The sequence below is a fragment of the Diplotaxodon limnothrissa genome, linkage group LG23 (genome assembly GCF_057381915.1).
Source record: "Diplotaxodon limnothrissa isolate DT_005_m linkage group LG23, D_limnothrissa_male_GT1.1, whole genome shotgun sequence".
In the NCBI taxonomy this organism is placed as follows: Eukaryota; Metazoa; Chordata; class Actinopteri; order Cichliformes; family Cichlidae; genus Diplotaxodon; species Diplotaxodon limnothrissa.
In genome coordinates, this window is record NC_140617.1 from 22941816 (window position 1) to 23013904 (window position 72089).

The 72089-nt window shown below is 38.7% G+C and overlaps 5 protein-coding genes across 5 annotated transcripts; 4 read left to right on the top strand and 1 right to left on the bottom strand.

Moving 5' to 3' along the window:
- The first annotated feature begins 4047 nt into the window (after positions 1 to 4047).
- LOC146608086 (macrophage mannose receptor 1-like) lies at positions 4048 to 4788 on the top strand. Its single transcript, XM_085347190.1, has one exon. The coding sequence runs from the start codon at positions 4048 to 4050 to the stop codon at positions 4786 to 4788; it is 741 nt and encodes a 246-aa protein (XP_085203316.1).
- A 12430-nt stretch (positions 4789 to 17218) lies between these two features.
- On the top strand, positions 17219 to 17959 carry LOC146608087 (macrophage mannose receptor 1-like). The gene has a single exon (XM_085347474.1). It carries the CDS (start codon positions 17219 to 17221, stop codon positions 17957 to 17959), a length of 741 nt encoding a protein of 246 aa, XP_085203600.1.
- Positions 17960 to 27461: 9502 nt separating this feature from the next.
- On the top strand, positions 27462 to 31470 carry LOC146608088 (uncharacterized). Its single transcript, XM_085349002.1, has 15 exons — positions 27462 to 27552; positions 27719 to 27858; positions 28066 to 28291; positions 28404 to 28479; positions 28602 to 28882; positions 28962 to 29000; positions 29107 to 29180; positions 29285 to 29362; positions 29631 to 29836; positions 29918 to 30017; positions 30115 to 30277; positions 30380 to 30486; positions 30575 to 30719; positions 30857 to 30983; positions 31133 to 31470. Exons 1-15 carry the CDS (start codon positions 27505 to 27507, stop codon positions 31468 to 31470), a joined length of 2148 nt encoding a protein of 715 aa, XP_085205128.1. The 5' UTR covers positions 27462 to 27504.
- On the bottom strand, positions 31212 to 34798 carry LOC146608089 (uncharacterized). Its single transcript, XM_085349003.1, has 7 exons — positions 34680 to 34798; positions 33821 to 34497; positions 33285 to 33330; positions 32836 to 32927; positions 32636 to 32746; positions 32245 to 32518; positions 31212 to 31920 (listed from the first exon to the last, which is right to left on the bottom strand). Exons 1-7 carry the CDS (start codon positions 34692 to 34694, stop codon positions 31714 to 31716), a joined length of 1422 nt encoding a protein of 473 aa, XP_085205129.1. The 5' UTR covers positions 34695 to 34798; the 3' UTR covers positions 31212 to 31713.
- Positions 34799 to 40928: 6130 nt separating this feature from the next.
- On the top strand, positions 40929 to 41672 carry LOC146608090 (macrophage mannose receptor 1-like). Its single transcript, XM_085349004.1, has one exon. It carries the CDS (start codon positions 40929 to 40931, stop codon positions 41670 to 41672), a length of 744 nt encoding a protein of 247 aa, XP_085205130.1.
- The last annotated feature ends 30417 nt before the right edge of the window (positions 41673 to 72089 follow it).

The window sequence follows — 72089 nt, forward strand, 5'->3', positions numbered from 1 at the left end:
CTTTTGAAAGGAAAATGCATTTGTGGGTTGCACTCATGAACAAACCTGCCAATTCTTCTCTGCCAGTGCCAAACAGCTTATTCTGCTGTTGACTCTTGTTTTGAGCTTCTGGTACTCCAGGCGCTAACAATCAGATACTTGACTGGTGCCTACTTTGCAGCAACTGTGAGCATTGATCCTGCTGCAGTGATCAGTTGGTTTCTTCTCTAATTATGCCATGTTTGACTGATTAGGATAGGACCTATGCCATAGGGTGACTTCAAGCATATGTTCCATAAAAACAAATGCAACATTATTTGTAGTGAGCCCTGGTGCCATCTCCAAATTTGCATCATCCAAAGAGAGATTGTTTATCAGAGATTACCTCTGGAATTGGTGAGCTAGCAGGTGGATTTCCCTGCCTTCATTCCTAAACTCAACTTCACTGAACACTTGTTCAGTCCAGTCTTGCTTCTTTCATTTTCATGTGTATATAACAGATCTACTGTTATCTTATTACAGCAGCTGGCTTCCTTGATCGCCTGCACATGATTATTTTTTTAACTGTTTCATGCTCTTAATTTATATCCAGAGACAGGAGTTATCGTTACTGTACTGAGATACCATTTAGTATTTAGTTATTCATTGTAACCTAATCACTTTGTATGCCCCTACTGACAAGAGCCCCACATAATTTTGTATTATGACCAACATTTGGCAAATCAAATGAAGACTAATGATTTTCCAGAATTTTAATCCTGCAACCCGGATAAAGATAGGAGGACGGCAGTTGTTGTAAATCCATTCAATTTTTTACTTTAACCAGACTCTAGACTTTGTTGAACATTATGTAATATGAAGACAACTTGTAGTATTTAAGAGTAGTAGTGGGGTAAAGGTTATTGAATAGGATTGGAATAAAATGACAAAATTGTGAAGGATTAAAACATTCCAAGAGCTCAACTTACTTAATCTAAACATTTTTAAATCACGTTTCATGAACACAGCCTCGATGTCAGGAGGGATCCTTAGTTTATTGCTTATGAAACACCATACAATCCTGGTTGGTATGGACTGTAGCTAATCCACCAGACCACCAATGTCTTCACCGTCATCACAAAGTAATTCCCACATGGCCGCTTCTGGTGAGGTACGTAACATACTGGGTAAATGATGGTAACATTGGGTCCAGAGAGGCATGATTAAAGTCACCAGAAACAAGGAAGAGGGGGATGGGGATGCTGTGTCTGGATTTTACTAGTCACAGAGTGGAGAACATAACAGACTGTGTCAGGTAGCAGTTCAGTGTCTATGCTTCAGACTTGCTTTGTAAATGTGACGAGCCCACTGTTACAACATCTCTTAGCTATCATGGACAATTTATATTTTTGGATTTATAGTTTGAGGTTTGAGGCAAGCATGAATACGAACGGACACAAATACTATCTGAAAATGTATTGAACACGTTTCTAGATTTGCAATGTAATTCTACCCAAATAAGCAGAAGATAAGATGAAGAAAACAGACTTGTGAAGAATGAAAGTAAGAATGGTGAAGGGAAAATAAAACTGCAATTGAGAAAAAATTGTAAAAAATATCAATTGTATCCCTCTCACACACCATATAAAGACATATTTTTCATATTTTCATATTTCATACCCTTCAATTTCTTCTCTTGACCTCTGCACTTTGTTTGTTTTGTTTGATTTGTACCCAGCTACACCAATTAAAAATGGTGTTTACCTTGTCATGATAAACTTTGGATTTTTGTCAGCTCGTGCATATTTTTTTCAAATTCTTTTTATATCTTGTGGGATTAGGTTCAACCTCATCACAACCTTAGCTGAAGACCTTACACATTTAACTTAGACTTTACCTTAATGTAAATAAATCTGTAATAATTTCACAAGTGCAAAACATCAACCACAAACACAACTATATGCAACTCTGTGAAATAAAGGGCACCAGAAACAAAAACTAAAAGCCATGTGCTGCTCAGTCATGAAATAACAAACTAATGTGCTGCACTGGACTTTAAAAGCATCAAAACTACTTTACTTGAATAACAGTTTTGATGCTTTTAACTACAACTGCAATTAAGTTCCTTCAAGGATGTCAAAATAATGCAAATTGTGTTTAAAGAGTTTCAAATATCATTAAGAAATCCTGCATGAAATGCATCTAAGAATATTTGATGTTTACAAGCTGCAAAGATCACTCTACTGACAAAGATTCAACTTCCAATGCAAAGGACTTCAGATGCAAACAAGGAGTCTTGGAAATGTCTGGAGGAAGAACTATGAAGTTTTTTATGATATGAGGTTTACACAAAACTACACAATAAGGGCAGTACAAGCCATGCCAAAATACAAAAATGAACAAATGCCATGTGGCAGTAAGGTGTGGTATGATCATGGGTAAGCTGCAGAGAGAGGAGGGCTTGAGGGTACAGTGGAAAGTACCAGGAGAGGCTGGCTGATGTGAATGTTATAATTCTGCTTCTCCTATTTATGTAATAGTGTGCTGGGATCAGGGAGAAGCAGTACGGTGAGCAGCTGTTACAATGGGAACAGCTACAAAGTCACAGCATACAGTGAAAAATATTGAAAGATAGTCTGTCTGTGCTGGGACGCTCCAGCAGCCTGTCGTGCTATATGCTAATTCAAGGTATTAACAGGCAGAGTAGCAGTAGGAGAATTAAAGAAAGAATTAGGAATAAAAAGACAAAAAAACCCAACAAAACAAAGTAAAACACATTCTTATCCCTCTCATACAATTTAAGATTTTTTTTTCAGTCATCGTACAATTTCTCTTCTAAACCTTTTCATTTATTTTTCAAGTAGGATGACGTGATAATATGAGAAATGACTTCGACTTCTTCCTGAAAACTAATTTGTTTGTGCGAAGCCAGCACCACTTCAGTTTTGCCTTTTGCAAATTAAAAATTTGTTTACCTTGTTCAAACAACCTTGGTCTTTCTTTCAGCTTATGTAAAGGTTCAAAGTGTTTTAAATCTGGCATCCATCAAGAAAACAAATAAATAACCCCCTGTGAACCTCATATTTGTGATTAGGCCCAATTAATGTTAAATAAACTAAATAAATTGACCTACAATCTTTTTCTTCAACCTTAACATTTAGCTGCCTCACATTCAACTGCCTTATATCTTTCTATCACTAACCGATTTTTTTTTTTTTTTGAAGCTCCAAATGAAACAAAATATGCTACAGGAGGCAGATTTAGGACTCGCTATGCAGTACTCTGAAGACAAGTGGTGAACTCAAATGACAGCTTTATTGCTGAAGCTCATGTAAAAATACAAGCAAAGCTAAGACACAGCCAGAGATGCAAAACTGAGGGATTAAAGAAAAAACAAGGAGCATACAGTGTGAGAAAGCAGGGCAAGGAACAGAAGGAAACTGAGTGTTTAAATGTTTATATGGGGTATTTAGGACGAAAGAACACTGCAAGAAGAAGCCAAACTGAACACAAAATACATGAGATGATGCAAAATAACACAAGAAGTGACAAAACATAACAACTACTCAGAGGGAAACTTAACTGGATACAGCAAACACAGAAGGAGGCTGAGGAAAGCAGGAAGAGAAAAAAACTAAAAACCCAAAGCAGAATACAAATATAAAACAGACAGTAACTGAAGCTCAATGACTAAATAATAACAAAGAAATCCAAAAATTATCCAAAACATAATTTAAAAGAACCACTGGATATTAATACAAAAACTCTGGACTGAAATAAGAGAAACTCAAAGCACTGGCTCAACGACTCAGGAGCCATCATAGGACATTTGAGCTGAAGATTTCGTCCAACTTTTATTGCACTGTTTAGTTTATGGTGATTAATAAATTGATAAATCAGCTACTTGAAGAAGTACATGTGAGCAGTAGGTGCGTGTCTCTGCTGCTGAGAACAAACGAGTTCTCCGAATAAAAGGGCCATCCTGATATGCAAATATTTTTGAATGGCAAAGTTGACAAATCCAGCATATATTTTACAAACGTCTTTGGCTCCTCATTGCTATGAAAGATTCTTCTAAAGAAGACAACAATGGATCAACTCTTCACCTTCATCCTGCTCTTGCTGAATTTGTCTGGAACGCTTACCAAGTACATTTATGTTGACCAGAAAATGGATTGGCTTGAAGCTCAGAGTTACTGTCGGCAGAACTACACAGACCTGGCCCCTGTAAGTACTGAGAAGGATGTCAACAAACTAAAGCAGCTCTCCGGAAATGTCACTCACCATATCTGGATAGGACTGGTGAGAAATTTGCCAGGTAATGAGAACTGGAGATGGTCAGGAGGTGAAGTGGTGTCCAGGAATTTCTGGGCGGAAAATCAACCTAACAACTGTCAGGGTAATGAAGATCGTGGCTGTATGCAGGAAAGCAAGTGGTACGATGCAACCCTATTGTATCAAACAACCTTCTTCTGCTACAGTGCAGAAGTGGTGATGGAGGAAAAGACTTGGGAGGAAGCCTTGGAGTACTGCAGAGAGCGCTACAAGGACCTGGCCAGTGTGGCATCTGAGACCGAGAAGCTGCTGATCCAGAAAGAGCTGAACACACTTAACACCACTGAAATCGTCTGGATTGGCTTGCGTTTCCTGCCTGGGGACTGGCTCTGGGTGGATGGGCAGGAGATGGACTACGAGGCCTGGGGTCAAGGGGGAAAACCAATGTGTCCACAACCCAATATGAAGTGTGGAGCCCTACAGGTGACAGGAGCCAATAAGGGTGCTTGGAAGGCTCGTGACTGTGAGGACAGACTACATTTTGTTTGCTACTAAAGTAGTTTACTTTGCCAACTTCATTTGAATTAGCCTTTATTTACCTACGGTTAGCACAAATCTGTGTTTTATATATTTTATTTAATTGTATTTTCCCTCTTGATGTCTAATCTAGTTTCATTTCGATCGTGTGAGCATGACAAAGTCACCTTTCCATCATATTATAAATACTGTTTCATCATTTCTTTTCCAAAATCCAAAATCAGTTTAGTGTCACAATTTCAATTGATTTGATTGATTGATTTATTTATTTTTGATCACCTGATCTTGGCTGCTGCTGCTCCGAGGTTTACTGCTGTTTGTGGAGTTACACAACTGAAGGTAACAAAATGTAAGCAGATGTTTCATGAGTTGTCCTGTTCCATCCTCTACACTGACAGTACACTCTTTATGCTGTCTTTTTACTAGATAGTATGGAGGTGGAATTCAGTCAATGAATCTAAGCATCATCAGCTTAATATCAAATTCATCTCTGCTATACTTAATGTAACTTACACAGCTACATATTATTAATAACATTTCCAGCAACATTCCAATCTCCAATCTTTAAGCAACAAATATCTTAGATTACAAAAGTCACCTGGTTGTAATTACTAAATTGATTTACTTTTTCTTACTAATCCCGAAAAGTTGATTCTGTTCATCTGGACGTAGCGTTTTCAGTGGGAGAAACGTTTCGTCACTCATCCAAGTGACAGAAAAGGTTTCCTCAACTCTATAAACAGCGGGTTTGCATAATGACTGGAACTAACACCACTGAAGAAAAATGGGCTGTGAGGTCAGTTTCCTTGTCATTAAAATGCAAATTGTCATGACCATTGATCAATATATGATATATGTAAATGTTTAAATACAGAATACCTGTTTAAAGATGTCCCAAACACATTTACTGTGTAAGAGTATTTTTGTCTAATATATTTATAAACTCATTTACAGTTGATTATTTGCATGCCTCAATAGAGAAGCAAAAATGTTTATAATTAATTCATCACCCACAGCCCCCTGTGATCTATCCATCTGTGTGACTGATAGATATGATAGACATGACATACATTTGATGTTTACACAAAAATAAATAAAATATTCAACAAGCTGTAGACTTTTCTTATTATCGGGGTGAACATGGCCAGTGTCCAGCAGCCACGCCTCTGTCAGTGAGCCCCGGGCAGCTGTGGCTACAATGTAGCTTGCCATGACCGGTGTGTGAATGAGTGAGAGAGAAACCTCTGGCAGAACCAGGCTCAGTGAGGGGTGGCCATCTGCCTCAAACCGGTCTTGGGGTTTTTAAAATGATTCACTGGATGTGAAATAAATTGCCTTGTTTGAATTGTTTGTTGTTAGGCAATTTAAAGGCTCACTTTGATGTCAACTAATACACTTACATGGTCCAAATAATTTGAAATAAATATTTACAGGCAATCCTGATGGATTCATTTGTTTTGTCTGTGTGTGACCCCTAAGCTTGACCCACAGAGGAAAAGAAGCTTCTGATGAAAGTTTGACTTTCCAATATAGTGATGGCATACTCTTTGAAGACCTTAATAATGAGCTATTAAACGTATCTGTGGTCTAATGTCAGTATGACATCTGGGTCTTTCCATTTCTCAATGAGAGACTTGTACACCATATTAGTGAGAATTTACCATTTTCAGCAGGGATTTGAATTTTTTTAATTCTAGGCCAGATGGCATCGGCTTTTTCAGAAGAGCAGGACGAGTCAGCATTTTGAATGACATGCTTCACCAAGTTCTCGATACAGATTTCCACAGAAGACCTGTTTTTTTAACCTTTTCAGCCGCACTCAGGGCTGGATTCTGCATAGACTCGATCAAGTGCTTTTAATTATATGGATCTGTTTCCCGGTACTGGGTCCCGGTCATTCAGTAACATTAGTAAATGTTTTTATTTACAAAATGTTTTGCTATGGAGCTCTTGGTAAATGGCCTCATCAATCCTATTTAATTTATTTTTCATCTATATGCAGGTCTTTGATCCTGACGTCAGACAACATGTTGTCAAAGAGTAAGTTGTGGTGTGGAACAGGTGGTTTGTAGTGGGACTTTTCTGCAGCATGTGAGAGCACAGCATGAATAAGTGCTCGCACACTCCTTTTCATCAGCCTCAAAAGAATTGCCACTAACAGCAGATGGTAATTTTTTTCCCCCAGTATTTGAAATATATTAGCTCAAACTCTTGTAAAAGTGTTTTGGAAATATTTTTAGTATCTGGTAGTTGGTCTCCATCATCTTCAGTTGTTCCACACCATGTGAATAACCTTGTTAGTAGGTTTCGCTTCTTTCGGAAGAGGTGATCTTTGAATATAGGAATGACCACTTCTTGTTGCGGCTGAGCTACGGCTAGTGCAATGATCACAAGATTAGGTAGAATATCAGCAGCTTTCTAATGCCTTTAAAAGATGCTACAGTAGTTGGAGTTTGTAAGGGTGCCATTTGTGAGTAGCTAATATCTGCCGAAGGGATGTTCGACTAATGCCACTCTCCAGTGACATGCGGCGAGTGCTACGCTGTGGGCTCTTGCTGAATGAAGCTAGGACAGCCACTGATGTTTCTTCATTAGTAACAGTTTTATTGCGTCCACATTTTGGCAAATCCAACACTGAACCAGTTTCACGAAACTTAGCAAGCAGTTTGCTGACTGTAGCATGGGAGATGGGTGGTCTTGTAGTAGGGGTGGGTTTTGATAATCGATTTATCGATTACAATCGATTCTGGCTTGGATAACGTGATATTGATTCATTAAAATCCTGAATCGATTTTTTAATATAAATTTGTTTTGCCTTAAAAACCAGAATCTCAGGTGAAACCTCAGAAAATTTTGACAACGACCAAACAGCTAAAACAGTAAATGAGAGCAGGTACACGGATTCTGCTCAAAGGAGTAAACACACAGCGTGGACCCGCGGATCAGAATCAGTGAGATGTCGCCTATCTCACCCAAAAGCACGGACACGGTCGGGGCTGAAAGATCCAAACTATGCTTCACGTAAACATCGTCATGAATTCCCTCTGACTTTTGCTGTTTTGCTTCCACCACAATAAAATCACACTTCATGCACAGCTCACTCTCTCTTTCTCAGTGTACTTCAAGAACAGGTTCCCGTCTAAAAATCTGTTTTCTGCATTATTCGCTTGCTTGTTACGCACAAGTGATGTGCGATACCACTGATTTCCTTTCCGATCCGATACCAAGTAATATTCAGGGTGGCATCGACGATACTGATCCAATATGATACTTTGTACAAAAACGTATTTTATTTATTGTATCTCAAATTATAGCGTCATAATGATTACAGGACATCAGATTACTTGTTCTTATCACTTAATAATGCAGAGTTCATCATATAGAAATAAAAAACCTGAAGTCTATTTGAACACCTTGCCTGCCTGCAGCACTAAAGGACTCCATGAGAAACGTCTGTCTCGCCCTAGCAGCACCTGTCCCTCTCCTCCTCTTCAGTTCATCTCAACATACGCGCCTCATATTCTGTGATATGATTTACTCTGAGGTGTTTGACAAGGTTAGTGATGTTGCCACAACCATACATGCCAACCCTGCTGATTTTTCTGGGAGAATCCCGAATTTCAGTGCCCCTCCCGAAAATCTCCCGGAGCCACCATTCTCCCGAATTTTTCCAGATTTTCCACCCGGACAACAAAATTAAAAAACCATATCGCAGAATTCATAGCGCGGCCCAGCCAATTCCAGTTTCCAACAATGGCGGCAGCGACTTAGTTTTAATATTACTCTTATTTCTCTTTCTGGGTCGCAAAATTTTTTTTAACATATTTTCAGGTGAGAATGTAGCTGTGTAAACTTCAAATATCTGAGCCGACCGACACATCGTTTTCAAACCCCCGCGGTCTTTCACCACTCGGGTTAAACATGATATATAAGTCACTTTGATAACTTAAAAATGTTATTGTTTGGCTTTTTCAGTGTTTTATTTGTCCGTGAGTAAATCGGTTTGGCTGAGATTAAAGTTATTAGATTAGATTAAATTCAATTTAACTGTATTAATCCCTCGGGAGGGTTCCTCCGGGGTTTTCACACAGCTGAATAAACGTCAAACAGAAAAAGATTAAACAAAAGAGTTTACGCCAGCGCCCGGTTATATTTTAGATAGCAAGGAGCCGACGGCAGAGTTTCACTCCACTGAGGGAGCTCGTGACGTACTACCCGGCTTTCCGGGTCCTCAGGTGGAAGCAGCCTCTGAATTTGGACACCCCCGCTGTTTCCGGGCCGGCCAATAATAACGGGGACATTTAACCTATTTTATCCGATAAATAAACCCTGTAAAATGTATCCCCCCCCCCCCAACAGCCCTTTTGAATGTCTCCCTAGTATGCCCACAACACCTCACTCTTGGAGCACTTCTTTGCCACATGTATCGCAAACCACGTCTCAGCTTTTTGTGGAGATAAAATACTTTCACACAATTACGCTCAGCCATTGTTGTGAGTGCGCACGCCAAGGCACATATTTCGCACATGACTATGAAAGGCGGAAGAGGAAGTAGTTCCTTTGAATGTAGACAATCCGAATATATATTGTAATGACCTGGCTGGGGTTGTTAGCCAGATGCATTCTGGGTATTGTGTTGTCTGTGTTTTCTATCGTTCTGCTAGTTCCTATGTGTTTGATTCGCATGTTGTGTCAGTGTTATGTTAATGTAAGCCACAGTGAAGTTGATGTGTGTTCTGTGGAGTGGGTTGAATTGGCATGGTTGGCTGACACGCGAATCAAACACATAGGAACTAGCAGAACGATAGAAAACACAGACAACACAATACCCAGAATGCATCTGGCTAACAACCCCAGCCAGGTCATTACAATATGTTATACTTTCTTTCCACTGTGTTCCTGTTAATGATAAAATGGTAAATGGACTAGTTCTTATATAGCGCTTTTCCACTCTTCTGAGCACTCAAAGCGCTTTACACAACTTGTGCATTCACCCATTCACACCAGCACAACTGACATTCACACACATTCATACTCCAATGAATGCATCGGAGAGCAATTTCGGGTTAGTATCTTGCCCAAGGATATTTGGCATGCAGACTAGGGGAAGCCGGGAATCGAACCACCAACCTTCCGATCAGTAGATGACCTGCTCTACCACCTGAGCTACAGCCACCCACTACAAACTACAAATTTGCTCTAAAGTACTAAAATATCGATATTTTAATGTGAGAATCGATTCTAGAACATAAATGATTGGTATTGGAGGAATCGATATTTCAGGATCGATCCGCACATCACAATTACGCACAAGTCTACTGTTGTTTACAGCGCTGTCGGCCGCTGTTTTTTTTCCTTTTACTTCTGAAAAGAAAACCTAATTTCTGCCATTCAATACGCTACTGAACAAATTTAACATTTTTAAAAATTATGCAAAACGCTTAGCCGTGTCTCTAATAAAAGGAAAATCACCTTCATGTTTTTCTGTGTTTTATCTTCAGCTACTTTGACACAAAGGCATCTGGTGTGACGCTTACACCTTTGATAAAGTCTTGCGAGGTTCAGCTTCCTTTTTATAGATACAAAAAGATGTAAATTTACTGATCTGAATTTTAATATTTCTGACTGTCGGAGGCAAAATTTCCCAGATTCAAATCGAATTAAATTGAATCCAATCCAATCCAATCGTGGATCGAATCGATTCAGAACCTTGTGAATTGGAATCGAATCGATTCTAGAAATCAGTGACAATACCCTGCCCTATCTCGTAGGGTGTCTTGCATTGAAATCTGCTGCAATGACCCGGTTACTGCATTCACCAGATATCAACACGATTTCGATCCGCTCCTCACGTGTTAACCTCTTCGACATGCCAATGGCTGTGAACAAAGAGAAACTTGTAAATAACTCATGAAAGAATAAAGTTATGTTGAAAGCAAGCACACCATTGTTTTTCTTGTGACATTACCAATAAGTTTGACGTGTCACATGGCCCTCTTCCTATAGAGATTGAAAATGTGACGTCATTCAGGGGCATAACCGCAAAGGATTCTGGGAATGGGTGGCAAGCGGTACTAGAGCACTGCAGGCTTTCACATGAAAACAGTCACACAGAAATAAAAAAGAAACACAAAAAATTGCAAGAAGCTGTTGTATTATTAACTGCAATAGCCGGTCGCATGACAGCCACGGGAAGCAGACGGGTAAAGAGATCAGTTGTTATCGGATTACGTCGTGGAAGAGAAATTGTTTAAGCCACGTTTCTGAAGTAACAAAGAACCGACGGATGGCCTGGATTGCAGCAATTCGAAGACCAAATATAACGTTTCAGAACACTCCAGCTCACATGCAGTGTTGGGAAGGTTACTTTTAAAATGTATTCCATTACAGAATACAGAATACATGCCCCAAAATGTATTCTGTAACGTATTCCGTTACGTTACTCAATGACAGTAACGTATTCTGAATACTTTGGATTACTTAATATATTATCATGCTTTTTACAACAACGTGAATGTACTATTGCTGTGTGATTTATTACTATTACTGAAGGTCCGCGACTCCGAACTGTAGTAAAGGGACCTCTGACTAATACGGCGGGGTCCCTGTCGGCTCGTGGCCGAAAAATAGCTTTACTTTGTTGTGTGGGTCAACTTTTCTTGCGAGAGACAGAGAGAGGCGTTGAAAGACTGCTCCAACGGAACTTATTGTTTTCGGAGGAAAACACGAACACGGTGTACAGTCGAGTCTTAATAGCTTACTTACAACTGGGCTCGTCAGGCACTCTTCTTGGCTGAAGTGGTTATTATTATATTTACATGCTTCCAGCTCCCGTTTTTCCTTGATGACAACTCGTACCTTTCCACTCCCCTTTTTCTCCCTCCTCGCGCTCACAGACCCATAACGTGTATGGCAGTCCATTCTCCCTGCAACACGGACTACACTGCCCATGATGCTACATTCTTTAGAGCTATGCTTGTAGCATTCTGCCTGTTAGCTTAGCACAACAACAACGAAAAGGCGCTCTCTCACCCAGGAAACACACAGTCGCAGAGAGAGAGAGAGCGTCGCCCTGTAACCATGGCAACCGTAACGCTGCCGCCTGGAACAACAGCTGTCAAACAAAACCCAAACAGTCCTGACCCGCGACGAAATGAAACAGGAAAGTACCGCAGTGTAATCCATTTATTTCAACAAAGTAACTGTATTCTGAATACCACCTTTTTAAACGGTAACTGTAACGGAATACAGTTACTCATATTTTGTATTTTAAATACGTAACGGCGGTACATGTATTCCGTTACTCCCCAACACTGCTCACATGTTAGTCTGCTCCAAACATTTCCACAAAGGTAAGTTTTCTGTTGTAGTTATTACGTAATTTATCGTAACATAATTGCTGATGTAGGTTACAAATAAGTCTTATATTGATTTGAATTGAATTCGTCGCGCTATGCTGCTTTGTTCACTGTGGCTTTGCGGGCTAATGTTTGCCAATTTTTTGATGTGTTTTATAGAAAAACCAGCCTACAAAATGCTGGAATGCGATCCAGACTGGGCGCCCTCTATCAACCTGGGTCATACCAAGTTTAAAGCTGCTACCACAGCGATTGGTTAAGAGAGAGAGAGCGATATCAAAACAGCCACGAAAAGCGAAAAGTCACGCATATATGTTCCCAAGTGTTGTATTGAAACAAGTGATGAATAACTGTTTTTGAATATGTTTTTTTTTTTCATTGTTGATTTGTTTTTCACCAAAGCTGCTAACAAAGCATGATGGAATACAATTTTGCCTCTTTCTTGTAAGATTCTATAATAGAGTGAAACAATAATGGTAAAAATGGTAAATGGCCTGTATTTATATAGCGCTTTACTAGTCCCTAAGGACCCCAAAGCACTTTACATATCCAGTCATCCACCCATTCACACACACATTCACACACATTCACATAATGCCATTTATAAATACAGAAACATTGAATTAATTACAAAACACTCTTTTTTTCTATTAGATCTGAAAATGTTGTGTAATACTACAACCTGAAACAACAAATAGATTGCGTTGGCCTGTACAGGAGATGAAGAAAAAAAATGTAACAACAGCGGTGAAATGGAATAGTCCAAATCAAGTAAACTGGACCTGGGCTTGTTGCAGGGATCTGAAGTTATTAAACATTTTGTGAGTGTAGGGACTCACACTTCACTCAGGATCATATAATAATAAATATGTGCGTGATGAAAGTTGGGCAGCACGCTATCGTCCTTACTCCACTCTGTATGCTCGTATGGGTCTGACCCTTTCACTCCTTTGATTTTTTTCCTCGTACTTTTTTTTTTTTGCCTTTTCGTCAAGTCTGTCTTTGTACGGACCTGCCGTGTTCTCCGTTGTTTTGTACATAACTGTTTTTGGGGCAAATAAAATGAAAGTAGGGATTAAAACCGCAGAATTAATGATTACCGGTGCTGGAAATGCTAGTGTTTGATGCAGTGTCTTGATGTTGTTGCCACATGTACCCACAATGCAATGCGCGAAAGTCACGTGGTCTGTCAATCTCTATTGAAAAAACAAAAGTTGTATCCAAGATGGCCGACTTCTAATTGGCCACCATGGTCACCACCCATCTTGAGGAGTTTGCCCCCTCACATAAACTAATGTGCCACAAACAGGACTTTAATATCACAAACCATTCCCATGTTATTACAGTGTATCCATATACATGGCCCACCTGTAGTATATACACAAGGCTGTATGTAAGCGTGAACAGTGAAAAATGTGGTTGTCGCACAGTGAAATAGTCCTTGGAAACATTGCATAGTTAAAGAATATTGCACAGTTAAGTTTGTATTTTTCACAGTGGTTTATCCCCTGAGTATATTCATTAATGTAACAGCCCTGTTAAAAGAGAGTTTTTCCTCCCTACTGTCGCTAAGTGTCCTCTGATTGTTAGAGTCTTTATTTTGCACTGTAAACCAACTTGAGACAACTATTGTTGTGACTTGGCGCTGTATAAATAAAACTGAACTGAACTCAAGTAAATCGCCACTGAGTAAAAAACATTTCACACGATATTGAGCTTAATCCATCAGAGTGAAGGCGCACATATTGAAGAAGCTTTAGGAGGGGGGTTAGTCTCAGAAGGTTTACAAATGTGCATGATATGATATATCATGACATAATAAAATCTGATCACTTTGACTTACAAAAGTTGGAGGATGCGTCTTGGGAAGTAACTGAATGAAAAGCGAGCTGGGGGATACAAACAGAGAATATTTTTTTTGACAATCATTTCTAAAATATGGTCCATAGAAAAAAACTACACAGCAGTGACACCACAAGCCATGCAAGAATGAAAAAAAGTTATATTATGGTGGGGCGTGGTCTACAATGCCGTGGCATGGGAGATGGATGCACCTGGGCCCTATTTCAGGAAGCCGGTTTAGTGCAAACTCTGAGTAAGTATACCCTGAGTTAACGAAAACTCTGGGTTTTTGGTTTCACAAAGCGAGTTTAGATTCATTCTGAGTGAGTTACTATGACGACACACTCCGTGAAGCTAACCTGCCCCCTAGCAGGTTTACTTCAACTAACCCTGACTTTCTCCGGAAACCTGACTGTAGGAAGTGTCAGACATGGCGTGCCCCTTCCTTGAAGAGCCAGTAGATGTTGAAGCCCAAATTCTCCGCAGAGCTCTCCGCCGGGAGAGAGTGATTAGAGCGCGTTCGGACATTTTATCATTTCCTGATGATTTTCTGTGTGAATGTTACCGTTTTTCAGCACAATCTATAATTTATTTGAATAACATCCTCAGGCCTAATATTGCTCATGTGACACATCGCGGACATCCTCTCAGTTCTGTACATATTATTTGTATTGCACTTCGGTTTTTTGCAAACGGGAGCTTTCTGTATAATATTGGTGACGCTGAGCACGTTTCCAAGGCTACCGTCTGTCGGGCAGTCAGGAATGTTACAGTTGCACTGAAACGTCTCCTCGTCTGTGGTGTTCCCCGGTCATAGACCCACAAGATTTATCAAAGAGGGATTCCACAAAATTGCAGGTATCAGGATGAACGAAACTTAATCCATGATGTGGTGATATTTGAACTACTACTTAAATTTTACATTTATTCTCACGGTTCCCAGGCGTGATTGGCTGTATAGATGGCACTCACATTCCAATCATTGCTCCTTCAGTAAATGAAGGAGACTATGTGAACAGGAAGTCTTTCCACAGCATTAATGTACAGGTACATAGTTCCCTGTAGCATTTCAAACTAACAAATTATTTCATTATAGTAATGGATGCTAATTTGTGTTCTCTGCACTGTGAAGATCATATGTGATGCTGCCAACATTATCACAAATGTGGAAGCCAACTGCTCAGCCTCTGTGAGTGGTGGTGGTGGAGGACCCCCACCTGTTTTTCGGGCCTCCGCTTTTTTTTTCTGTTGGCTATAAAGGGTCACATTTGAGCATACAGAGTAAGCAAATATGTACTTGTAATGTGCTCAGATAATTTCAATAAGTGCTTACAGAGGGGAAATTAATGTAGCCTCTAACTGCAATTGATTTACATCGGACAAACAGACCAAGCACTATGGCTCATAATACAATTACACCTTACCTGTTTGGACTATATTTTTATATTTCATTTTTACTTGCTGCCAGGAACGTTTGGGGCCTGTTGGGTTGCACCTGCGCTCACATCACATCACGAAATAAAATGTATAAAATAAAAAATAAAATAAAATATAATAAAATAACGTGTTAAATGGGTGGAAATCCCTAGATCAATGTTTAAATTAACACTCACGCATTGACTCTGTCGGCTATGTTTTGCCATGCATGCTCCCTTTCTTTTGCAGCTGAGGCTGCGTTACTTTTTTTCCGCGGAATTTGGATGTTATCGGCATATGCTGCCATCAGAATTTCGGCCTCAAGCGCTGTAAAATACATTGACCGCGCCTTCTTTCCCTCCGTCTCCATGGTGACTCGCTTAATCTGTGCTTTACTAATCAGGGCTTTATGTATCCTCGTGCGCGCGCTTAACTTGGGGTTAAAGCAACTCCGCGTTGACTGAACTAATTGTTATCAGCCTTTCTGAAACCGAATATTCCGAGTTGGACAGTTCGGGGTTACTCAACCCTGAGTATCGTTTTTCACTCTGAGTTTTCTAAACCGGCTTCCTGAAATAGGGCCCTGCAATCACGCCTCGCCGGCATAACAAGTCTGCACTGAATCCTGGTTATTGCTGTTGTTGGTACGTGTGGCTGTGAGCTGCAAAGCTGCAGCCAGAGTGTAAACAGCAACTGATACTGACTGTATATGTAAGCGTGTAAAAACTGCAGATAGTAAGATTAACAGCAACAGTTTGTTTTTTGTTTTTTTGGAGAAATTTCTTGTGAACAATATTGTGGCGCAGTGTGACATCAAAAACGACGCACACCTTTCACGTTCGTGACTAAATCTCTGTTTTCCTCGTCCACACGTAAGCGCAAAAACTGAGTCTTCGAAACAAAATATCCACCCTAGCAGGGGTGGACATTCAATTCAAAAGATTTGAGTGATCAAAAATGTGTGGACGAAAGGCCCAAACGCATTGAAAAGTCTGCGTTTTCAAAAGTACCTGTGGACGTAGCCTCAGGATGAAATAATACTGTTGAAAAATGCTGAAAAGCATGAAGTTGTCATGGGGTCTGCTGTGGGTTATTTATATTATGTATAGAAAGGCAGATCTGAAATATGCAGAATACAAGAAAGAATAGAGAAAGGAGAAAAATAGGAAAATACAAGAAAAACCCAACTAATTAAATCCCTCTCAAAAAATATAAGGACCATTTTCAGTCCTCTTTTAATTTATTCTCTTGACCTGTTCATTTGTTTCCCAGAAGGTTGACATGACAATATGGAAAAATACTTTGCCTTGTTCCCGAAAACTGTGATTTGTTTGTGTAATGGGAACCAACAACACGTCAGTTTGTCTTATGCAAAAAAGATGTTTGTCTAGCTTCTCCTATTAACCTTGGATTTCTTTAAGCATATGAATGGTTTCCAAGTATTGTTAACTTTGGGTAAACTGAAAAAAAACCTAAAACAGCTATATTACCAATATGTCCTCCTTGTGACATGTGTGTGTGTAGCTGAAGGTTAAAATAAAAGATACATTCCTATTGAGTCAGTTGATGAAACAGATTAATTTTATACTTTTATTCAGGTTCTTTCAAATTTTTTGCTCAATGAAATTCAGATGATCAATAATCACAAATTTTCAACCTCCACATCTGAAGTGACCGTTTCATTCAACTTGTGTTGTACTACAGCATGGATAAAAGGGCCGCCCTGACATGTAAATATGCTTTGACATGCAAAGCTCACATCTCCAGCAAATATCTTACAAAACCTCTTTGGATCCTCATTTCTCTGCTGAACCCTTTAGAGAAATTCAACAATGGATCAGATCTTCACCTGCATCCTATTCCTGACGGGATTGTTTGGAACTTTTACAAAGTACATTCACGTTAATGACAAAATGAATTGGCTTGAAGCTCAGACTTACTGTCGGCAGCACTACACAGACCTGGCCCCTGTCAGTAACGACAAGGATGCCAACAAACTTCAGCAGCGCTCCAGCAATGTCAGTGACTTTATCTGGATAGGACTCGTGAGAAATAGCTCAAACAGAATGCAATGGCTGTGGTCAGGAGGTGGAGTGGCATCCACGTGTTTCTGGAAACCAGGTGAACCTAATGACTTTAACGGGAATGAAGATGGTGGCTGTGTGTGGAATAAAATGTGGAATGATGAAAATCTACAGCATCGAAAAACCTTCTTCTGTTACGGTGCCATTGTGGTGAAGGAGAAAAAGACTTGGGAGGAAGCTCTGGAGTACTGCAGGGAGCACCATGATGACCTGGCCAGTGTGGCGTCTGAGACTGAGATGCTGCTGATCCAGAAAGAGTTGAGCAAACATAACACCACTGATCACATCTGGACTGGATTGCGCTTTCTGGCTGGGGACTGGCTGTGGGTGGATGGGCAGGAGATGGACTATGAGGCCTGGGGTGAAGAAGGAAAACCATCATGTCCACATGCTAAGATAAAGTGTGGAGCCTTACAGGTGACAGGAGGGAACAAGGCTGTTTGGGACGCTCATGACTGTGAGGAGAGACTACATTTTATTTGCTACTGAGCCTATTTACTGTGCAAAATTCATTTGCATTAATCATACATTTCTGTGATTGATAAAGTTTTGAATCAAAACAATTGTGTTATTTGTCACCTACATCTTCTTCATGTGTATTTCTTTCATTTCTATCTTGTGGGAATGGCAAAGTCAGCTTTCAATTATTTAACAAACATTGTGTTTCTTCATTTCTTGTTTCAGTGAGTAAAAAGTTTTAAAAATAAGAAAAGTTACTGAAAATAATCTCCAGATCCTGTTCATCATTCTAGCTTTTATAGCTTTTCTTGCACACAAAGAAAAACACTCATAATAGACAAGCTGTTAGGTTTTGTATTGTTGATTGTCATTTATGCTTAGAAATATCTACTTATATATGCTTAGAGTTTTATAATTAGTCTTAGATTGGTAGAGGTTTGATCCTTAATAGTCTGCAAACTTTGTGTGCACACCTACATCCTGGGAGCATGGGAAGAAGTCGTACCTTGTCTTATTGTTTTATGGTAGGATAAACATGGCTATATCTGTTAGGCTAAGTGCCTTTTGAATGAACCTATGCATATTCATGTAACCACAATAAAAGGTGCTATGGGGAACCTGGCTGAGAGTCTGACGGAGGTCAAGTGGTGGAACGACACTTGGCTCCAGGCAGGTCTCCCTCATGCATGAGTAACACGAAGAACTTTGCCTACTTGGTGTTCAATGCTTTTGCTGTGTTTTTAAATTGTCTCGTTCCAGCGGTGGGCCTGTGCTAGACAGACCCAACACAAGCAGTCTCGTGTTACATTTTGAGAATGCCCCACTGTGATGGAATGGAATTATTCTGAAAGGTTTAAAAGCACATATGATGTGATCGATAAGTGTAAACTAAACTAACTAATAAATTTGCAAATTTAGTAACAAATGCATGCTCCAATCCATACACAAATACAGGCAATCTGAACAGAAGCAAAACTATTTAGAAATTTGTATATAAAAATCTGACTCAATAATCACAGTTCTATACACAAGTTCATAAATCAAATCATTTTAGCTATGCTTTCCTGTCTGGATAAATCTCTAAAGATACTGTTCACAATCTTTTCACTCACTTAAAAGCCATTAAATGCATAAATCGCCTGATATTCACAGATCACATTTTGAGACTCTTTTCACACTGAATTGTATCATAACTTTGTTTTTGTGAAATGAAAAAAATTATACATCAACTATGCACTATAAAAAACGTCTGAATTTGTCAGGTTTGTTTTATTTGTAACCAACAGCACATTTAAACAACATACAGTGGGGCAAAAAAGTATTTAGTCAGCCACCGATTGTGCAAGTTCCCCACCTAAAATGATGACAGAGGTCAGTAATTTGCACCAGAGGTACACTTCAACTGTGAGAGACAGAATGTGAAAAAAAAAAATCCATGAATCCACATGGTAGGATTTGTAAAGAATTTATTCGTAAATCAGGGTGGAAAATAAGTATTTGGTCAATAACAAAAATACAACTCAATACTTTGTAACATAACCTTTGTTGGCAATAACAGAGGTCAAACGTTTACTATAGGTCTTTACCAGGTTTGCACACACAGTAGCTGGTATTTTGGCCCATTCCTCCATGCAGATCTTCTCGAGAGCAGTGATGTTTTGGGGCTGTCGCCGAGCAACACGGACTTTCAACTCCCGCCACAGATTTTCTATGGGGTTGAGGTCTGGAGACTGGCTAGGCCACTCCAGGACTTTCAAATGCTTCTTACGGAGCCACTCCTTTGTTGCCCGGGCGGTGTGTTTTGGATCATTGTCATGTTGGAAGACCCAGCCTCGTTTCATCTTCAAAGTTCTCACTGATGGAAGGAGGTTTTGGCTCAAAATCTCACGATACATGGCCCCATTCATTCTGTCCTTAACACGGATCAGTCGTCCTGTCCCCTTGGCAGAAAAACAGCCCCATAGCATGATGTTTCCACCCCCATGCTTCACAGTAGGTATGGTGTTCTTGGGATGCAACTCAGTATTCTTCTTCCTCCAAACACGACGAGTTGAGTTTATACCAAAAAGTTCTACTTTGGTTTCATCTGACCACATGACATTCTCCCAATCCTCTGCTGTATCATCCATGTGCTCTCTGGCAAACTTCAGACGGGCCTGGACATGCACTGGCTTCAGCAGCGGAACACGTCTGGCACTGCGGGATTTGATTCCCTGCCGTTGTAGTGTGTTACTGATGGTGACCTTTGTTACTTTGGTCCCAGCTCTCTGCAGGTCATTCACCAGGTCCCCCCGTGTGGTTCTGGGATCTTTGCTCACCGTTCTCATGATCATTTTGACCCCACGGGATGAGATCTTGCGTGGAGCCCCAGATCGAGGGAGATTATCAGTGGTCTTGTATGTCTTCCATTTGCTGATGATTGCTCCCACAGTTGATTTTTTCACACCAAGCTGCTTGCCTATTGTAGATTCACTCTTCCCAGTCTGGTGCAGGTCTACAATACTTTTCCTGGTGTCCTTCGAAAGCTCTTTGGTCTTGGCCATGGCGGAGTTTGGAGTCTGACTGTTTGAGGCTGTGGACAGGTGTCTTTTATACAGATGATGAGTTCAAACAGGTGCCATTCATACAGGTAACGAGTGGGGGACAGAAAAGCTTCTTACAGAAGACGTTACAGGTCTGTGAGAGCCAGAGATTTTCCTTGTTTGAGGTGACCAAATACTTATTTTCCACCCTAATTTACGAATAAATTCTTTACAAATCCTACCATGTGAATTCATGGATTTTTTTTTCACATTCTGTCTCTCACAGTTGAAGTGTACCTCTGGTGCAAATTACTGACCTCTGTCATCATTTTAAGTGGGGGAACTTGCACAATCGGTGGCTGACTAAATACTTTTTTGCCCCACTGTAAGTTGTGCTTTAGAGACGGCACATTTACAGTTCAGGTTTTCAAAAAACAAAAACCCTTAGTTTCAAAAGGCAGAAAAAGCTAAAAAGGAGAAAAAAAGGTGTTTTTATTGAATTGGCTCATTATTGTAGAATCACAGTGATTTCATGGTTATTGAAATGTGTTCAGAATTTGCAAAGTTACGATGCCTCATGTTCTAAATCATGATACACTGCTCTCCCCTACATAAGCTGCCTTTATAGATTTTAAGTATCAGCATATGTATTGGTATTGGCAATACTGGCCTTATATTTACCTGGTATTGGATCGATACCAATATCTGCAGTGTCGCACACCACTAGTGTAAAACTGTGGTATTTTTTTTTCTCAAATAAAAAAAATCTGACAACAGTTCATTACTGCTCTACTAAAAAACACATTAGAATATATTGTTTACATAAGCTGCTGGTGCATGTTGGATGTGCTTCTACCGGAAAAACAGTTGCAGGGCAGTTACAGACTAAAGACTAACTTGTGCCTCCCTGTGGCTCATCCTCTGGCATGAATATATGCTAACTGATCTCTTGCATGTGTTTATATAGTCCAAGTGATGTTGGGTAATTGCAGCTGACACTTCAATGTTACCTCACTGACCGATAAAGACTAATTTTTTTTTATCTTAATTAAAATAAATAACAATCGAAATCGAAATAATCTAGTTCATTTATGTTTATAAAGGTAGATTGATGTAATTCATAATTTCTTTATTGAACAGCTGAGTTGTGGAGTGATGAGGACCCAAATGTAGATGTATGATGAAGACAAACTGTGTGGACCAAGTTGTCCTAAAAAAGAATGTAAAAATAATGTATTGTTGAAAAAAAAAAAAAAACGAAAAGAAAAAGGAAACACTGGTACTTCATGTAGTAGTGGGTGGCTGAACCAGCCAGTTTCTAAACATTACTGTTGATTATCATATGTGCCAGGCCGGAGGGAGGGGACCAAGAGGATCCTGCCTCTGAAATGTAAAGTGCGGTAACCACACACTTAAAGGAGAAAGAGCACCAAGGTGTACCACTTATTAAAAGTTTTAAGTGAGTGAGACTATATATTTGATCCCTTTATGTGTACCCATGACACTTTGTAGATTAGATGTCTATTCATATTAATGTACAGAATTCACCTGCTTGCTGCTACTACTGCACATTCACCCAATGTATATACTACATATATACTACATATATATATATATATATATATATATATATATATATATATATATATATATATATATATAATGTTTTTCCTCTACACCCCCCCCCCCAATTTTTTTGCACATGTTGAGGAGCGTGTCAGTCTACATTTCACTGTGTGTTATACTTGTATAACTATGCATGTGACAAATAAAGAACCTTGACCTTGACCTAGATTACAGAAAATCCAAAATAAATGAAAACTTGTGCACCCATGTTTTTGTCAGTGAAGATTTTCGCTGTACAATCATTCCACCCAGCAAAAGAACATTTTGCATGACACTGCCACGATGACTGGATGCAAAATTCTGTCTACTACGGTAACATCCCCAGGCATACATCGTGTAGTCGAACGATGTCGACTACACTCTACTCTACTGGACCAATATTAAGTCCACTTTTGTTTAATTTATTTTACAATTTTTGCTTAGTTCTTTGTTAACATTTACAAGCATTTAGTAAGTAAGGCTTATTTATAATTGCTCTTCCAGATACAAGGTGTCATGATCCTGGGTCTTTTGACCCAGCGTTTTGTGTTTTCTATTGTTGTGATGTATTTTGGTTCTGGTTTTCTATTTCTTTGGGTTTTGGTTCTGTTCTTCCTCAGTTTAGTGTTTAGTCTTTTCTGCCTCTGTATTCCTGTGTCAAGTCCGCTTTTCTTAGACTGTGTTTTTGTGTGTATGTGTTCCTGTTTTACTTTGAAGGTTCCTGTCTGATGTCAGTGCGTTCTGTTTACGTTTCCCCTGCCTCGTCCCCCTACTGTTTCCCAGCCCCTGATTCCTGGTGTGTGTATTTATAGTGTGTGTTACCTCGTCCTCGTTACTGGTTCATCTGTGTATCTTCCTCCGTCATCGATAATTGTCTCTCCGTGTCTCCCTGCATCTGTTTCTGGTTGATTCTGTTAGTTTTCCCAGTTTAGGTTTGCTTAGTTTCATGCTCAGCCTAGCCATCTCTGTTTGTATCTACATTTGACGAATGAACTCACTTGCATCTGAGCTGCCGCATCTTGGTTCCTTAATAATTCCATACGGCTTGCCTCATGAGCCGTGACACAAGGTCACAAAAGTGTACAACCAAATTTTGAATCATCTTTGATTCTGATCAAAACTAGGATCCAATATAAGCTAGCAAATGTTGGATGAGAGAAGAGAAAGTGAGTGAGTGTGATGGAGCTCTACTGAAAACAGACATTTCGTCAGGCATTTGGCTTCTTTTTACAATATATTTTTTCATTGTTTTATTTTTGCTATTTTTGCTGTGTTCTTTTCTGTGTTATTTGGTAAAATTTATAATCATGAATGCAGACATACAGTCATCTTACAGAACTTACATAACATGAAAACCTTATTTTCTGAAAAAGCAGACATTAAAGCCATGTCCATAACATGCTTTAATGTCTAACAGGTCTCAACAACATGTAAGAGGCTGCAATTGATTAGACTGAAAACCAACAAAAAAAATTGAAACAGGTGAGAAATTGTATAAATGTGCACGTAATAACTCTCATTTTGATGCTTAAAAGTGTTGCCTGCATGATTTAATAGCCCTTAAAATCATGTCCTCATAAAAGACTGGAAATTAACGTTTGTACAAATTTAATGTAATCTTTAAAACCAGAAAAATTTATTCCTGAAATGCCGCATTATGGCAACACTAGAAACACAGCTTGGTTAAGTGTGACAGCATCCATGGGGATTAAACAAGAAATCTCAGCTCCATCACACACTCACCATCACATTTGCAGTGTTCTCTTCTCCCTGTCTGCCACCACTACGTCTTTTTTGTTGGCCAGAAGATGCTTGTCTGTCTGGAACTTGAAGTCCCACAGGACTTTAACTCTTTTCTCAACCTGTTGTCCTAATCCATATGTGGCATAGATATTCCTGCACATTCTTGAAGCCATTTGGGTTGTGCTTCTTAGTGTGTGCTATGCCAGCTTGCTTACATCCTACTACTGTGTGCTACATATTCTCCAGAGCACCTTTGCAGAGTCTGCAACTTAGATCCTGTCATCTATGGTAGACTCCTGGCTATTTGGATCCGGTGCTTAAAGTCTGATCAGTCACTGTTCTCAGTCAGCTACAGTAAAAAATAATGGATCTGGAAAAACCTAAAGCTGCTACATTTGAAAGCTATGATTAACTTCCTTCACAGTTGTCAAATGATTCCATCTATGACTGGGGAATCTTTAATAATGTTAATGGACAAAAAGTATATGTAGATAAAAATATATGGTGTTCATAACTGACCTGATCCACTTTACTGATGAGGCTTCGGTCCCAATACTCGCACAAGATGAGTCTCAGTCAAACCTGGAGGAGAGTGAGCTAAAGAACACAAACAAAGGGATTTAAAGGATCTTCAGTCATATGAGTTCTATGCAAAACTACACAATAATGATAGTACAACACATGCAAGAAGGCAAATCTGCATCAAAATACATACACTGACACACACACACACACACACACACACACACACACACACACACACACACACACACACACACACACACACACACAGCAAGAGTGAGTAAAAATGAGCTTGCTGTGATGTTCTAATGCAGGTATGGGCATCAGAGCTAGTTAAAGAGCTGAAAATAACCTACCGTGTTTGCCATCATTAGAATCAGCAACTGAAGGCTAGGAAAGCAAAAACTGGAGGCATTATGCCATCCTGTACACTAGAGGGCAGCACAGGCTAAAACTATTAAAGCCACTTGCTGTTCAGTCATGAAATTATAAACCTGTGGTGCATTTGAATTATTTTAAAAGCATCAAAACCGCTATAACTGATAACTTTAATTACATTTCCACAAGGCTTTTCAAATTATGTTAATTGTGACTGAAGTGTATCACTGTAACACTTTTCAGTAGTGATGTTACATCTCACACTGCAAGAAGGTCATGAGTTCCCCTCCATCATCTGGCCGGGGTCTTTCTGTGTGGAGTTTGTTCCAGGTTTCTCTCCAGGTTCTCTGGATTCCTCCCACAGTTCTACGACATGCAGTTAGTTGGGTTGGGTTAACTAGTGATTCTAAATTGCCTTTTAGATGTGAGTGTGAATGGTTATGTGTCTCTGTTAGCTCTATGTCATATGCAAGATGCAGGATGTAACCTGCCTCTCGCCCTATGGTAGCTGGGATAGGCTCCAGCTCTCATAAGGGTATTCTACATCATTATTTTTACATATTCACCAGTATGTACCCGCATGTATTACTACAACAGGGCTGCTATACAAAGAATGACCAGCAGAGGTTAGTACTTTCAAATGAGCCGCTGTATGGGGCTTCATGTGATCTGCCTTTGCCATGACATACACATATGGACTTTGGTTCCGTATAAATTGCTTTTCTTACATTTGTCTTTTCAGACTGCAATTTCAGTCTCTGCTTTTCTCCAGCTCACTACTCCTTCACACGGCTCAGACTCCGCTCTCGTATTCCTCTTTTCTGGCACTCTACTGAAATAAGGAAGGCATGACCGTTATCAGTTGTGTCACCTGCCTGGCCTGGAACTGCCAGTGAACCTGCTGACAAATCTCAGCTCCAATTCTGAAGGACAAGTCTTGGACAAATCTGACACAGACAGTTTTTAGTACTTTTGCTGATAGCAGTTCCAAACAAAATTACACAATAATCACAGCACAAACAATGAAAGAATGCAAAAGAGAGCAAAGGCCAGTTCAGTGTAGGACTTCAGTCCTCTTTGAACTACTTTTCCTGACTTCTACATTTGTTTTTTCCATTAGGAAAACATAACAATATGTAAAATGACTTTGTCTTGTTCCTGAATACAGTGATTTGTTTGTCTGATGTGAAGCCAGCAACATTTCAGTTTTGCCTTATGGAAATTAAAAATTTGTTTAGCTTGGCCCAATATGCTTGTTTTTTTTTCACCACTATGGTGGTGTGGTGCTCGGGTGTTGGAAAGCTTTCCACAGTATGGGTGTAAATGACCCAGATTATTTGTTTATTTGATATTTTTCAAACAGTTAAATCCCTGAACGAATTATACCTTATAATATAGATTAGACTCTTATTTTGAAATTCGGAACGGGCAACTTCCGGGAAGGAAGATCGTACTGCTACTGCTTGCCGCAGAAAAGGTTAATGAGAAGGTTATCGTTTTCCATCCATCTTCAAATTAGCATCTAGCTGGAAGGCGAACAGGTATGTTTGTGTGTTGTACTTGTTTGCATTTCGGACAATTTGTAAATGTATTACTCGATTATTAATAAGTTTATGAGTGATCTAGCAGGCTGATGCTAGCACCTCCTGTGCCTTTTCTGTGACTTAATTAGCATAACGGAAACGTGGTTATATCAAGTGAATGTTTATTTTGTTTTATGTCATGATTACAGCTCTTACGATGTGCCTATGGTAACTTGTGAATAAATGGGTTGGAATACCCCACCATGGTCCATCCGTAATGATCATTGAGTGCACCGTCTGAATAAAGTCCGGCTGGAATGCTACAATGGGTTCAAAGTGTTTCTAAGTCAAATCAAAATCAAATCAAATCACTTTTATTGTCACATCACATGTGCAGGTACATTGGTACAGTACATGTGAGTGAAATTCTTGTGTCCGAGCTTCACATGCAACAGAGTTGTGCAAAATACAATAACGTAAACAAGCAAAATACAAGAATGGCTACATCTGAAACTAATAAATATATGTACAATATATAATAGTATATGCATTTCTGGATGTGTATACTAAATATTTTCTACGTGTGTGTGTGTGTGTACACATATTTTACAAATTAAATAGAGTAAACAATAAATAAAATCTATAAAAATATACAGAGTTGAGACATGTGCAAAACAGTGGCATTACTGTACAGTATGGAGTGCATAATGTTGAAGTTCCAGTAGTGAAGGTGAGGTGTCTATGACGTGTTCAGCAGTCTGATGGCCTGGTGGAAGAAGCTGTCTCTCAGTCTGCTGGTACGGGACCGGATGCTGCAGAACTATGGCGTTATTTTTGTGCCACTATTCTGAGCGCACGTAAAAAAAAATTGCAGGTGCAAGTGTTGCATTTTGAGGAGAAATTTATTTTGAGCTTACAAAAGCTGAATTTGAGTGAACAAAATTCATTGCTGCGTGCAAAAAACGTATTTCAGTGTTTGCGCTTATCCATATACACACACAATAGCACCCCCTCTCGCTCAGTTTTTTCATTTGCGCTTGCTCGCAATGTGTTGCTTGCGCTCACAACATTCTCTGCTTCGTACGCTCAACTCTCTGTACACCGTTATAAGTGTGCCACAAAACCAACCAATCACAGACTTGGTTTCAAAAATTCTGATTGGCTCTTACAGTCTCCAATCAGCTCGCTAGCTACTGCTGTCCGGACACCGGAAACACTGTCCACTCAGCCTCGCTTCTTGCAGATAGAGGGATTTTTGATTTACTCTGCAGCTAAAGAAGAGATGGCAGAATCAAACAATGGCTCCAATAATACTACACCACAGTATCAGGTGAGTTTAATTTTTTTTGTGTGAATTTAGTAATTTGCTGTCCTTTCTGTTTAATATGCTGTGAAATTGTAGTTACAGATGCAGCTGTAGAGTTTAAGCTAGCCTTATGGGTAATTACCAGCGTAGTTGTCTTACTGAGGCAGTGTATCCTAATCATGTTTTTTAGGGTAATGGTGCAGTTGAGTCAGCAGTAAGAAATCTGGTGTCTTTGCTGCTTAACAACATATCCACAAATCCTTCAGGGAGGCCAACAGAGAGTGGGCAGCCGGAGCCTAGAAATCTGACTATCCAGCAAGAGATGACAAGGTTTTTGCTTTTTTTGTGTGTTTTTTTTATTTTAACTTTTTGCAATCTTTTCTGTTAAAGTTATTTGGTTTGTGGATTTATCAACATTGATTTTTAAATTAAAATGTGCTATTAAGGACTGATGTCATATTTAATAACTTTATTAAACAATAACCCTTATGTTATGCAACACTGCATTTTTTAAACTCATGCATTTTCATCCCACAGATCATTTCCAGGATATTTCAAATCACACTTGAGCCGTGGTAAAAAGAGATGTTTAACATCTACTAAGCAGCTTGTTAAGGCAGGCAGTAAGACCACAGGCCTCAGTTTTTATTTGCTGTCAAAAAACACATCCTACACACCTTTGCCAGCTGAGGAGCTTGAACTCCTACAAGCTGGCATGGGGAGACAAACAGTGTCTCTTCCAGAAGATGGTGACCATGCAGAGGTAAGTTTGTGTAGTCAGTATTAAAATCAGTCATTGGCAGACGCATTTAGCCTGAATCATATGCCACAGTCCATTTAGTGTTCCATTCTGCTTAACGGTGTTTTTAACTAAGATTTCTAGACTTCTGGAAGAAACCTTTCCAAAAATGGAATATCTTTGTGGAGGATGGCTCTTACATAAGGCAACAGGTTTGTTGTTAATTCAGTTTTTATGTATTTTTTTGGCATTCTTGCGTGCTCATACTGCATTATGATTATGTAGTTGATACTTTTGCTGCTTGATTGTTTATGCTATTTTTCTGTCAATAAAGGTGGCAGTGGTCGACGAAAGCTCACTGTAATTCCACCTGAAACAGAAGGATATTCTGTCAAAACACTGAAAGCTGTGTCAGGAGGTGGCAAATCCACTTTTTACATAGTACCTCTTCAGGAAACATTAGACACATCTCCTCTACCTCCCGACTCACAGCACTTTTCAAAGATGCCAAAGAAGATATGTTACCAGTGTAATGAAGTTATGCCTCTGCAGATGCTTGCAGTACACATCAATACGTGCAAAGGAAAATTCTCTCCTGATGAGACTGATGATGAGGTGAGACAATTTTGATGAAATCAAAATGAGCAATTTTGATTAAATAATATAGTATCACAATTACTGTTTTTTGATTCAGCAGGAATCGGAGTTATGCATTGTGAAAAGCAAATGCAAGGTAAACCTAGCACATTACTAAAAACCATAGTAACTACAATGAATTTTGTATCGGTAATGATCTTTTTCCCACTATGCCTAACATGTACCCATTTTTGGAATTGTAGGTTATTTGTCCAATATGCACTAAGGATTTTCCTGAAGATGAGATCACAGTCCATGCGAGTCTGTGTGGGGATAGGTAATCTTTTTTCAGCCGTTTATGAAAAAATGTTAATCAGTAACAGTCCACGCAAACATATGTATTTTTATTTTATTTTTTTTTTAACTTTGTTTTGTCATCAGCTTTCAATGCATGGTGCCTGAAGAAAATGACCAAACTACAGGGACACCAGCTCAAACTTCAGTATGCACAACAGACAGGTACTTTTTGCTCTATTATAATTCATATACACACTATTATGCAGAACCATTTGTTAAAATTATGTGTAAGATCTTTTACACAATACCTGGGGTTTAATTTCATATAAAACATTTTATGATCACACTACTTTAAATTATTGTTAAAGGTTGTTGCACAGAACATGCTGCAATAATTTCTAATCACGTTTAATGTGGTAGCCTCTTTTAATCTAAAGATGATTATTTTTCTTTGAGAGCTTAGGATGTTTTCTACCCTGTTTTTGTTAAGCGTGGAAGATGTATTGCGTTGCCTTGAACAACAAGTCGACACCACAACAGAATTTAAGTTGTGTGTGGACAGAGAAGACCTTCCAGACAGAGGCATTCTCCAGTGGCAGAGAAAAAAAGCTGCATCTCCCACCAGTGTTCTTAGGGTGGTTTTCATTGGAGAGGCAGGCGTGGATACAGGAGCACTTAGGAAAGAGTTTTTGAGTGGTGAGTTGCCTATTACCTGTTTTGTCCTAGTGTCAATAAATAATGGATAACTTAAAAATGCGGATATTTTTTGTATGAAAGACATGATTTCAGGTATTGAAAGCAGATTCTTTGAAGGACTTGAGAACAAGGGCAAAAACCCCAAGTATTCTCTGACCGATCTTGATAATGAAAACTTCAGGTTGGTTACATACGAGCTTTGTGTATTACGTTTAATACGCATCCGATATTTTTGTAAATGTTACCTGAAAATGAATTATAATCATTTGTCTACACAGAACTGTTGGTGAAATAATTGCAGTCAGCCTCGCCCAAGGAGGCCCATCTCCTGCCTTTTTCAAAGAATGGTGCTACAATTTCCTCTGCTCAGGAGAGGTTGATTTCAGCTGTCTGTCTAAGGAGGATGTTGCAGATGTGGAATCTTCCCTGCTCATCCGCAAAGTGAGCACCTGGTTTAGCTCTGGCACATGATATATTATGAGTATGGTGTTTTTAAACACTTTTAACCTTCTGTATTTCCTCTTTCACATTATACATTTCCAGGTTGAAGATGCAGCAGACATACAGTCTCTGATGATGTGGGCTGATGAAATTGTCAGCTGTGGATACACAAACCAGATAAAGATGGATAGTAAGGAAAGCATGATCCGGTAAGGGAGAAAAAATCAGAGAGATCATTAACCCCTCCCCAACTAGTTTTTCATTTTGTTTTTTTGTTTTTTTATTTTTATTTTTAAGTGCTATTGTCTTACACTCTACAACAAGACTGATTCCAATGCTACAGCAGCTCCGAAAGGGCATGGAACTGTATGGTCTTGTGAACCTGATGGCTGTAAATCCTGAAGCTTGCCACAGTTTGTTTGTTCCTGGGAAAATCCTCAAAGTAAGTATTAACATAGCAGCTTCAGTCTGATCCAAAGACAGTCCACTTATCTGTACTGTAGTTATCCTGTATTTATTTATTAGTTTTGAATGAACAATATATCTATAATATAATCTACTTTATTTCCTTATTTACAGCCAGACGCTGATTTCATTATGATGAGCTGCCAACCACATTTCAGTGAAAAAGGGACATCTAGGGAGAGAACTGAGAGGAAGATCATAAATTTTTTGCAAGATTTCTTGCAGGAGATTGAAGTATCAGGTACTATATAGTATTAGCTGTATATACCTATAGTATTGTATATATACCGTATGCATCTGTTAAATATTTTTGCTTTAACATGCAGGGCACTAGAAAGTATTCTTAGTTGTTAATTTAAAACATTGTAATCCAGATTGCTTTTTATTTAGAAAAGACTTCAGAAACATTTTCAAACATCACAGATGGAAACACAGGCGGTGCAGGTGGTGAAAAATCAGAGTCTCTTGCTGTCCACCATGTGCTCCAGTGGATGACCGGCCAGTCCCATGTTCCCATCCTTCCTGATGAAAAGAGACATTTCAAAATAACATGCAAGTTTGACCATGAATGTAAGGAGCGGCTGGGAGATCACTCCATTTGTTACCCAGTTGTGAGTGCATGCACTTGTACTGTGACTTTTCCAGTGCAGCATCTGGACACTTACACAGTGTTTAAAACCATAATGAGTGCAGCAGTTAAATATGGTGGTGGATTCCACAGAGTTTAACACATTGTTGTCTTGTAATTTGGAAACTAAATGAGTAAAAATGTTTGTAAACATTAGCTGTTAAGATGTTCGTAGCCGTTTCATGAAAATGACAAGACTTCAAAACTTTGTGTAGGGTCCTACGTTGATAGATAATAAGCAAGTGCTTTGTTTGCTTGTCTACTTGTAATCTGAATGTTTTAGCAAAGAAATCCAGTATTTGAGAACTTAAAAGAACGTTGACTTTCACGTCCATGTTAAGTGTCACTGTTGGTTTGACACCTGTAGCAAGAATTGTATGTACAGGTCACGACCGTGTGACTCAGAATGTTCCAAGGGATTAATAGTTCTCTGAAGCCCCTCCAGGGTTTCCTCATCCAGTGGGCATTCAACTTCAGGAACCACAACTGTGCTGTTAGATTCTTCTTGCAGTACAGCACTCTCCCAGTCAATGCCTGGATCCCGAAGCTCCTTCAAATCCACAAACATATATAATGGTCATTATTCCAGAATAGGTACTTTTGGGAGGAATGTTATTTTGTGTAAGCGTTTTTTCCATTAAAATACAACAATTTAAAAAGAATGCCTTTGTTTTCATGTTCTTCTGACTGTAATTTAGATTAGTGGTAATTGATAAGCAAGAATGTATAAAATCACCAGAAGCATCTCCCAGATGTGCTGCAAGTGTTTTAATTTGTTAATTTCAGAAGAGCAGAGTTAACTGCTAACTAAAATTTTGAAATTCAACATTTAAATTAAAAAAAAAAAAAAAAAAATCAGATTATGAGCTGGTACCTCAAGTCTCTCGCCCTCGTCCAGCTCTTGTAGATGTCCCATACACCAGAGCTGTTCAGGAGTGAGACCACCTTCTGTCCTGAGGGGATGATTATTCCATCCTCCAACAAAGGTGACAAGATCTGCTCGGAGTCGAGGGACAAAGATGTAGTGGACACCAAAAAGATGAATGACATCTGAAATGTCAAGCAGGCCATCCTCCTCGAGTGAGTGAAGAATATCATGGTACTTGCTAGTGACTGCAATCCAGACATCACGCCAAAGTCGTTCTACTCTGTAAATACATTTGAATTTGGATTTCAGGTATTTCATGCTTCAAATCAATATCAGAACTGCTACAACAATCTACCCATGCAGTCAATAATAATATAAAAAACATCAAAAGACTAACCTCTGATTGTGGACACTCTTTCCAGATATGAAACTCGCTCTCCCTGTTCCTCTTGTGGCAAACATGAAATGTGCAATGTCCAGGTTTTCTACTCCTTGATCTGCCCTAACCCTATGATAAAAATACATTTTTAAGGAATTTTTAAAGTTTTCTTTAATGATACTTGTTGCTAGCATATAAATTAAATCAGGGCATAAAACCTTGATGGCAAGCCGTGAAGCTGGGCTGATCTCAGGAAAAATGAGAATGCAGTTTTTGCCCTGTTGTTAGTTGCTGCATCCAAGTACAGGACCTGCAGTAAAAACAAATGGAAAATTAAAGATCTGGTTTCAGATCATGTATAGTTTTTCAGTTAATAATGCAGTTTCATAATAAGTGTTCAAGGAATATTGTACGGTTCTATGTTCATAACCATAATTCAAAGCTTGAGTAGTCTATACATCAATATTGGTAGTACTTATCAAAAAATGAAAATGGCCTTTTAGTTTAACCTTTTTTGGTAAAGAACTGATTAGAAATTTAAAAAAATAATAATTGCAAATCGTCCACTATGTTGGCTTGCTGAATAATTGATGTTCATAAAAAAACAACCTAATAAAGCTCTCATTTCAAAACTACCAAATATTCTACATAACAGTTACACTTTTACCTTCCTTGAGTAGCCATCCACTCCACCAAAGATCACAACATTGTACCTGTTTCAGAGGGAAAACAATCTCACTAAGGCTTGATTTGCAGAACATGTAAGACATTGAAAATAAATTTTTCAGTATGCACACTTGCCACTGACTTAAACTGGACACTTGTCAGGTGTGCTGAAAATAATACCAACATTTTTATATGTTTATAAGTTCAATGAGACTAAATATTTTATTTCTCTTGTCATGATTTTTTTTAAGTTTTCTGGAGCACTTAACATATTATGTGTTGATAGGCTTGTTATCATGGAAAATATCGATATACAAAGTGTAAATAATTGCTCAAGAAAATTTACAATTAACAATATTGCTGGTTTTGTTACACATCCTGTATTCCTTTTACTTAATATTACTCTATCAAGTGCTTTTTAAAATATTATAAATACACTGAAAGACCTATCAGATAAGGTTGATTAAAGCAGATTTAAAGTATAACGTGCATCTTTCTGCCCAACTTGTGTTAGAGCTATATAAGTGGGTATTTTACCTTATTAGCTTGTGATTTGTGTCTATGTGGACCAGGGAGAGAGGGCCTCGCACCGAGTAGCTTCTTCGCACAACACAGCCTAGTTCTGTGATCCGTTTGAAGATCCCTACAGCATCAACAAGATGCATGGAGGCCATCATTCTCCACCACTGAACACGGAGACCCATAGAAACCAAATGTCCTTGAACCATTCGATAGCCAGCATTTGGCATCTGATTTTTGATAGCCGATATGATGTTGTCCAGCTCTTGGTCATTCATTGTGCTGTATGTTCCTCTCACAGACAAGTCAAATTCTTGCATCCTCCTGTAGATTGTTCTTCTTGAAACACCAAGACATTTAGCAATGCAGCTGACTGGCAGCTGAATGTCCAACAAATTCTTGAGTCTTTCTCTCTCTAGTACGATTTTGGGGTGGCCAGGTCCCAGACCAACTTCTGTTTCCAGTTCAATAATGGCCACAGAGCTGATGTTAATTTCACACTGAACCAGATGATGAACGTTTTGTAGAGCCTCTGTAATCTCTGACAGACCGCCTATTTGCTGAGAGAAAGATTCAAACAGAACAAGCTCATGACGAGTCAAGAACTCCAAATAATCCAGATTTAGTGGTTGTTGGTTTAAAGCAGCTTCCAGTTTAGAGAGGAGTCTATGCATCATTTGCTGTCTCAGTATGTCCTGTTAAAAGCAGCAAGGAACATGGACAAGTACAATGAAATGATGTATCTCAGACAAAAATAAACAACCCATAAAACAAACTACATGAGGTACATCATTTTTCAAGTTTGCATAGTTTGCAAATTAGCTAACGTCAGTTATCAAGCGAATAATAATTAACAAAATGATTTTATATTACTTACATGTGGCCGGGACATGCTCTTTTCGTGCTGCTATTCAGTATTCGACGACATAAAAGAGAGCTACTCAAGTATAATTTGGAAAAATTAGTCAGTTGGCATGGTTGTATGATGCAACTACATTCTACTACACCAACAATAGTCTTAAAAAATAATATATTTTAAAATAAAATGATTAAAGATATTATCCGCAAATTGGGGTTTAAGAGATTTTAGCTGGATTTAGCTACATTTCGGACAGTGTTTCCGGAAAGCAGTAGCTAGCGAGCTGATTGGAGACCGTAAGAGCCAATCAGAATTTTTGAAACCAAGTCTGTGATTGGTTGGTTTTGTGGCACACTTATAACGGTGTACAGAGAGTTGAGCGTACGAAGCAGAGAATGTTGTGAGCGCAAGCAACACATTGCGAGCAAGCGCAAATGAAAAAACTGAGCGAGAGGGGGTGCTATTGTGTGTATATGGATAAGCGCAAACACTGAAATACGTTTTTTGCACGCAGCAATGAATTTTGTTCACTCAAATTCAGCTTTTGTAAGCTCAAAATAAATTTCTCCTCAAAATGCAACACTTGCACCTGCAATTTTTTTTTACGTGCGCTCAATTTTTTTTTTACGTCCGCTCAGAATAGTGGCACAAAAATAACGCCATACAGAACCTCCTTCCTGAGGGAAGTAGTCTGAACAGTTTATGGCTGGGGTGACTGGAGTCCTTGATGATCCTCCCCGCTTTCCTCAGGCAGCGCTTCCTGTAGATGTCTTGGAGGGAGGGAAGCTCACCTCCAATTATCCATTCAGAGCACCGCACTACTCGCTGGAGAGCTTTGCAGTTGTAGGCGGTGCTGTTGCCATACCAGGTGGTGATGCATCCAGTGAGGATGCTCTCAATGGCACAGTGATAGAAGGTCCTGAGGATGCGGGGGTTCATGCCAAATCTTTTCTGTCTTCTGAGAAAGAAGAGGCGCTGCTGCGCCTTCTTCACTGTTTTGTTTATGTGTACTGACCACGTAAGATCCTCAGCCAGATGTACACCAAGGAACCGGAAGCTGCTCACTCTCTCCACAGCAGCGCCGTTGATGGTGATGGGGGTGTGTACTTCTCTGCACCTCCGGAAGTCCACTATCAACTCCTTTGTCTTTGCGACGTTGAGGGTGAGATGGTTGTCTTGACACCAGTGGGTCAGGGCGCTGACCTCCTCCTTGTAGGCCGTCTCATCACCATTGGTGATAAGACCCACCACTATAGTGTTGTCCGCAAACTTCACAATGATGTTGGAGTTGTTAGTGGCCGTGCAGTCGTAGGTGTAGAGTGAATACAGGAGAGGGCTCAGTACACACCCCTGTGGAGCACCAGTGTTCAGTGTGATGGGGGATGAGGTGATGCTGCCCAGTCTGACCACTTGGCGTCTGTCAGACAGGAAGCTAAGGATCCAGCTTTGAGGGAGCTGCTCAGTCCTAGATCCTGCAGTTTCCTGTCCAGCTTCGAGGGAACGATGGTATTGAATGCTGAGCTGTAATCTACAAACAGCATTCTCACATACGTGTCTCTCTTCTCCAGGTGTGACAGGGCAGTATGTAGTGTCAGGGCTATGGCATCATCAGTGGACCTGTTGTGGCGGTATGCGAACTGTAGAGGGTCCAGTGAGTCGGGTAGTGCAGAGCAGATGAAGTCCCTGACCAGCTTCTCGAAGCATTTGCTTACGATGGGGGTCAGGGCTACAGGTTGCCAGTCATTCAGTGAAGAGATGGTGGAGGATTTGGGTACAGGGACGATGGTGGCCATTTTGAAGCAGGCTGGGACTACAGACAGAGAGAGGGAAAGGTTGAAGATGTGTGTGAACACTCCAGCCAGCTGATTCGCGCAGCTTTGCGCGCGTTCACCTTCCTGAAGCACTTCCGCACATCCTCCTCAGACACAGTGTGCGCACTGACGTCATCCGCGGTGCGCACACTGTCCGGTCTCATGGTGTTCGCTGTGTCAAATCTAGCGTAGAATACGTTTAGATCCTCACACAGAGAGGCCGTGGTCTGCGGTGTGCTGGTTTTCCCTCTAAAGTCTGTGATCGTGTTTAGTCCCTGCCACATACTCCGAGGGTTGTCAAACTGTTGCTCCACCCTGTCCCTGTACTCACGTTTGGCTGCTTTGATCGTCTTCCGGAGTTGGTAATGTGCGTGTTTGTTGTCCGATGTGTTCGCGGAAGCAAAGGCGGTGCTCCGTGCCACCAGTGCCGCGCGAACATCTCCGTTAATCCAGGGTTTTTGATTTGGGAAGGATTTAACTGTTCTGGATGGGACGACATCTTCCACGCATTTCCTGATAAATCCGCAGACTGAGTCTGTGTACTCGTCAATGTCCCTAGCAGCCACGTGAAACATTTCCCAGTCCGCGTGATCAAAACAGTCCCGCAGCACAGACTCCGATTGGTCGGTCCAACGGTGCACCGCCCTCCGAGTTGGAGCTTCCTGTTTCAGCTTCTGCCTGTAGGCGGGCAGGAGCAGGATGGAGCGGTGATCTGATTGGCCGAATGGGGCGCGGGGGAGGGCTTTGTACGCATCCCGGAAAGAGGTGTAGCAGTGGTCAAGTAGCCGGTCTCCACGAGTGTTGAAATGGATGTGTTGGTGGAGTTTTGGTGAGACTTTCTTCAGGTTTCCCTTATTAAAGTCCCCTGTCGTGATAAAAGCTGCCTCTGGGTGTGCGGTTTCCTCACTGCTAATCGCGCTGTACAGTTCCCTGAGTGATTCGTCAGTGTCGGCTTGTGGGGGAATGTAAACAGCCGTAATAATCACTGCTGTAAATTCCCTCGGTAGCCAGAATGGCCGGCACTTAATCATCAGGTACTCCAGGTCCGGTGCGCAGAAGGATTTGACCGGGTGCACGTTCGCATAATCACACCAGCTGTTGTTGATCATGAAACATACACCACCGCCTCTGCTTTTCCCAGTAAGATCCTGTGACCTGTCCGTGCGGTGCACAGAGAACCCCGGTAGTTGTATTGCGGAGTCCGGTACCTTGTCCGATAGCCAGGTTTCTGTGAGGCAGATCACACAGCAGTCCCGCATCTCTCGCTGGAATGAGATCCGTGCCCGAAGCTCGCACAGCTTGTTCTCCAGAGACTGCACATTAGCCAGTAATAAACTGGGTAACGGTGGTCTGTTAGTGCGCCGTCTCAGTCGAACCAGAACGCCAGATCTTCTCCCTCTGCGTCGGCGTTTGCGGCCTCCAGGGCCAGAGAACAAAGGCGTCTCAGGTGAGATGAATGGGGGTCTGCAAACGGAGCGTCCGTGTTGCAAAACTTGAACTCCGGAAAGTTATAAGAAAGACCGTCTTTTATGTCCAGTAAGGTTTGTCGGTCGTACACAAGGAGACATGTGCTACTCGCGAAAAAATGAAGGAAAAGTAAAATTAAACACAGAAAAAAGCTGTTGCATGGGGGAGCTCACGACGAGGCTGCCATACTCGGCGCCATCTTGAAGTCTGGGACTTCTGAAAGAAAACTGCCAAATTTAGCACCCTGTGAGCCTCATTTGTTTGATAAAATACAGTTATTGTGAGTCAAAGTTATTAACTTGGCATAGGGTTTTTCTTCAACACACCTAAACACTTTTAGCTGCCTAACAGCAGTTACTTTAAACTCAAAAGGTTTAATATGTAAGCTTTCACCTTCTGAATGTTAGTATGTACGGTTAATAAATATATCATGAATATGTGGCAACACGAAGGGGAAAATGTGGAAAAGAGTGAGGAAGCAATGATGTCATACACACACACACTAGAATGCTGGTGTGGCAAGTGGGAGCTTAAAACCTTTTACAATTGTAAGGTGTTGGGAGATTTTGAGTTTTGTGTTATGTTTATTTGTAGCTTCATTTAAAGGAAGAAGAGCTTATGAGTTGTACAACTGCAGGAAAGGGAAGTGAGACATTGTGTGCAGAAAATAAGTGCTGTGACAGCTAAACAGCTACCTCCTGTTTCAACAGATAAGCTAACGGTTTTTCCTTTTAAGGAGTTGTTATTGAATTATATACATGCCACGCCTATTGTTGTTCGAGTATAAACTAGAGTGATTCCTCTGTGACACACACATAGTGCACACGTTGGTGCCGATCGGATCGTGTCGGGGCATCGCCCATGTACATGTAAAATCTTTGAGTCTGTGTTTCTTGCCTCCTAAGAGTTTTCTCCTCACATAAGGGAAACTGGACAACGCCCAGTCACCTCCACTTTAGCTCTTCAGCTTCCGAGTAAAAGAAAACGAATTATTAATGTATCCAAAACAAAAATCAAATACACACCCTCTGTGGTTAGCACTACTGCAGAAAAACACTGGTTATCTGCAGCTAGAAAAATGGCCTCCTAAAAGTGGTGTAACACAAAAAATGAGAATTTACAAATAAAACGTTGAGAAACCAAATGTACAAACACAAAACAAATTACATTTTCTCTTCTGAGCAGATAACTTCCCAGCGCTTAAACGCTAATCTAAAAACCTAAACCTAAAAAAGCCAGAGGAATGTGCAAAGATCAAACATTCAAACAAGTTAGTTGTGCATAAGACAAAAAGTGACTCAAGCTAATTAATTCCCTGCCAGTTACTGAAATGGGCAGAAGAAAACCTAAACAAAAGAAGATAGTTGGCAAAAAAAAAAAAGACAAAGCACAAAGAACATAAAAAGGCAAAGCAGCAGCACTTCTGTAAAGGTAGCCCAGAGAAGCAGTTGTGGCCCGGCTGTAACAGAGCGTTTTCACTCCCGAGGCGTAACATGTCGACGTTTTGTCACGTCCCGCGGCGTTCCTGAGGAACGCGAAAGGAGACCTTCGGTGTTCTTATGGTACGCGGCGGGTTATGGCTGGAATCCAGTGCAATGACGCTCCGGCGGTAATAGACGTTCCAGCCCTGTATTCCAGTCCTAAACCTAACCTTATCCCTAGCCCTGACCATAACCTTATTCCTGGCTTTAACCAGGACTTTAATGATGTTAAATAGCGTGTTTCTAAGCGATTTGAAGAAAAAGAGCGAACATGTGTAGATTCAGTCCAGACGGTTCTCATATTTCCTCTTTTTTCCGAGGTCGTCATTTAGGAACGTGGTGGGTAGCCGAAAACGTAATATGGTGACGATTTGTCACCTAGCGTAAAATGTTACGCTTTGGGAGTGAGAACGGGTTGGCTGTAAAGCTATATCAGTCGCCCACTACTATATAATGATCCATCCATCCATCCATCTTCATCCGCTTTGTCCGGGGCCGGGTCGCGGGGGCAGCAGCCTAAGCAAAGAGGCCCAGACCTCCCTCTCCCCAGCCACCTCCTCCAGCTTATCCGGGGGAATACCAAGGCGTTCCCAGGCCAGCCGAGAGATATAATCTCTCCAGCGTGTCCTGGGTCTGCCCCGGGGCCTCCTCCCGGTGGGACATGCCTGGAATACCTCACCCAGGAGGCGCCCAGGGGGCATCCTTGTCAGATGCCCGAACCACCTCAGCTGGCTCCTTTCGATGTGGAGCAGCAGCTGCTCTACTCTGAGCCCCTCCCGGATGGCCGAACTTCTCACCCTATCTCTAAGGGAGAGGCCAGCCACCCTTCGGAGGAAGCTCATTTCTGCCGCTTGTATCCGCGATCTCGTTCTTTCGGTCACTACCCACAGCTCGTGGCCATAGGTGAGGGTAGGGACGTAGATCGACCGGTAAATTGAGAGCTTCGCTTTTACACTCAGCTCCCTCTTCACCACGACGGACCGGTGCAGCGTCCGCAATACTGCAGCTGCAGCCCCAATCCGTCTGTCGATCTCCGGCTCCCTTCTCTATATAATGATGTTGGAGGAAATAATTTATAGCTCTAGGATTGAGAGCAATAAATTAAGTTCAAAATGAAAATTGTTGGATTTGGAGAACCAGATTCAAATATATGTTAATATTAATATTAGTTAGTATCTTTAACTGTCCTCTAATCTTCTGCTTTTTGAAAATTGTGATAATAAATGTTCATACATTTTCAAGTTTCGTATATGAAATAGAAATTTCATTCAAGTTTTGATGTGTTTGAGATATCAAAATTGGTCTATTTTGAGTTTTTGGTGAGTTATCAGCTACTTGAACAAGTGAGCATAAGGTGTGTGTTCCTGAATACTAACAGGTACTGACAATGAAAGGGCAGTCCTGTCATGCAAATAGGTTTTGAAAGGTAAAACTCACATCTCCAGCATATATTTTCCAAACTGTTTGGATCCCCACCACTCTGACGAACTTTTTGGAGTAAATCAACTATGGATCAAATCTTCATCTTCATCCTGCTACTGCTCAGCTTGTCTGCAACTTTTTCCAAGTACGTTTACATTGACCAGAAAATGGATTGGCGTCAAGCTCAGATTTACTGTCAGCAGAATTACACAGACCTGGCCCCTGTCAGTAATGAGAAGGATAATGACAAACTTCAGCAGCTCTCCAGCAATGTCAATGACTTTATCTGGATAGGACTGGTAAGAAATTCCTCAAACCGAAAAGAATGGCTGTGGTCAGGAGGTGGAGCACCAACCTGGTATTTGTGGGAACCAGGTCAGCCTGATGACTATCTTCTGGGTCGTGAAGACTATGGCTGTATGTGGGAAAGCAAGTGGTATGATGCAAGCCTATTATATAAAATAACCTTCTTCTGCTACAGTCCAGCAGTGGTGAAGCAGGAAAAGACTTGGGAGGAAGCTCTGGAGTACTGCAGGGAGCACCATGATGACCTGGCCAGTGTGGCATCTGAAACTGAGATGCTGCTCATTCAGAAAGAGCTGAGCAAACATAACACCACTGAACATGTCTGGACTGGATTGCGCTTTCTGGCTGGGGACTGGCTGTGGGTGGACGGACAGGAGATGGACTATGAGGCCTGGGGTGAAGAAGGAAAACCATCATGTCCACATGCCGAGATAAAGTGTGGAGCCTTACAGGTGACAGGAGGGAACAAGGCTGTTTGGGACGCTCATGACTGTGAGGAGAGACTACATTTTATTTGTTACTGAGCTTTGTAATATTCATTTGAATTTCCTTCTATTTACTTTGGATATTAGATAGTAGTAGATTATTTATCTCATTTGTTTATTTGTATTTTTATGCTTAATGCTTAATTATCTAATTTTTATTGTGGGAGAATGCCAAAGTCACCTGCCAGTAATTTTCAAACAGCACATTTAACCAATGATGTTTCTTTTCTTTTCTGGAAAACAAATATAAAGGTTCAGACTTAGTCTTTTTTTTAAGATTTCTCTCTAGTTTTTGCACCTTTGAATGGCTAAATAAAGAAATAAAGAAATGAAGGTTTTGTGACTTAGAAGTCACTTAAACCAGACTGAGATGGTTTGGCCTTAAACAGGCCATTCATGTACAAAACCTCTCCAATGTGGATGAATTAAAACAATTCTGTAAAGAAGAATGGGTCAGAATTCCTCTACAGTGATGTGAAAGACTCATTGCCAGTTATTCAAATGCTTGATTTTGTTTCTTGCTGTCAAAAGTGATATCAGAATACTTTATTAATCCCTGAGGAAAATATGTGGTTTCCGTTACTTCAAGACAATAAGAACAGTAACTGACTAAACTAAATAAAACAACACAACTTATTGCAAAGTTACTAAATATAAAAAACAGCTCTAATATATACAAAAAGCTCATTTAAATGAGGTGGGCGCTGGACCCTATCCGAGCTACACAGGGCGAAACACCCTGGACAGGTCCCCAGTCTGTCATAGGGTTAACACATAGAAACAGTCAACAATTTGCATTCACATTCACACCTTTGGGCAATTTAGGTTTAACCATTTAACCTAACCCCACTCACTGAATGTCTTTGGCTGTGGGAAGAAACATGTAAAAATATAATACATTTTAAACATATAAGAAAAATTTATATATACAATTAAAATTGTACTGTAAAGTGTAAGGCTGTATTATTTTGTTATTGTAACTATAGAGGATGTGCAGATACTAATTGTGTGCAACTACTGCAGTGTGTACTGAAAACTAGATAGAGGAATTTTATAGCCGCAGGCAGGAATGATTTTCTGTGTGCATTTGTAATGTAATGCACTGAACGTGCTCCTGTGAATAGCCGGAATGTCATGGAGTAGATGGGAGGTATTGTCCAGCATTGTCCTTATTTTGGACAACATCTGCTTCTCTGACACCACCTTAAGGGAGTCCATCTCCATCCACACAACATTATTGGGCTTGCAGATCAGTTTAGTGAGTCTGTTGGCATCTGTGACCTTCAACCTGCTGCCCCAGCATGCAACAGCATAGAGGACGGCACCGGCCACAACAGACTCAGAAAGTCCTGAGCGTTGTCTGACAGATGTTGAAGGACCTCAGCCGCCTCAGAAAACAGAGACCACTCTGGCCCTTCCTGTAAAGTGCAGTGGTGTCTTTAACCAAGTTCAATTTATTGTCTTTGTGTATTTCAAGGTATTCATAGTCCTCCACAATGTCCAATTCGACCACCTGGATTGAAACAGGGGTCACTGGTTTCCTGGTCCTCCTAAAATCCACAATCAATTCTTTGGTCTTTGATACATGTGCACAACAACAATAAATCTACTAACTGGTACAACCACATTTCTTGTTTCACTCAGGGCCAAGTAGGATTTGAAATGCTTCTTTTCTCTTAATAAAAGAACTCATCATTTAAAAAAAATGGATTTTGATATTATTTTCAGGTTGTTTTTGTCTAATATTAAATGTTTTTGATGACATGTAAGTATGATGAATGGGTTAGGGTTAGAAATTAGGATGGGGCAAATACTTTCATTTAACTTTTCATAACATTGTATACAGTCATGGCATCGTTTATCATACCATGTGATACAGTTGTGCACTCTTTCACATGAGGCCTGTGGACTTTTAATTTAGTGGATTTTCAGAAGCAATTAGACCATTTACAGACAAAAACTTAAGCTACAGATTTTCATTTTTCCAGGGTAGTGACTTTTGGGGCTGGGTCGGCTTCCTTAGCGTGACTGCGATTGTATTTTTGTTTATGTATTTTTTGTCAGTATATAAAAGAGTGAACATAGTGAATGTATAATATGGTCCTGTGCTATGGTTGCTGCAGCTGATGCTTTTTTAAAACCTTTTTGGGAGTTTGCTGTGTCAGTTTTCTCCCACATACTGTAAATCAAACCTAGAAGCAGCAGGTGAGCCATCTCTAAACTGGAGTGAAAAAAGTTATCCCGGGGAGAAACACACCAAAACTTCAATTATTTGCGGTCAGGTGAAGTGGATGTTTTGAACCAACATTTTGAGCAATGTTTCCAAACCTTCTGCAGCATCCGAATAGGAAAGTCAATAAGGAATGAAAGTTTCCAGCTAATACTATATTTAGTGCGTAGTGCAACAAAATTGTTTGGTTTGCAGTACCCAGTAACTGACCAAGTCTCTGCATGTTGTGTATGGCAGGGCACATCCAAAACTAATTCCTCATTTTGTATTCAGGCAGGTGGTTATGTAACAGTGCAAATGCCACATGTGAGGTTTCAGAAACTGCTGGGCTTGACAGGGCTTTGACTGAATTCTTTTTTTAAACTATCCTACTTTATAAACCTCACTGTAAATAGTAAATCTATGTAATAGGAAAATGTAGAACATGTTTTGATAAATGTTATGATTGTAACAAAAGGATAAAAATTAAATTAAAAACAATTATATACAGTCCTCACATTTTGTCACAGACACACAAAAGAAAATACATTAAAAACAGAAAAAGAAGAAAAGGAGATGGAAAGGCAGACAAGGGAAAATACCTTTAAAAATATTACTCTTACAATCTATAATTGTGTTTACAGTACAGGTATATTAATTTCCCCTGTGTGTTTAAAATTAAATTATGGGAACAGTTTGAAGCTATATTATTCTTTAATGGTCTTTTTATGGTTTTTAATTGTCTTTCAAATTCTCATTCATGTGTTGTTTTCCATCATGGTAATGGCATGACAGTATGAATGATGACTTCATTTGGTTCTCTAATGAGAAGAAAGCAATGGTTACACTTTGCTGTATGCAAACTAAAACATTTGTTTGGTGTGCTCACTTCCAATAACCTTTGGCTTTACATCTACCTGTGTTTGCTTTCTAAGTCTTGGTCAAACCTGGAGGAGCGTGATGTATAAAATACAAACAGAAGGAGAGATTTAAAGGATATCAGTTCCACACAAAACTACTTAATAACGTTAGCACGGGACATGCAACATTGCAAAAATTAAGAAAGGCAATCCAATGTATCAAAAGACAAATGTCTAGTATGGTTAAAGAAGAAGCAAAAAGCTGATGGAAATTACAAATTAAATATTCTCACACAACACATGGAGCTATTTCTCTTCAGTCTTCCAGTTTCTTCTATTAACATTGCATTTGTTTTCGAGGAAAGATAATTTCATTATATAAAACAAATTAATTTGTCTTCTTCCTGAATTGTGTGTTCTCTAGCATATCAAGACTATCTCGCCACTCACGCAGCTCGGGTTAACGTAGCTGCCACTGTAGTGGAGACCAGATAGGCAGGCCGTGGGCTGGGTCCCCTCCCACACCCGTTTGCTGATTCACTGCTGGCCACTCCCCCAGTGTCCCTCCCATTGCCCCGCCTCTGTGAGTCCTGGGCCGGTGGAGGTTGACTATCAGGAGGCGGATGTTATATTCTGGTCTCATTCACAACAGACTCCAGAATATCTGTTTCCTACCCAACAGGGGTAAGGTTTATTAACAAGACATGCGACTCAGATTGGCCCTCTGCCATGTAAACAATAACATACAGCCTAACGATCTGGCCCAACACTCGTTACTTGTGTCACACTCTAAAACGTCTGTGCAGCAACACAATCCATTGTGGAACGAATCGTCCTGCAAACAATAATTCACATTATTACATCCCTTCTCTTTTTTTTATTTATTTTTTTTATTTTAAAACATCAGAAGTCCTTGTTTTTTGTTTTGATTTGTCCTTCTTCTTACTGAGGGACAAAACAATATGAAACACTCAAAGAATACAAAAGCATTTCACTATTCAAACGTACATTTCTGCAAACTATAGTGAACATCAATTTCCACCGAATACACAACTCTTCCCCTCAAACAATACAGGCTGTCAAGTCCTCATTATGTAACATAGTCCTTGTACCCAAGTGGCTGAACCACGTTTCGGCCTGACCTTGTCCTGACACCCCCTGAAACCTCGTCAGTCTTGATCTGCTGCTCACGAGTTTCTGACTGAGCTGTCACTGAGCTGCTCAGCACCCCAGTGTCTGTCATGGCGTTTTCTTGATCTATCATGCCTGCATGTCTCAGGTGCGTCCGATTCCTCCTCAGGACACTTCCAGAATCCAACTGCACCTCATAGGACCTCGGGTCAACAGTCCCAATCACCACTCCCCTGCTCCAAGTGGAATGGCGGTCAAAAGGCTGAACTCTGACACTGTTCCCTAGCTTCAAAGAGTCCATGTCTCTTGCTGATCGGTCATAGCACACTTTTTGGTGCTTCTGTTTCATCTCCAACTCCCGCAGGGCTGGAATGACTTTTGTCCTTAGCAGGCTCGTCCTGGTTCAATTTCAATTCAATTCAATTCAATTTTATTTATATAGCGCCAAATCACAACAAAAGTCGCCTCAAGGCGCTTCATAGATGCAGAGAAAAACCCAACAATCATATGACCCCCTATGAGCAAGCACTTTGGCACTTTGGGAAGGAAAAACTCCCTTTTAACAGGAAGAAACCTCCGGCAGAACCAGGCTCAGGGAGGGGCGGCCATCTGCTGCGACCGGTTGGGGTGAGAGAAGGAAGACAGGATAAAAGACATGCTGTGGAAGAGAGACAGAGGTTAATAACAGATATGATTCAATGCAGAGAGGTCGATTAACACATAGTGAGTGAGAAAGGTCACTGGAAAGGAGAAACTCAATGCATCATGGGAATCCCCCGGCAGCCTACATCTATTGCAGCATAACTAAGGGAGGATCCAGGGTCACCTGGTCCAGCCCTAACTATATGCTTTACCAAAAAGGAAAGTTTTAAGCCTAATCTTAAAAGTAGAGATAGTGTCTGTCTCCCGAATCCAAACTGGAAGCTGGTTCCACAGAAGAGGGGCCTGAAAACTGAAGGCTCTCCCTCCCATTCTACTTTTAAATACTCTAGGAACAACAAGTAGGCCTGCAGAGCGAGAGCGAAGTGCTCTAATGGGGTGATATGGTACTACAAGGTCATTAAGATAAGATGGGGCCTGATTATTTAAGACCTTGTATGTGAGGAGCAGGATTTTGAATTCAATTCTGGATTTAACAGGAAGCCAATGAAGGGAAGCCAAAACAGGAGAAATATGCTCTCTCTTTCTAGTCCCTGTCAGTACTCTTGCTGCAGCATTTTGGATTAGCTGAAGGCTTTTCAGGGAGTTTTTAGGACATCCTGATAATAATGAATTACAGTAGTCCAAGTAGCCCAAGTAATAAATGCATGAACTAGTTTTTCAGCATCACTCTGAGACAAAAATGTTCAAAAATGGACTCCAAGGTTCCTCCCAGTGGAGGCCAAGGTAGTGCCATCCAGAGTAAGAATCTGGTTAGCAGTTGTCACACATGGAAATCAAATGTGTGATAAGGATTCAAACACAAGTGTAACTTATGAATACATGTTCATACTTTTATTCCACAATCAGAGAGAAAGAAAAACAGAGAGAGTGCAGGACAGACAGACAGGTGACAGTCTCAGAACGAGGATTTAGTGTTTGTGTTATTACGAGTGCTAAACAAGAAGAGTTCCCAGATGGTACAGTGGACACATGTGCGACTCCTGTGATTACAGCATCTTTCTTTCAGTTTAACGAGTGAACCATTGTTACACCCCTGAAAACAGTGGGAAAAGAATCACGAGAGTGATTATGACTTGCGTCTCTCATGCAGTAGTTTATTGCAGTGAAAATGAGCAGAAACGTTTCACATTCTGTACTGCTAAATGTCACATGGTGGAAGAAAAACACTAAATAACTAGAAAGTGCATTTTCTGAAGAAACTGCAGTGTGAATGCTTGAATCTGAATGTATGCACTGAAATGAATTAATTGCTGAATTTTGAGTTAAAAATATTAAATGAAATTTTAAAAAAACAACAAAAAAAACCAAATTTAACCTGAAAACAAAGGTGCTGAACTGCTAAAAGCTGAAGGTTACACAGAAGAAGAAGTTGGAAAAAAGCTGAAAATGTTTTAATTGTAAATTAGAAAAACCTAAGAAATGAGAAAAGAACATTTAGAGTCAGAAAACATCTGAAAGAATATTAAAAGGTCATATTCTTTGAATCACTGAATGACTAAAATGTGATCCCTCCACTTGGACCCGCACAGTTTAAAAAGTTTACATCTCTGAGCTTTGAAAGACAAGATGTTGGAAAAAGAACAACGATGGCGACGTTTTGAGGGTAAAATGATGGCTTTAACACTGTGGACACAGCAGCAGTTGAAAGAGAAGTGTTTAAGATTAATTTTGGCAGAGTGGCAGAGAGAGCTCGTTAAGCAGGCAGGTGTGAGCCTGGTTGCTATAGTGACCGCACCCAATGGCTCCATACACACGGACACAGACATGCACCTCACTTTTGCTGCTTAAAATGAACAGAAAAGTCAGGCCGAAACAAATCGTTCCCAAATGAAAAGTAAAAGTCGTATTGACAAAATTCTTTCACTGTGAGCGACAGCAATGTCTAGTCTACCAAATTCTCAGTTTTCATGTCTGTGGAGTTTATTATATGGACGTGGTGACAGTGGAAAGACACCATGCTCTTCTGATTTTCAAACCAACCTTCTGAGCCATTTTAACATTAGAGTCTATGGAAGAGTTGGAGGGAGGAGGCTGTGCATTGGTGACATTTATGAAAGAACCATAACACCTAGTACAATAGTAAACACATTGGATGAAAGAGGACAGCCATGGCTACGTTTTGAGGGTAAAATCATACCTGTAGAGCAAACGCTGCGGACACAGCAGCAGTTTTAAAAAAGATTTTAAGATTATTTTTTTTGCTCCTCTCACTCTAGCAGTTGAGCTGCCTCACTCTAGCCCCAACATTCCGTCCCATACACACCCATTATAAACTCTGAAACGGGTGAAAAAACATCATGAAACTTAAACTGGAACTGAAGAAAAAGTATAATAGATATTGAAAAGATAAATACAAGTTGAATAGTTGAATGTCTTGTCTTCGTTTTAAAGTTTGAATGGTGGCTCTATGTGAACGTATGTTGAAGTAGTAAGAGTTTAAAAATGAGTAAGTTGAATGAGAATTTGAAGGGTCTCCCCATTGAAATACATGGGAAATTTTTGTTGAATAAAGTTGAATAAAATTAAAAATATAAATGTTAAAAATGAGAAAAATACAAGCAATCATGTCCAAAAGAATAGGAATCTAATGGTGTTTGAATGGTTTTTCTAAGTTGAACGGTTTTGAAGGAGTAGGCTTTCAAAAAACGTACGGAATAGATAATAATAAAATGGAACTAGAAAGTGCATTTTCTGAAGAAACTGCAGTGTGAATGCTTGAATCTGAATGTATGCACTGAAATGAATTAATTGCTGAATTTTGAGTTAAAAATATTGAATGAGATAAAAAACAAAAAAAAAAAAAACGAATTTAACCTGAAAACAAAGGTGCTGAACTGCTAAAAGCTGAAGGTTACACAGAAGAAGGAGTTGGAAAAAAACTGAAAATGTTTTAAATGTAAATTAGAAAACCCTAAGAAATGAGAAAAGAACATTTAGAGTCAGAAAACATCTGAATGAATATTAAAAGGTCATATTCTTTGAATCACTGAATGACTCAAATGTGATCCCTCCACTTTGATCCACACAGTTTAAAAAGTTTAAATGCCTGAGCTTTGAAAGATACGGTGTTGGAAAGAGAACAATAATGGCGACAATTTGAGGGTAAAATGATGGCTGTAACACTGTGGACACAGCAGCAGTTGAAAGAGAAGTGCTTAAGATGAATCTTGGTACAGTGGCAGGCAGAGCTCGTTAAGCAGGCAGGTGTGAGCCTGGTTGCTATAGTGACCGCACCCAATGGCTCCATACACACGTACACAGACATGCGCCTCACTTTTGCTGCTTAAAATGAACAGAAAAGTCAGGCCGAAACAAATCGTTCCCAAATGAAAAGTAAAAGTCATATTGACAAAATTCTTTCACCGTGAGTGACAGCAATGTCTAGTCTACTGAATTCTCAGTTTTCATGCCTGTGGAGTTTATTATATGGACGTGGTGACAGTGGAAAGACACCATGCTCTTCTGATTTTCAAACGAACCTTCTGAGCCATTTTAACATTAGAGTCTATGGAAGAGTTGGAGGGAGGAGGCTGTGCATTGGTGACATTTACGAAAGAACCATAACACCTAGGACAATAGTAAACACATTGGATGAAAGAGGACAGCGATGGCTACGTTTTGAGGGTAAAATCATACCTGTAGAGCAAACGCTGCGGACACAGCAGCAGTTTTAAAAAAGATTTTAAGATTAATTTTTTTGCTCCTCTCACTCTAGCAGTTGAGCTGCCTCACTCTAGCCCCAACATTCCGTCCCATACACACCCATTATAAACTCTGAAACGGGTGAAAAAACATCATGAAACTTAAACTGGAACTGAAGAAAAAGTATAATAGATATTGAAAAGATAAATACAAGTTCAATAGTTGAATGTCTTGTCTTCGTTTTAAAGTTTGAATGGTGGCTCTATGTCAACGTATGTGGAAGTAGATACAGTTTAAAGAGGAGGAATTTGAATGAGAATTTGAAGGGTCTCCCCATTGAAATACATTATAAATTTTTGTTGAATAAAGTTGAATAAAATTAAAAATATAAATGTTAAAAATGAGAAAAATAGAAGCAGTCATGTCCAAAAGAATAGGAATCTAACGGTGTTTGAATGGTTTTTCTAAGTTGAACGGTTTTGAAGGAGTTAGATGCCAAAAAACGTACGGAATATGGAATAATAGATAACTAGAAAGTGCATTTTCTGAAGAAACTGCAGTGTGAATGCTTGAATCTGAATGTATGCACTGAAATGAATTAATTGCTGAATTCTAAGTTAAAAATGTTGAATGACATAAAACAAAACAAAAAAAACCCCGAATTTAACCTGAAAACAAAGGTGCTGAACTGCTAAAAGCTGAAGGTTACACAGAAGAAGGAGTTGGAAAAAAACTGAAAATGTTTTAAATGTAAATTAGAAAACCCTAAGAAATGAGAAAAGAACATTTAGAGTCAGAAAACATCTGAATGAATATTAAAAGGTCATATTCTTTGAATCACTGAATGACTCAAATGTGATCCCTCCACTTTGATCCACACAGTTTAAAAAGTTTAAATGCCTGAGCTTTGAAAGATACGGTGTTGGAAAGAGAACAATAATGGCGACAATTTGAGGGTAAAATGATGGCTGTAACACTGTGGACACAGCAGCAGTTGAAAGAGAAGTGTTTAAGATGAATCTTGGTACAGTGGCAGGCAGAGCTCGTTAAGCAGGCAGGTGTGAGCCTGGTTGCTATAGTGACCGCACCCAATGGCTCCATACACACGTACACAGACATGCGCCTCACTTTTGCTGCTTAAAATGAACAGAAAAGTCAGGCCGAAACAAATCGTTCCCAAATGAAAAGTAAAAGTCGTATTGACAAAATTCTTTCACCGTGAGTGACAGCAATGTCTAGTCTACTGAATTCTCAGTTTTCATGCCTGTGGAGTTTATTATATGGACGTGGTGACAGTGGAAAGACACCATGCTCTTCTGATTTTCAAACGAACCTTCTGAGCCATTTTAACATTAGAGTCTATGGAAGAGTTGGAGGGAGGAGGCTGTGCATTGGTGACATTTACGAAAGAACCATAACACCTAGGACAATAGTAAACACATTGGATGAAAGAGGACAGCGATGGCTACGTTTTGAGGGTAAAATCATACCTGTAGAGCAAACGCTGCGGACACAGCAGCAGTTTTAAAAAAGATTTTAAGATTAATTTTTTTGCTCCTCTCACTCTAGCAGTTGAGCTGCCTCACTCTAGCCCCAACATTCCGTCCCATACACACCCATTATAAACTCTGAAACGGGTGAAAAAACATCATGAAACTTAAACTGGAACTGAAGAAAAAGTATAATAGATATTGAAAAGATAAATACAAGTTGAATAGTTGAATGTCTTGTCTTCGTTTTAAAGTTTGAATGGTGGCTCTATGTCAATGTATGTGGAAGTAGTAAGAGTTTAAAAATGAATAAGTTGAATGAGGATTTGAAGGGTCTCTCCATTGAAATACATTATAAATTTTTGTTAAATAAAGTTGAATAAAATTAAAAATATAAATGTTAAAAATGAGAAAAGTAGAAGCATTCATGTCCAAAAGAATAGGAATCTAACGGTGTTTGAATGGTTTTTCTAAGTTGAGCGGTTTTGAAGGAGTGAGATGCCAAAAAACGTACGGAATATATAATAATAATAACTAGAAAGTGCATTTTCTGAAGAAACTGCAGTGTGAATGCTTGAATCTGAATGTATGCACTGAAATGAATAAAATGCTGAATTTAAGTTAAAAATTTTGAATTAGATAAAAAGAAAACAAAATTTAATCTGAAAACAAAAGTGCTAAAAGCTGATGTTCACACAGAAGTTGGAAAATAGCTGAAAATGTTTAAAATGTAAATTAGAAAAAGATAAGAAATGAGAAAAGAAAATTTAGAGTCACAAAACATCTGAAAGAATATTAAAAGGTCCTATTCTTTGAATCACTGAATGACTAAAATCCCTCCACTTGGATCCACACAGTTTAAAAAATTGAAAAGTCTGAGCTTTGACAGACACAGTGTTGGAAAGAGAAGAACGATGGCGACGTTTTGAGGGTAAAATGATGGCTGTAACACTGTGGACACAGCAGCAGTTGAAAGAGAAGTGTTTAAGATGAATCTTGGCAGAGTGGCAGGCAGAGCTCATTAAGCAGGCAGGTGTGAGCCTGGTTGCTATAGTGACTGCACCCAATGGCTCCATACACACGCACACAGACATGCGCCTCACTTTTGCTGCTTAAAATGAACAGAAAAGTCAGGCCGAAACAAATCGTTCCCAAATGAAAAGTATAGGTCGTATTGACAAAATTCTTTCACCGTGAGTGACAGCAATGTCTAGTCTACTGAATTCTCAGTTTTCATGCCTGTGGAGTTTATTATATGGACGTGGTGACAGTGGAAAGACACCATGCTCTTCTGATTTTCAAACGAACCTTCTGAGCCATTTTAACATTAGAGTCTATGGAAGAGTTGGAGGGAGGAGGCTGTGCATTGGTGACATTTACGAAAGAACCATAACACCTAGGACAATAGTAAACACATTGGATGAAAGAGGACAGCGATGGCTACGTTTTGAGGGTAAAATCATACCTGTAGAGCAAACGCTGCGGACACAGCAGCAGTTTTAAAAAAGATTTTAAGATTAATTTTTTTGCTCCTCTCACTCTAGCAGTTGAGCTGCCTCACTCTAGCCCCAACATTCCGTCCCATACACACCCATTATAAACTCTGAAACGGGTGAAAAAACATCATGAAACTTAAACTGGAACTGAAGAAAAAGTATAATAGATATTGAAAAGATAAATACAAGTTGAATAGTTGAATGTCTTGTCTTCGTTTTAAAGTTTGAATGGTGGCTCTATGTCAATGTATGTGGAAGTAGTAAGAGTTTAAAAATGAGTAAGTTGAATGAGAATTTGAAGGGTCTCCCCATTGAAATACATGGGAAATTTTTGTTGAATAAAGTTGAATAAAATTAAAAATATAAATGTTAAAAATATGAAAAATAGAAGCAGTCATGTCCAAAAGAATAGGAATCTAACGGTGTTTGAATGGTTTTTCTAAGTTGAACGGTTTTGAAGGAGTTAGATGCCAAAAAACGTACGGAATATATAATAATAACTAGAAAGTGCATTTTCTGAAGAAACTGCAGTGTGAATGCTTGAATCTGAATGTATGGACTGAAATGAATTAATTGCTGAATTTTGAGTTAAAAATTTTGAATGAGATAAAAAAAAAAAAAACAACCTGAATTTAACCTGAAAACAAAAGTGCTGAACTGCTAAAAGCTGAAGGTTACACAGAAGAAGAAGTTGGAAAAAAGCTGAAAATGTTTTAATTGTAAATTAGAAAAACCTAAGAAATGAGAAAAGAAAATTTAGAGTCAGAAAACATCTGAATGAATATTAAAAGTTCGTATTCTTTGAATCACTGAATGACTAAAATGTGATCCCTCCACTTGGATCCACACAGTTTTAAAAGTTTACATCTCTGAGCTTTTAAAGACACGGTGTTGGAAAGAGAACAACGATGGTGACTTTTTGAGGGTAAAATGATGGCTGTAGAGCAAACACTGTGGACACAGCAGCAGTTGAAAGAGAAGTGTTTGAGATAAATCTTGGCAGAGAGAGAGAGAGAGCTCGTTAAGCAGGCAGGTGTGAGCCTGGTTGCTATAGTGACCGCACCCAATGGCTCCATACACACGGACACAGACATGCACCTCACTTTTGCTGCTTAAAATGAACAGAAAAGTCAGGCCGAAACAAATCGTTCCCAAATGAAAAGTAAAAGTCGTATTGACAAAATTCTTTCACTGTGAGCGACAGCAATGTCTAGTCTACCAAATTCTCAGTTTTCATGCCTGTGGAGTTTATTATATGGGCGTGGTGACAGTGGAAAGACACCATGCTCTTCTGATTTTCAAACCAACCTTCTGAGCCATTTTAACATTAGAGTCTATGGAAGAGTTGGAGGGAGGAGGCTGTGCATTGGTGACATTTATGAAAGAACCATAACACCTAGTACAATAGTAAACACATTGGATGAAAGAGGACAGCGATGGCTACGTTTTGAGGGTAAAATCATACCTGTAGAGCAAACGCTGCGGACACAGCAGCAGTTTTAAAAAAGATTTTAAGATTAATTTTTTTGCTCCTCTCACTCTAGCAGTTGAGCTGTCTCACTCTAGCCCCAACATTCCGTCCCATACACACCCATTATAAACTCTGAAACGGCTGAAAAAACATCATGAAACTTAAACTGGAACTGAAGAAAAAGTATAATAGATATTGAAAAGATAAATACAAGTTGAATAGTTGAATGTCTTGTCTTCGTTTTAAAGTTTGAATGGTGGCTCTATGTCAATGTATGTGGAAGTAGTAAGCGTTTAAAAATGAGTAAGTTGAATGAGAATTTGAAGGGTCTCCCCATTGAAATACATGGGAAATTTTTGTTGAATAAAGTTGAATAAAATTAAAAATATAAATGTTAAAAATGAGAAAAATAGAAGCAGTCATGTCCAAAATAATAGGAATCTAACGATGTTTGAATGGTTTTTCTAAGTTGAACGGTTTTGAAGGAGTTAGATGCCAAAAAACGTACGGAATATATAATAATAATAAAGATTCGAATAACAATACTGTGAATGCTTTTCAAGCATTCACACTAATAAAGATTCGAATAACAATACTGTGAATGCTTTTCAAGCATTCACACTAATAACTAGAAAGTGCATTTTCTGAAGAAACTGCAGTGTGAATGCTTGAATCTGAATGTATGCACTGAAATGAATTAATTGCTGAATTTTGAGTTAAAAATATTGAATGAAATTTAAAAAAAAATCAAAAAATCAAATTTAACCTGAAAACAAAGGTGCTGAACTGCTAAAAGCTGAAGGTTACACAGAAGAAGAAGTTGGAAAAAAGCTGAAAATGCTTTAAATGTAAATTAGAAAACCCTAAGAAATGAGAAAAGAACATTTAGAGTCAGAAAACATCTGAATGAATATTAAAAGGTCATATTCTTTGAATCACTGAATGAAGAAAATGTGATCCCTCCACTTTGATCCACACGGTTTAAAAAGTTTAAATGCCTGAGCTTTGAAAGACACGGTGTTGGAAAGAGAACAATAATGGCGACAATTTGAGGGTAAAATGATGGCTGTAACACTGTGGACACAGCAACAGTTGAAAGAGAAGTGCTTAAGATGAATCTTGGTACAGTGGCAGGCAGAGCTCGTTAAGCAGGCAGGTGTGAGCCTGGTTGCTATAGTGACCGCACCCAATGGCTCCATACACACGTACACAGACATGCGCCTCACTTTTGCTGCTTAAAATGAACAGAAAAGTCAGGCCGAAACAAATCGTTCCCAAATGAAAAGTAAAAGTCGTATTGACAAAATTCTTTCACCGTGAGCGACAGCAGCTTCTAGTCTACTGAATTCTCAGTTTTCATGCCTGTGGAGTTTATTATATGGACATGGTGACAGTGGAAAGACACCATGCTCTTCTGATTTTCAAACCAACCTTCTGAGCGATTTTAACATTAGAGTCTATGGAAGAGTTGGAGGGAGGAGGCTGTGCATTGGTGACATTTATGAAAGAACCATAACACCTAGTACAATAGTAAACACATTGGATGAAAGAGGACAGCGATGGCTACATTTTGAGGGTAAAATCATACCTGTAGAGCAAACGCTGCGGACACAGCAGCAGTTTTAAAAAAGATTTTAAGATTAATTTTTTTGCTCCTCTCACTCTAGCAGTTGAGCTGCCTCACTCTAGCCCCAACATTCCGTCCCATACACACCCATTATAAACTCTGAAACGGGTGAAAAAACATCATGAAACTTAAACTGGAACTGAAGAAAAAGTATAATAGATATTGAAAAGATAAATACAAGTTGAATAGTTGAATGTCTTGTCTTCGTTTTAAAGTTTGAATGGTGGCTCTATGTCAATGTATGTGGAAGTAGTAAGAGTTTAAAAATGAGTAAGTTGAATGAGAATTTGAAGGGTCTCCCCATTGAAATACATTATAAATTTTTGTTGAATAAAGTTGAATAAAATTAAAAATATAAATGTTAAAAATGAGAAAAATAGAAGCAATGTTGTCCAAAAGAATAGGAATCTAACGATGTTTGAATGGTTTTTCTAAGTTGAACGGTTTTGAAGGAGTAGGCTTTCAAAAAACGTACGGAAAAATAATAAAATATAACTAGAAAGTGCATTTTCTGAAGAAACTGCAGTGTGAATGCTTGAATCTGAATGTATGCACTGAAATGAATTAATTACTGAATTTAAGTTAAAAATCTTGAATGAGATAAAAAAAAAAAACCCGAATTTAACCTGAAAACAAAAGTGCTGAACTGCTAAAAGCTGAAGGTTACACAGAAGAAGAAGTTGGAAAAAACTGAAAATGTTTTAATTGTAAATTAGAAAAACCTAAGAAATGAGAAAAGAACATTTAGAGTCAGAAAACATCTGAAAAAATATTAAAAGGTCATATTCTTTGAATCACTGAATGACTAAAATGTGATCCCTCCACTTGGACCCACACAGTTTAAAAAGTTTACATCTCTGAGCTTTGAAAGACAAGATGTTGGAAAAAGAACAACGATGGCGACGTTTTGAGGGTAAAATGATGGCTGTAACACTGTGGACACAGCAGCAGTTGAAAGAGAAGTGTTTAAGATGAATCTTGGCAGAGTGGCAGGCAGAGCTCATTAAGCAGGCAGGTGTGAGCCTGGTTGCTATAGTGACTGCACCCAATGGCTCCATACACACGCACACAGACATGCGCCTCACTTTTGCTGCTTAAAATGAACAGAAAAGTCAGGCCGAAACAAATCGCTCCCAAATGAAAAGTAAAAGTCGTATTGACAAAATTCTTTCACCGTGAGCGACAGCAATGTCTAGTCTACCTAATTCTCAGTTTTCATGCCTGTGGAGCTTATTATATGGACGTGGTGACAGTGGAAAGACACCATGCTCTTCTGATTTTCAAACGAACCTTCTGAGCCATTTTAACATTAGAGTCTATGGAAGAGTTGGAGGGAGGAGGCTGTGCATTGGTGACATTTACGAAAGAACCATAACACCTAGGACAATAGTAAACACATTGGATGAAAGAGGACAGCCATGGCTACGTTTTGAGGGTAAAATCATACCTGTAGAGCAAACGCTGTGGACACAGCAGCAGTTTTAAAAAAGATTTTAAGATTAATTTTTTTGCTCCTCTCACTCTAGCAGTTGAGCTGTCTCACTCTAGCCCCAACATTCCGTCCCATACACACCCATTATAAACTCTGAAACGGGTGAAAAAACATCATGAAACTTAAACTGGAACTGAAGAAAAAGTATAATAGATATTGAAAAGATAAATACAAGTTGAATAGTTGAATGTCTTGTCTTCGTTTTAAAGTTTGAATGGTGGCTCTATGTCAATGTATGTGGAAGTAGTAAGAGTTTAAAAATGAGTAAGTTGAATGAGGATTTGAAGGGTCTCCCCATTGAAATACATGGGAAATTTTTGTTGAATAAAGTTGAATAAAATTAAAAATATAAATGTTAAAAATGAGAAAAATAGAAGCAATGTTGTCCAAAATAATAGGAATCTAACGATGTTTGAATGGTTTTTCTAAGTTGAACGGTTTTGAAGGAGTAGGCTTTCAAAAAACGTACGGAAAAATAAAATATAATAATAACTAGAAAAATTTGCATTTCCTGCGAAAATGCAGTGTGGATGCTTAAAGCTGAAGCTGTATGCAAAAAGTAGCTGAAAAAGCTGAAAAGTTGCAGAAATTGTAAAAACTTTGCAGAAGCAAAAGAAGTTTGCTAAAATGGAATAACTTAGCAGAACTGCAATATCTTAGAGGAAACATAATACTTGGCAGAAATACAATAGCATAGCAGAATTTAGCAGGAATATTGTAACTTACCAGAAACATGATAACTTCTCAAAAATACAAGAATTTAGGAGAAATAGTATAAGATAACAGAAAGAATATATTTAGCCAAAAATACTTAAACATTACAGAAACACTATGATTTAGAAAAATAGTACAACAGAGCAGAAATATTGTGATTTACCAGAGACACTGTGATGAACTATGAATATTGTAATTTTAAATTGAGACTATGTTTTAGCACAAATATTATAATTTGGCAGAAATACTATAATTTAGCAGAAATACTATATTAAGCACAAATCCTATAAAAAGCAGAAATGGTATGATTAAGCACAAATACTACATTTAGTAGAAATACTTTGTTTTAGCACAAATCCCATAAAAAGCAGAAATACTGTACTATGATTTAGTAGAAAAACTATAATTAATCAGAAATACTAAATTTAGCAGAAATACTATATTAAGCACAAATACTATGAAAAGCAGAAATAGTATGATTAAGCATAAATACTACATTTAGCAGAAATACTATATTAAGCACAAATCCTATAAAAGCAGAAATAGTATATTAAGCACAAATCTTATAAAATAGCAGAAATAGTATGATTTAGCACAATAGTAATAAGTTAAACAGAAAAATTGGAAAAGCAAAATGGACAGCTGAAAAAATGCTGAACATGCTGAGGGTCCCTCAAATATACTTGTTAAATGACAAAAATCTGCAAAAAAATTTATTACAGCCACACAATCACAAATATGTACACATGAGGAAACACACATGCACAGAGAGACCCACACACAAGATCCAATTCAGTCAACCAGTCTAAATATATTGAATTTAAATCTTAGAATGAGATCATCCCATTAAAAGCCTTTCTCTCTCTCTCTCTCTCTCTCTCTCTCTCTCTCTCTCTCTCTCTCTGTCACACACACACACACACACACACACACACACACACACACAGGGAGAGAGAAGTAAGTTTCTAGGTCAGCCTGGGAGCTGGTGAATTTGAATCCACCAATCAGAGAGGCTGTGCACTTTTCCCCACCAAAACAGGTGCATCTGTTTACACACGCAGCAGCACAGAGAGACACAGGATTTTTGCAGTCTATTTCTCATAGTGACGACTCCCCTCAAACAAATGACCGTAATTTCCTAACCGTAGGGGCTAGAACGGTCATTCTTACACCGTTTTGTTCAGAAGAGATGGGGGAATCTTCAAGTGTTGACAATTTAATATTAAAATATGAATTTTTAGAGATATATGACATGGATGACTTGTTGACTTAGAAGCCACGAATTCCCCAATATGCAAATTTGAATGCCTGAGACCACATATGTGATTGGCTGGCTGGGAAGCCGTGCAGGCCCTGATTTGTGGATTTGAATTCCTCAGCCCTCAGATATGATTGGCTGGCTTAGAAGCCACGAAGGCCCCAATATGCAAATTTGAATGCCTCAGGACACTTATTTGATTGGCTGGGAAACTGTGCAGGCCCTGATTTGAAAATTTGAATGTCTCAGTCCTCACAGAGGATTGGCTGCCTGGGGACCTGGCAGAAATATATAGAAATACTATTATTAAGCATAAATACTACATTTAGTAGAAATACTATGTTTTAGCACAAATATTATAAAAAGAAGAAAAACTATAATTTAGCAGAAATACTATATTAAGCACAAATCCTATAAAAAGCAGAAATACTATAATTTAGAACAAATAGTATAAAAAGCAGAAATACTATAATTTAGCAGAAATACTATGTTAAGCACAAATCCTATAAAAAGCAGAAATACTATAATTTAGCAGAAATACTATGTTAGGCACAAATCCTATAAAAAGCAGAAATACTATAATTTAGCAGAAATACTATATTAGGCATAAATCCTATGAAAAGCAGAAATAGTATGATTTAGCAGAAATACTGTATTTAGCACAAGTACCGAAAAGTACCAGAAATACTATGATTTAGCAGAATAGTAATAACTTATTGAAACACAAATGCACAGAGGGACACACAAACACAGGCTCTAATCCAGTCAACCAGTCTAACTATGTTCAATTTAAATCCTACAATGACATGCTGCCAAATAAGGGCAGGGTCCTCTCTCTCCCACTAAACACACACACACACACACACACACACACACACACACAGAGGGAGAGAGCTGGTGAATTTAAATCCACCAATCAGAGTGGCTGTTTACGTTTTCCCGCCAAAACAGGTGCATCTTTTTACACACGCAGCAGCACAGAGAGGCACAGGATTATTGCAGCCTATTTCTCATAGTGAGGACTCCCCTCAAACAAATGACCATAATTTCCTAACCGTAGGGGCTAGAGCGGTCATTCTTACACTGTTTTGTTCAGAAGAGATGGGGGAATCTTCCAGTGTTGACAATTTATCATTAAAATATGAATTTTTAGAGATATATGACATGGATGACTTGTTGACTTAGAAGCCACGAATTCCCCAATATGCAAATATGAATGCCTGAGACCACATATATGATTGGCTGGCTGGGAAGCCGTGTAGGCCCTGATTTGTGGATTTGAATTCCTCAGCCCTCAGATATGATTGGCTGGCTTAGAAGCCATGAAGGCCCCAATATGCAAATTTGAATGCCTCAGGACACATATATGATTGGCTGGGAAGCCGTGCAGGCCCTGATTTGAAAATTTGAATTTCTCAGTCCTCACAGAGGATTGGCTGCCTGGGGACCTGGCAGAAATATATAGAAATACTATGATTAAGCATAAATACTACATTTAGTAGAAATACTATGTTTTAGCACAAATACTATAAAAAGCAGAAATACTATAATTTAGCAGAAATACTATATTAAGCACAAATCCTATAAAAAGCAGAAATAGGATGATTAAGCATAAACACTACATTTAGTAGAAATACTATGTTTGAGCAAAAATCCTATAAAAAGCAGAAATACTATATTAGGCACAAATCCCATAAAAAGCAGAAATAGTATGATTAAGCATAAATACTACATTTAGTAGAAATACTATGTTTTAGCACAAATAGTATAAAAAGCAGAAATATTGTAATTTAGCAGAAATACTATATTAGGCACAAATCTTATAAAATAGCAGAAATAGTATTATTTAGCACAATAGTAATAAGTTAAACAGAAAAATTGGAAAAGCAAAATGGACAGCTGAAAAAATGCTGAACATGCTGAGGGTCCCTCAAATATACTTGTTAAATGAAAAAATCAGCAAAAAAATGCACAGGGAGAGAGAAGTAAGTTTCTAGGTCAGCCTGGGAGCTGCTGAATTTGAATCCACCAATCAGAGAGCCTGTGTACTTTTTCCCGCCAAAACATGTGCCTCTTTTTACACACGCAGCACAGAGAGGCACAGGATTATTGCAGCCTATTTCTCATAGTGAGGACTCCCCTCAAACAAATGACCATAATTTCCAAACCGTAGGGGCTAGAGCGGTCATTCTTACACCGTTTTGTTCAGAAGAGATGGGGGAATCTTCCAGTGTTTACAATTTATCATTAAAATATGAATTATTAAAGATATTTGACTTGTAATGCACCATAACTGAGTAGAGCGAAGCAAAAACTGCCTTGACTTGCCCTCAAACAACGCTTTCTAACTCGAAATCTATTTGGAGTATCGATATCATTCTTTCACCGTAAGAGACAGCAGGCTTTGGTGAACAATCATGGAAATTTTCAGGTCTCTGTGGAAATCCAACAAAAAGTTATGACGAGAGAAAAAAGTGGTTCATTTCCACAGTTTGAAATCTGAAGAAATCTGAGCGAAGGACGAATTTCCTACCCTCAAACAAGTCCAACTCATTTCAGAACGGTAATAGGTGAGAAAGAAATTCTTGAATTGTGAGCGTCAGGGGTGTCTGAAGATATTCGGGGACAAGCCTCATGTCTTAACTTTGCTTCGTTAAGGAGATATGACGATTCGAATATGCCTCTCATTACAGAAATCCAGCGGTGATTTTGAACAAGCTCTCCATTCACTTTATATGGAGAGTTTTCTGACCTTGTGTTAGTCTGAGGAGATTTGCAAAAATTCTATAAATCCCACAACAATGATGGTGACATTTTCTGAAAGCCAGCAAAAATACCTACGTTTTGATGTATAATTTGTGGAAGTTGAGTGAAAATTGAGCAAGTAGCAGGAAGTTGTTCGGACATGAAGTGAAAATTGCAAAAGCTTCAGTGGCACACTGGAAGCCAAGAGCATAGCAACCATAACAACACATGTATTTTGTGAAAAATCACAATTTTGCAACTCAAAACTTTAAGAGGCATAAAAGTAAAACAGTAAAACATTTGAAAAAGCTGAATCATACCTGAATAGCCAAATAATTTGTGAACATTTTAAAGTTTGAATGGTTGTTCTAGGTGAAAATATGAGGAAGTAGTTAAGTTTCAAAAACAGGCAAAATTTAGCAGAATTGCAGAAGTTTCCCATTCATTTCAATGGGACAAATTAAAGGAAAAAAGCTTAATATTTTAAAAAGTATAATAGTTAAAAATAGCAAAAATCGTAGCAGGAATTAGCAAAAATAGCTGAATAGTTTAAAGTTTGAACGGTGAAAATAGCACAAAAATTGTGGAAGTAGTTAAACGGCGAAAAGTGTACGGAAGCAACTAGAATAAAGTATAAAGAATAAAGAGAAACAGGAACTCAATAGTGTGGATGCTTAAAGCATCCACACAATAATAAAGATTAGAATAACAATACTGTGAATGCTTTTCAAGCATTCACACTAATAACTAGAAAAATTTGCATTTCCTGCGAAAATGCAGTGTGGATGCTTTAAAGCTGAAGCTGTATGCAAAAAGTAGCTGAAAAAGCTGAAAAGTTGCAGAAATTGTAAAAACTTTGCAGAAGCAAATGAAGTTTGCAAAAATGGAATAACTTAGCAGAACTGCAATATCTTAGAGGAAACATAATACTTGGCAGAGATACAATAGCATAGCAGAATTTAGCAGAAATATTGTAACTTACCAGAAACATGATAACTTCTCAAAAATACAAGAATTTAGGAGAAATAGTATAAGATAACAGAAAGAATATATTTAGCCAAAAATACTTAAACATTACAGAAACACTATGATTTAGAAAAATAGTACAACAGAGCAGAAATATTGTGATTTACCAGAGACACTGTGATGAACTATGAATATTGTAATTTTAAATTAAGACTATGTTTTAGCACAAATATTATAATTTGGCAGAAATACTATAATTTAGCAGAAATACTATATTAAGCACAAATCCTATAAAAAGCAGAAATGGTATGATTAAGCATAAATACTACATTTAGTAGGAATACTTTGTTTTAGCACAAATCCCATAAAAAGCAGAAATACTGTACTATGATTTAGTAGAAAAACTATAATTAATCAGAAATACTAAATTTAGCAGAAATACTATATTAAGCACAAATCCTATGAAAAGCAGAAATAATATGATTAAGCATAAATACTACATTTAGCAGAAATACTATATTAAGCACAAATCTTATAAAAAGCAGAAATACTATATTAAGCACAAATCCTATAAAAGCAGAAATAGTATATTAAGCACAAATCTTATAAAATAGCAGAAATAGTATGATTTAGCACAATAGTAATAAGTTAAACAGAAAAATTGGAAAAGCAAAATGGACAGCTGAAAAAATGCTGAACATGCTGAGGGTCCCTCAAATATACTTATTAAATGACAAAAATCTGAAAAAAAATTTATGACAGCCACACAATTACAAATATGTACACATGAGGAAACACACATGCACAGAGAGACACACACACAAGATCCAATTCAGTCAACCAGTCTAACTATATTCAATTTAAATCCTACAATGACATGCTGCCAAATAAGGGCAGGGTACTCTCTCTCCCACTAAACACACACACACACACACACACACACACACACAGAGGGAGAGAGCTGCCGAATTTAAATCCACCAATCAGAGTGGCTGTTTACGTTTTCCCGCCAAAACAGGTGCATCTTTTTACACACGCAGCACAGAGAGGCACAGGATTATTGCAGTCTATTTCTCATAGTGAGGACTCCCCTCAAACAAATGACCATAATTTCCTAACTGTAGGGGCTAGAGCGGTCATTCTTACACCGTTTTGTTCAGAAGTGATTGGGGAATCTTCCAGTGTTGACAATTTATCATTCAAATATGAATTTTTAGAGATATATGACATGGATGACTTATTGACTTAGAAGCCACGAATTCCCCAATATGCAAATTTGAATGGCTGAGGCCACATATATGATTGGCTGGCTGGGAAGCCATGCAGGCCCTGATTTGTGGATTTGAATTCCTCAGCCCTCAGATATGATTGGCTGGCTTAGAAGCCATGAAGGCCCCAATATGCAAATTTGAATGCCTCAGGACACTTATATGATTGGCTGGGAAGCCGTGCAGGCCCTGATTTGAAAATTTGAATGTCTCAGTCCTCAGAGAGGATTGGCTGCCTGGGGACCTGGCAGATATATATATCGAAATACTACATTTAGTAGAAATACTATGTTTTAGCACAAATACTATAAAAAGCAGAAATACTATAATTTAGCAGAAATACTATATTAGGCACAAATAGTATAAAAAGCAGAAATACTATATTAGGTACAAATCCTATAAAAAGCAGAAATACTATATTAGGCACAAATCCTATAAAAAGCAGAAATACTATATTAGGCACAAATAGTATAAAAAGCAGAAATACTATATTAGGCACAAATAGTATAAAAAGCAGAAATACTATAATTTAGCAGAAATACTATGTTAGGCACAAATCCTATAAAAAGAACAAATACTATAATTTAGCAGAAATACTATATTAGGCACAAATCTTATGAAAAGCAGAAATAGTATGATTTAGCAGAAATACTGTATTTAGCACAAGTACCGAAAAGTACCAGAAATACTATGATTTAGCAGAATAGTAATAACTTACAAAATTACAAATATGGAGGCATATTGAAACAGAAATGCACAGAGGGACACACAAACACAGGCTCTAATCCAGTCAACCAGTCTAACTATATTCAATTTAAATCCTACAATGACATGCTGCCAAATAAGGGCAGGGTCCTCTCTCTCCCACTAAACACACACACACACACACACACACACACACACACACACACACACACACACACAGACACAGAGGGAGAGAGCTGCCGAATTTAAATCCACCAATCAGAGTGGCTGTTTACGTTTTCCCGCCAAAACAGGTGCATCTTTTTACACACGCAGCACAGAGAGGCACAGGATTATTGCAGCCTATTTCTCATAGTGAGGACTCCCCACAAACAAATGACCATAATTTCCTAACCGTAGGGGCTAGAACGGTCATTCTTACACCGTTTTGTTCAGAAGAGATGGGGGAATCTTCCAGTGTTAACAATTTATCATTAAAATGTGAATTTTTAGAGATATACGACATGGATGACTTGTTGACTTAGAAGCCACGAATTCCCCAATATGCAAATTTGAATGCCTGAGGCCACATATATGATTGGCTGCCTGGGAAGCCGTGCAGGCCCTGATTTGTGGATTTGAATTCCTCAGCCCTCAGATATGATTGGCTGGCTTAGAAGCCATGAAGGCCCGAATATGCAAATTTGAATGCCTCAGGACACATATATGATTGGCTGGGAAACCGTGCAGGCCCTGATTTGAAAATTTGAATGTCTAAGTCCTCACAGAGGATTGGCTGCCTGGGGACCTGGCAGAAATATATAGAAATACTATGATTAAGCATAAATACTACATTTAGTAGAAATACTATGTTTTAGCACAAATACTATAAAAAGCAGAAATACTATAATTTAGCAGAAATACTATATTAAGCACAAATCCTATAAAAAGCAGAAATAGGATGATTAAGCATAAACACTACATTTAGTAGAAATACTATGTTTGAGCAAAAATCCTATAAAAAGCAGAAATACTATATTAGGCACAAATCCCATAAAAAGCAGAAATGGTATGATTAAGCATAAATACTACATTTAGTAGAAATACTATGTTTTAGCACAAATAGTATAAAAAGCAGAAATACTGTAATTTAGCAGAAATACTATATTAGGCACAAATCTTATAAAATAGCAGAAATAGTATGATTTAGCACAATAGTAATAAGTTAAACAGAAAAATTGGAAAAGCAAAATGGACAGCTGAAAAAATGCTGAACATGCTGAGGGTCCCTCAAATATACTTGTTAAATGAAAAAAATCAGCAAAAAATTGCACAGGGAGAGAGAAGTAAGTTTCTAGGTCAGCCTGGGAGCTGCTGAATTTGAATCCACCAATCAGAGAGCCTGTGTACTTTTTCCCGCCAAAACAGGTGCCTCTTTTTACACACGCAGCACAGAGAGGCACAGGATTATTGCAGCCTATTTCTCATAGTGAGGACTCCCCTCAAACAAATGACCATAATTTCCAAACCGTAGGGGCTAGAGCGGTCATTCTTACACCGTTTTGTTCAGAAGAGATGGGGGAATCTTCCAGTGTTTACAATTTATCATTAAAATATGAATTATTAAAGATATTTGACTTCTAATGCACCATAACTGAGTAGAGCGAAGCAAAAACTGCCTTGACTTGCCCTCAAACAACGCTTTGTGACTTGAAATCTATTTGGAGTATCGATATCATTCTTTCACCATAAGAGACAGCAGGCTTTGGTGAACAATCATGGAAATTTTCAGGTCTCTGTGGAAATCCAACAAAAAGTTATGACGAGAGAAAAAAGTGGTTCATTTCCACAGTTTGAAATCTGAAGAAATCTGAGCGAAGGACGAATTTCCTACCCTCAAACAAGTCCAACTCATTTCAGAACGGTAATAGGTGAGAAAGAAATTCTTGAATTGTGAGCGTCAGGGGTGTCTGAAGATATTCGGGGACAAGCCTCATGTCTTAAAGTCGCTTCGTTAAGGAGATATGACGATTCGAATATGCCTCTCATTACAGAAATCCAGCGATGATTTTGAACAAGCTCTCCATTCACTTTATATGGAGAGTTTTCTGACATTGTGTTGGTCTGAGGAGATTTGCGAAAATTCTATAAATCCCACAACAATGATAGTGACATTTCCTGAAAGCCAGCAAAAATACCTACGTTTTGATGTATAATTTGTGGAAGTTGAGTGAAAATTGAGCAAGTAGCAAACAGTTGTTCGGACATGAAGAGAAGACTGCAAAACCTTCAGTGACACACTGGAAGCCAAGAGCATAGCAACCATAACAACGCATGTATTTTGTGAAAAATCACAATTTTGCAACTCAAAACTTTAAGAGGCATAAAAGTAAAACAGTAGAAGATTTGAAAAAGCTGAATCATACCTGAATAGCCCAATAATTTGTGAACATTTTAAAATTTGAATGGTTGTTCTAGGTGAAAATATGAGGAAGTAGTTAAGTTTCAAAAACAAGCAAATTTTAGCAGAATTGCAGAAGTTTCCCATTCATTTCAATGGGACAAATTAAAGGAAAAAAGCTTAATATTTTAAAAAGTATAATAGTTAAAAATAGCAAAAATCGTAGCAGGAAAGAGCAAAAATAGCAGAATAGTTTAAAATTTGAACGGTGAAAATCGGCTGAAAATTGTGGAAGTAGTTTAACGGCGAAAAGTGTACGGAAGCAACTAGAATAATAATAATAATAATAACTAGAAAAATTTGCATTTCCTGCGAAAATGCAGTGTGGATGCTTAAAGCTGAAGCTGTATGCAAAAAGTAGCTGAAAAAGCTGAAAAGTTGCAGAAATTGTAAAAACTTTGCAGAAGCAAAAGAAGTTTGCTAAAATGGAATAACTTAGCAGAACTGCAATATCTTAGAGGAAACATAATACTTGGCAGAAATACAATAGCATAGCAGAATTTAGCAGAAATATTGTAACTTACCAGAAACATGATAACTTCTCAAAAATACAAGAATTTAGGAGAAATAGTATAAGATAACAGAAAGAATATATTTAGCCAAAAATACTTAAACATTACAGAAACACTGTGATTTAGAAAAATAGTACAACATAGCAGAAATACTGTGATTTACCAGAGACACTGTGATGAACTATGAATATTGTAATTTTAAATTAATACTATGTTTTAGCACAAATACTATAATTTGACAGAAATACTATCATTTGGCAGAAATACTATGATACAGGAGAAGTACTGAGATGTAGTAAAAGTACTTTGATTTAACAGAAATACAATTATGGATGAGTAATACTTTAAAATGGGAGAAATATTGATACACACACACACATACACAGAGCCTAAAGGGAAGAGTATTTGTGCCATGGAGTCTTAACAAGAATGTGAGGTCCATATTAGAAAAGCTCGTAAAATCACAAAAGTTTGCAGAATTGTAATAAATGATGAATATGAATTACTGGTCTGTGACAGTGTATTAATTTGTAGGGAAAAAAATGTTGACCAAGGTGGAATCGAACCGGCGACCTTTGGCTTGCAGACCCGTGTCATTACCAACTGCGCCACTGGGAAAAAGAGCAGCCGCTTGGAAAAACAGGTTGATGAGCAGTCAGAATTAGATCGAGGTGAGAGGCGAAAAACGCAGTTTTTTGGAGTTACAAAACGTTGTGTAACTCAAACACTAGGTGGACTAGAAGCATAATCCTTGTACTGGGTGAATCAGCGGACTTTGGTGTACTTTGACTGCGATTTTCATTGCTCTATGTACATCCGTCGCTGAGATATGACGAGAGAGGACACGAAAGACCTCAGACATGATTGGCTGGCTGGGAAGCCGTGCAGGCCCTGATATGTGATATGAGTCTGAGTCCTCACAGAGGATTGGCTGCCTGGCAGAAATATATAGAAATAGTATGATTAAGCATAAATACTACATTTAGCAGAAATAGTATGATTAAGCACAAATCCTATAAAAAGCAGAAATAGTATATTAAGCACAAATCCTATAAGTAGCAGAAATAGTATATTAAGCACAAATCCTATTAAAAGCAGAAATAGTATATTAAGCACAAATCTTATAAAATAGCAGACATAGTATGAATTAGCAGAATAGTAATACGTTAAACAGAAAAATTGGAAAAGCAAAATGGACAGCTGAAAAAATGCTGAACATGCTGAGGGTCACTCAAATATACTTGTTAAATGAAAAAAATCAGCAAAAAAATATATATAACAGCCACACAATCAGAAATATGTACACATAAGGAAGCACACATGCACAGAGAGACACACACACAAGATCCAATTCAGTCAACCAGTCTAAATATATTGAATTTGAATCTTAGAATGAGATCATCCCATTAAAAGCCTCTCTCTCTCTCTCTCTCTCTCTCTGTCTCTCTCACACACACACACACACACACACACACACACACACACACACACACACAGGGAGAGAGAAGTAAGTTTCTAGGTCAGCCTGGGAGCTGCTGAATTTGAATCCACCAATCAGAGTGGCTGTTTATGTTTTCCCGCCAAAACAGGTGCATCTTTTTACACACGCAGCAGCACAGAGAGGCACAGGATTATTGCAGTCTATTTCTCATAGTGAGGACTCTCCTCAAACAAATGACCATAATTTCCTAACTGTAGGGGCTAGAGCGGTCATTCTTACACCGTTTTGATCAGAAGAGATGGGGGAATCTTCAAGTGTTGACAATTTATCATGAAAATGTGAATTTTTAGAGATATATGACATGGATGACTTGTTGACTTAGAAGCCATGAAGGCCCCAATATGCAAATTTGAATGACTGAGGACCAATATATGATTGGCTGGGAAGCCGTGCAGGCCCTGATTTGAAAATTTGAATGTCTCAGTCCTCACAGAGGATTGGCTGCCTGGGGACCTGGCAGAAATATATAGAAATAGTATGATTAAGCATAAATCCTATAAAAAGCAGAAATAGTATATTAAGCACAAATCCTATAAAAAGCAGAAATAGTATATTAAGCACAAATCCTATAAAAAGCATAACTAGTATATTAAGCAGAAATCTTATGAAATAGCAGAAATAGTATGATTTAGCACAATAGTAATAACTTAAACAGAAAAATTGGAAAAGCAAAATGGACAGCTGAAAAAATGCTGAACATGCTGAAGGTCCCTCAACTATACTTGTTAAATGAAAAAAATCAGCAAAAAAATCTAAAACAGCCACACAATCACAAATATGTACACATAAGGAAACACACATGCACAGAGAGACACACACACAAGATCAAATTCAGTCACCCAGTCTAAATATATTGAATTTGAATCTTACAATGAGATCATCCCATTAAAAGGCTTTCTCTCTCTCTCTCTCTCTCTCTCTCTCTCTCTCTCTCTCTCTCTCTCTCTCTCCCTGTCACACACAGACACACACACACACACACACACACACACAGGGAGAGAGAAGTAAGTTTCTAGGTCAGCCTGGGAGCTGCTGAATTTGAATCCACCAATCAGAGAGGCTGTGCACTTTTCCCCACCAAAACGGGTGCTTCTGTTTACACACGCAGCACAGAGAGAGACACTGGATTATTGCAGTCTATTTCTCATAGTGACGACTCCCCTCAAACAAATGACCATAATTTCCTAACCGTAGGGGCTAGAACGGTCATTCTTACACCGTTTTGTTCAGAAGAGATGGGGGAATCTTCAAGTGTTAACAATTTATCATTAAAATGTGAATTTTTAGAGATATACGACATGGATGACTTGTTGACTTAGAAGCCACGAATTCCCCCAATATGCAAATTTGAATGCCTGAGGCCACATATATGATTGGCTGGCTGGGAAGCCGTGCAGGCCCTGATTTGTGGATTTGAATTCCTCAGCCCTCAGATATGATTGGCTGGCTTAGAAGCCATGACGGCCCCAATATGCAAATTTGAATGCCTCAGGACACATATATGATTGGCTGGGAAACCGTGCAGGCCCTGATTTGAAAATTTGAATGTCTAAGTCCTCACAGAGGATTGGCTGCCTGGGGACCTGGCAGAAATATATAGAAATACTATGATTAAGCATAAATACTACATTTAGTAGAAATACTATGTTTTAGCACAAATACTATAAAAAGCAGAAATACTATATTAAGCACAAATCCTATAAAAAGCAGAAATACTATATTAGGCACAAATCCTATAAAAAGCAGAAATAGTATGATTAAGCATAAATACTACATTTAGTAGAAATACTATGTTTTAGCACAAATAGTATAAAAAGCAGAAATATTATAATTTAGCACAAATAGTATAAAAAGCAGAAATATTATAATTTAGCACAAATAGTATAAAAAGCAGAAATACTACATTTAGTAGAAATACTATGTTTTAGCACAAATCCTATAAAAAGCAGAAATACTATAATTTAGTAGAAATACTATATTAAGCACAAATCCTATAAAAAGCAGAAATACTATATTAGGCACAAATCCTATAAAAAGCAGAAATACTATATTAGGCACAAATCCTATAAAAAGCAGAAATACTATGTTAGGCACAAATCCTATAAAAAGCAGAAATACTATATTTAGCAGAAATACTATATTAGGCACAAATCCTATGAAAAGCAGAAATAGTATGATTTAGCAGAATAGTAATAACTTACAAAATTACAAATATGGAGGCATATTGGAACACAAATGCACTCAATTTAAATCCTACAATGACATG

Coding starts and splice junctions, on each gene's coding strand:
- LOC146608086 (XM_085347190.1), top strand. CDS start 4,048: ATGGATCAACTCTTCACCTTCATCCTGCTCTTGCTGAATTTGTCTGGA.
- LOC146608087 (XM_085347474.1), top strand. CDS start 17,219: ATGGATCAGATCTTCACCTGCATCCTATTCCTGACGGGATTGTTTGGA.
- LOC146608088 (XM_085349002.1), top strand. CDS start 27,505: ATGGCAGAATCAAACAATGGCTCCAATAATACTACACCACAGTATCAG. Junction 27,553..27,718: donor ATACTACACCACAGTATCAG/GTGAGTTTAATT, acceptor CATGTTTTTTAG/GGTAATGGTGCAGTTGAGTC. Junction 29,363..29,630: donor TCAGTATGCACAACAGACAG/GTACTTTTTGCT, acceptor GTTTTTGTTAAG/CGTGGAAGATGTATTGCGTT.
- LOC146608089 (XM_085349003.1), bottom strand. Junction 32,928..33,284: donor TGGATGGCTACTCAAGGAAG/GTAAAAGTGTAA, acceptor TTTTTACTGCAG/GTCCTGTACTTGGATGCAGC. Junction 32,519..32,635: donor AAGAGTGTCCACAATCAGAG/GTTAGTCTTTTG, acceptor ATGTATTTACAG/AGTAGAACGACTTTGGCGTG.
- LOC146608090 (XM_085349004.1), top strand. CDS start 40,929: ATGGATCAAATCTTCATCTTCATCCTGCTACTGCTCAGCTTGTCTGCA.